Consider the following 72,089-nt stretch of genomic DNA (forward strand, 5'->3'; position numbering starts at 1 on the left):
AGACAAAAGGAATAATTCTTTATCTTACATTGTCTTGTAGATTGTTGTGAGGGTGTTTTAGGGTAAATTAGTATAAAGGGTACAGAATTGATATAATTGGAAATATTTTAACATGCACTGTTTATTAGAAGCAGGTAATGTAACAAAATTAAGATTCCTGAATTTGGTAATTATCTGGTATTTACATAAGAACATGTCTTTATTCTTAGGAGATACATGCTGAAGCATTTACAGTTGATGTTATTCTATTAATTTTGCATACATATGTTATGAAGGTTTAACAGGATTTAGGGATGATATTGGTATGGTGGTGGGACTGATTATAAAAGGGTAGCACAGAGGGGATCTTTGTAGTGAGGTATTTTAACTACGGTTTTGGTTAGAAAAATGTACATATCATAGTTGACACAGAAATATAATTACATAGTAGCAATGATATTTTCTGGATTTGGTATTTTATTGGTAAGTGTTCTGGTTTGCCAAAGCAGCCATTATTAGAAACACCAGGAATGAGCTGGCTTTTATAAGAGGGATTTATTAGGTTACAGATTTACAGTTCTAGGACCATAAAAGTGTCCAAACTAAGGCATCAACAAGAGATACTTTCACGAAAGAAAGGCTGATTGTGTCCAGAACACCTCTGTTGGCTGAGAAGGCATGTGGCTGGCCTCTGCTGGTCCTTTGCTCCCAGGTTCTGGTTTCAAAATGGCTTTCCCCAAAATGTCTCTGGGCTTCTGCCTCTCTTAGCTTCTGTCTTTCATCTCCTGTGCATGGTTGCTTATTCTCCCTGGGCATTTCTTTTAAGCATCTAGTGGTTCTCTCTTAGTTTCTTTGGGGCAAACTCTGGGCTTCATTTCTTAGCTTAGCATCTCTAAACATCTTTCCATCAGCATCTCCAAGCATCTCCAATGTCTGGGACTGTGTGGGTTCTCAGCTTTCATAAGGACTTTGGTGAACTAATGAAGACCCACCTTGAAATGGGTGGGGTCACACCTCCATGGAAAGAAAAAAAAACTAAATGATCCTACTCACAATAAGTCTACACCCACAAGATTGGGTTAAAAGAACATGGATTTCTATGGGTACATAACAGATTCAAACCAGCAGAGTAAGTAATATGGGGAACTGGGTGTTTAGGATAAGCATTCTCTTTGTAGTAACTTTGCAACTTTGTGTGAATCTGTAATTACTTCAAAATAAAAAACTTAAAAATCCATTTCAGGATAGAACATGAAACATTTTAATCACAAGAGAGTAAGTAATGTAGTTAGTTTAACAAAGTGCTGAGATTCTCAATAACTTATGTTCCTTCCTTTTTCTATTCATTGACTTTACTGATAACATATGGTAGCCTGCCATCTTCTGAGAGATATGGACACAGTATAGAAGCCCAGCTTTGACCAAGCCAGCCTTAGCCCTCAGCTTCCACTCATGCTCCCTGGTATCCATTCTCCATTAAGTAGTGAAAAATTTCTTTTGAATGTAGAGGTCATATTGTCTCATTTCCATGCTTAAAACCCTCAAGTACATGACTGCATTTATAGTAAAACTCTAACTCCCCATCATTGTCTCCAAAGTCTTTTAAAATTAGCCCAAGGTTGTCACTCTAACCTGATTCCTGTTATTCTTGATTCCTTGCTACAGATCAGCTACAATTAACTTGTTTGTGTTCAGCACCCCAAGGTCATTGCTGGGGAGTTGAGCACCCTATCACTAAATCTTCCCATGGCTCTGTCTTACTCCGCTTATATCCTCTCATATACTATCTCTTCAGTGACAGTGTCTCAGTTGACCCAATTTGACTCCCTCTCCTGTCATACTCTTTTTATCTCTTCTCTATTATTTTTCATAGAATTTCACTGCAATCTAAAATTGTCTTTTTCTTGTAACTGTTTTTGAATTTGTTTTCTTTTGTCCTTCACCAATAAATATGATAGACTAGAAATAATTACTTTGTTATTCATTTGCATGTAGCAGAAAATCAATAAGGTCTTTTTATATAAAAAATGAATATCAAATGAATGAAATCAAATTTCCAGGTATTAACTTGTATTAGATAATTATGCTGTATTAATATAAATTAATTGTAATAAAGATTTTATAGTTAAGAATAATAAAATTTTCTTATTAGAGATGAGCTAATCTTTTAGGAGGAACTTAAATGTTTTTTACAGCTTATTGATACACTGATCAAAAAATAAATATTTTTAAAATAGGCATATATATCCACACGCACATGTGGAGAGATAGAGAGAAAACAGATGTGCACACCTGTTGACAATTGTGGACTCTAGGCAAAGGGCATACATGAATTTACTATAGTATTCTTTCAACAACACTGTAGGCTTGAAAATTTGATAAAAAGTTGGAGAAACTACTGGCTTTTCAGTATCTCCTCTCGTGGCTACTTTCCTCCTCAAAACTGAGCCTACTCCACCTTCACTACAGGATTCTTTCCCCTTCTGTTTGCACTGTGAGACACATATATTTCTTTCAACTCATTGTGTTCATTTTCTTCCACATAAATGAGGCATGAAGGTCAGAGAATTGGCATGATCTTCACATGTGATACTAGCTGTCTCTCTGTGACCTATTGGAAGTTTTCTCACTGTGACTCTTTATCAATTATAAGCTACATTTTTTCAGATTTATAAAAAGTTGAAATATAAGCCATGTATATTAGACTTGATTAATATGGTTATATGCAGTTGTGGTGCATTTCAACCTCTCCCTCCTATCAAGGTCAGTCTAATACTCTTTAGCAGAATACACAACTGCATCTGGCTTAGGATGCTAAGGAACTTTGAAAAGAAAGCCTGCTGGGCTGAGTTTGGCCTAAATCCCTACATACACATGGAGGAAATTCTCATCTGTATCAATCCATTTTTCACTTAGCTAACATGTAACTTGAGTCAAAATTACTTGCCAGATCATCTGGGCACTGTCACCAATGGGAGTTTGTGCTTTGGAATAGTTGTGTGTTACTGTGAGCAGATGGTAGGAGTGGGCTGGTGGTAGGTGGAGTCTCTAACATAGACTGACACAGCTCGCATCTCCTTTCATCTAGCAGGACTCAGCATTTTCTACTGACCCTTCTATGTTAATCTCCCATCTTGCAAATACTTTACCTCTTCCTAGCCTCATGACAGTAGTTTGGCCAAGAAACTAGTGTAAATTTTAATTTTGAATGGGCAGAAAGGTATCATTATTATTATTATACATATATTTAAATTTTGCAAGAATGACAATCTATTTTACTCAGTGGCTAAGTATTTTATGCTGGTGTTACTTATAATAACTTTACAGTTTTATTCACACACATAGAATCCAACCAAAGTGAACAATCAGTGGCTCTCAGTATAATCAGAGTTGTGCATTCATCGATAACTTTAAAGTCAAATATTATTATATCATGGGTTTAACTTTTAGGAACAGAGGTTGGAGAACAGAATGTTAGTAGTACACCTCAGTTACTATTCACTGTATTTGATAAAATACTCTAGGGAATTGAGGAACTCGGGAAAAAGAGCAAGTTTGCAAGCAGGAATGAAAGGCAGTAAGGAGATACTAGAAATTTGGGATCTTGAAAGATTAGAGAACTTTCAAAGCTTCTCTAATTTTACCTTTTGCTGTTGAGGTTGGAAAACTTGACTCTTCCAATTCTTAGAGAAAAAAATACTATGAGAAATGCTTTGAGAGTCAAAGACTGACTAAAAGTGAACTTCATGGGAAACAACCAATTAAGGGTATGACCACCACAGCCACTGTTAAAACCTATGAATGGATTAAGTTGTTCCCCAGGAAATCCTTTCAGTTGCACAAAATTGCCCAGGGGAAAAAGACTAAGTTAGGAGGTGGTCCTAAGGAAACAATATAGACTAAAAACCCCAAAACAAAACACACACACCCCCCTAAAACTGATAAAGGTATAAACTGGACTATGCTTATGAGAGTTAAATTGTCAAAAAACAAAACAAAACAAAACAAAACAAAAAACCCACTACAAAACTGACCTAAAAAATGCTGGTAGTTTAAGCCTTAAATAGATCATTTGAAGTTATGGGCAAAAAGCAGAACTGCTGCCCAGCCCCTAAGGAGGCCTTCATCAAATGAGGCCAAAAAGCTAACAAAAGGAAAGACCTTCCAGAAGACAGAAGCAGGGGCTATGGAGAGCACCGGGCTGGGGTCCACCGGGGTGCAGAACCTGGGCCTCGCCAAGGGTTTCTCACCCCCGGGACAGGCCCCTCGCAATATCTACCTACAACTCCAGCAGGACTCCTCACCCTGTCCATGCTCTACCTTTGTTTATTGGGTATAGAGAAGGCTGGTTTCAGTTAACCGCTCTCTAGACCAAAAGGAGTCATCTGGATGTGAAATAGATCCCTGGCATCAACCATAGATGCTGGACTTTGAGCACAAAGTAAAGACAAGATGGGACCTTAGGGTTGTCTCTCTGGGGAGGGAGTAAGCTTGGGATACATGTGGGAGGGGAGGAAATCCTATCATGACCACTGCTCACCCATATTCAGTGTTCCTCCTTGTGAGAGGATTATATACCCGTCACCTCCACAGAACTCAGACTCGGTCAGGTGACAAGGTGACCTGGGCCAAGCAAACATCAGTGTGTGATCTGTGTCACTTCTGAGCTTTGGGAGCTGGTATTTGGTTCACTTCATTCTTCTGCCCCAATGCCCAGCAGTGTTCCAGTAATGGCTGTTCCATTAGCTGGTCCTGAAGGAGAGATGATGTGAAGCAGTGCTTCAGCTCTGCAAGTAGCTGCAGGGAGCAAGTAGTGCCAGCAAGAAATACACCTTTACCATGTAAGCCCTGCTGAGATTGTGGCCGCTGGTCACCATGGCATAACCTGGTCCACTGGGACTGATATCCTGGGAAACCCTGAGATTCATTCATTTAATGTTGATCTTGGAAGCACATAGGGAACTCTGACAACATAGCTGGGAGAGAAGGCAAATGGAATGGAGCAGCATGAGAGGACTGGCCTGGCTTACAGCTCCTAGATTCCCCTGTCTAAAACTCTCTACACATTAGCTGGAAAAGAAAAAAAAGTCTCCCTCTCTTCCCAAAGTTGGTCCAAACTTTCCAAAATCAGGCAGTCTTTTATAGCTTCTAAATGAGGTAGTATCACCTGAATCTTGTTCACCCTGGACAGCAGGATCAATAACTGCTTCTGCCCCTGCTCAGACACTCTAGTGAGCGGTTTCAGGTCAGGACTGTGTTCTTCCTGGTGGGATTCCTGTTAGTGGGGCCTTCTCGTTAACACCGCACAGCAGCCTCTTCCCTCCCACTGATCCGATGACTGCAGGATTCCACTTCCACAGCCACTGCACCCTCAAGGGGGCCCACGCCCACCCCCACAGCCCGTAGGCACAGCATTGGAACTGTGGCCTATTACATCTTTTTATAAATTGCAATATGTTATAATACTAAGGAATTATGTAAAATGAGTGACAATTTGTCTTCCAATACTTCCCACTTTCTTAATTATCTTTTCATAAATAGCACTATCATAACCTAGCCTCCTAATCCTTGTTTTAAATACCATATTTATGGATGTTTGGGAGGTGGATAAATATGAAAACATTTAAAAATTTTGCCCAAGGCTGTAGAGATAGTGCTTGGTAATATATGATGAGAATATTTCAAATTAGAAGGAACAATGATATCACTTTATTATCTCTATATTACTCTCCCCACCTTCCCACAAACTCCACTCTCCCCTAACCCACTGTTCTAGTTTGCTAATGCTGCTGGAATGCAAAACACCAGAAATGGATTGGCTTTTATGAAAGGGGGTCTATTTGGTTGCACAATTACAGTCTTAAGGCCATAAAGTGTCCAAGGTAACACACCAACAAAGTCTCCCTTCGCTGGAGGATGGCCAACGGCATCCGGAAAACCTCTGTTAGCTGGGAAGGCACGTGGCTGGCATCTGCTTGCTCCCAGGTTGTCTTTCAAATTGGCTTTCTCCAAGGTGTCTGCATCAGCTTCCAATGGCCATCTTCAAAATGTCTGTCTCAGCTCCAGCTAGCTATGAACTCCTTCTGTCTGAGCTTTTGTAGTGCTCCAGTAAACTAAACAAGGCCCATGCTGAATGGGTGGGGCCATGCCTCCTTGGAAATGATCTAATCAGAGTTATCACCTACAGTTGGGTGGGTCACATCTCCATGGACACTGAACCAACAGGTTCCAACCCAATCCACACTAATATCTCACAATATTTCAAATTTCTCATTATTATGATATCTGTTTTGGTTTTCTATGATCAGTGATCTTTGATGATACTATTGTAATTGTTTTGGGGCACCATGAGCCGCACCCATATGAGATGGCAAACTTAGTCAATGAGTATTGTATGTGTTCTGACTGCTCCACCAACTGGCCATTCCCCTTTTCTCTCTCTCTCCTCAGGCCTGGCTACCAATGGCTATGATGGACCTGTAGAAAATTAAAGTTGTTTCATGCCTGCTAATAACATTCATTCTATAGCCCATGGATCAAAGAGTAATTCTGACTTCCAAGTCCAATCATCTAAGAAATACATGTCAATAAGGCTATGACTGCAAAAGACAGTAATTCTTCTGACAGATGTGAGCAAATTCAGTTGAAAACCTTCTGGAAAGGATCGACCATTCTAGATCCATTAAGAACACTCATGATTCATGGGAGAAGATAAAAAATATTAACATCCAGAAGAAGTTGATTCCAACCCTCATGGATAACTTTGAGGGGTTCAAGACTTCAGTGGAGGAAGTAACTGCAGATGAAGTAGAAATTGTAAGAGAATTAGAAGTGGGGCCTGAAGATGTGACTGAATTACTGCAATCTCATGATAAAACTTGAACAGATGAGTTGCTTTTTACAGTAAGCAAAGTAAGTGGCTTCTTGAGATGGAATCTACTCCTGGTGAGATGCTTTGAATATTGCTGAAATGACAAAAAGATTTAGAATAAGATACCAACTTAGTTGATATAGCAGTGGCAAGGTTTGAGAGGACTGACTTCAATTTTAAAAGAAGTTCTTTTGTGGGTAAAATGCTATCAAACAGCATCACATGTTACAGAGAAATCTTTCATGAAAGGAAGGGTTAATCAATGCAGCAAACTTTACTGTTGTCTTATTTAAGAAACTGCCACAGCCACCTTAACATTCAGCAACCACCACCCTGATCAGTCACCAATAATCAGGCAAGATCCTCCATCAGCAAATGATTACAACTTGCTGAAGACTCAGATGACAGTTGGCAGTTTTTAGCAATACAATACTTCAAATTAAGGTATGTACATAGTTTTTTTTTGGCATAATGCTATTGCACACTTAATAGACTGCAGTATAATCTAAACAGCTAACCATCCCCATGAATTCCTGATTAGGGCAACTGACCAACTCTGTAAAGTACTGATTAAAACCCATACTTACAGCACATTGTCTATGCTAAGGCATTTTGAAATACATTCCAGACAGCATAACATTTCACAATTTTAAAACTGTAAAAAATATATGTAAGGGTAAATTTTTTCAAAATAAAATTCTGTAGAATTCTGGAATTCTGAAGGATTGTTTAATTATCTGGGTAGGCTAAAGTCATTTTCAGATACTCAAGGTCTATTTCCCATGCATTCTTTCTCAGAGAGCTACTGAAGGATGTGCTATATCAAAACAAAACACCAACCTCCATTTTCCATTTTCCAAATGGAAAAATAAGTGGAAACAGAAAAGCATACCAAGAGATGCCAAGAGAATCCCCACGATGATACCTGGACACGTGGCTTGTGAACAACCTGACTGCATTCAAACAGGTCAGAGGGCTCCTTAAGAGCTGTCTGAAAGATCAAATGGAGAGATTTAGAAAACTGCAGAGACAATTGGGGATGAACTAAGGATAAGTGCATGAAAAACAAATCAAATGAAAAAATAAGACAATTATTAATTATAGGAAAATAAAATTGTGGAAAAGCAAAAAAATCACTATCACTGCATAATACATAGTTCAGAAGTGAATGGCATAGAGACTCATGTAAGCATAAGACAATAAGGAAAAATCTAACTTACATTGGGAGGAAGACACAAGACCATGAATGCTTAAATGATCATCTTACAAAACAGGACATCAAATAATAACTTCAACTGGAAAATCAAAATATCACTGGGCATGTTAGTGACTCTAAGTAATTACTTAATAAAGAGTCAGAAGAGTTGCTTCTGAAAAGCTGGCAGAGATAGTTATACAACAATGGTTATTTCTAGTAAATCTTGTTAGCAATTAACATGAATAACTGAAATATTAAAACTAGATTAAAAAAATCCCAGCCTCTGAGTTAATTCCCCCATCATGAGAAAAAAAATCAAATGAACTGTCCTCAGGCACAAGAGGCTTAGCCGGGTTGAGTTTAATGGAAACGAGGGAAGGAAGGCTAGCCTTGAAGTCCTGGGATTGCTGCTGAGGGCGGGAGCTACGAGCTTTTAATCTTTAATCCACCTGATGAGGTCGGTTTTTTTTTCCATTGTAAAGAGGAAATTGGTTCCAAAACTATCAAATTCAAACAGCTCCAAAACCCTGTTTGCTATTTCTCCAGAGACCACTTCAGTAACTCTTCAGCTTACTTTCAGAAGACCCCTTCCAGTCCATGGAGCCCTACTACCTTCAAAGAAGTTAACAAGATTCTTGCCTCCTGAGACATGAAACTTTTCAGCCAGGTTGGTCACTCACTCGCAGTATGTGTCATCTACTCCCATCTGAATCATCTCACAGGGGGCCAGTAGAAGAGCTCCTGGACAACTCTGTGGATTATTACAAGGATTCCACGGAAAAGAAATACCTGAAGCTACCTGCTGGCAAATTGCTCCTGTCTGACATCATTCTGAGTAATCCCAATGCCAAGTGGGCGCTCTGGTAGTCTTGCGAGCCTGAATGCTTAGTTGCACTAAGGACCACTGATGGACATTGCATAAGGTATTAAAGGGGACTTCAACTGAGGGAAAGATTATACTATGCTCAAGGACTGAGCAAGTCTATAAGGGTGCCAATTTTCTTCAATATGATTTGTAACTCAACACAATTCCAAATAAAGTCCCTATGGTTATGATGTTTAAAGTAATTTTACAAAGTGATTCTAAAATTTATACAGAAGAATCAGAAGGCAAGAATTGCCAAGGTAATTCTGAAGAAGTAATCTGTTTCCCCAGATATGAAGAATAAGAGATCAATAATATTTAACAGTGTGGCATAAGCCAGGGATATAAAAACAGACCAATGAAACAGATTAGAGAGATCAGATGATCCAGGTGACACTGCATTATCAGTGGGGGAAATGATAGGTCTTTCAGTAAATTAAATTAATTTAGTTAAATATATAGACAGACTCCATCTTATTGCCAAACAAAAAATGAACTCCAAGTAGATTAAAACATTTAGGAGCCCATGTGGAAGACTGGAGTGGCTTTGGTGTAGGATAGGATTTCTTAATAAAAAAAAAAAAAAATCTAAATCATAAAAGGAAAGACTGCTCTAATCAACTATATATAGAGTTCAAGAACTTCAAGACACTACAATAAGAGTGAAAAGAAATTCAAAACTGGAGAAGACACCAACAATGAACACAATGGCCAAAGGATTAGAATGCAGAAAATACACAGAGCTCCTAGAAATCATTGAGGTGAAGAGACAGATAGAAAATCACGGGGGAAAATAAGAACAAGTATTTCACAGAGGAGAAAACAGGAACAATTGTTAAACATATGAAAATATACTCACCCTAGCAAATATCACAGAAATAACTAAAAACACACTGAAATAACTTTTAAGATCTCTCAAATTGGAAAACATTAAAAATACCAGGTATTCCTGAGAATGTAAAGCAATTAGAACATTTATACACTGTAGGTGGGAATGTAATTGGACACAAGCACTTTGGAGAACAATTTGGCATTAACCACTGAGGATGAAGGTCCAGCAATGCACTCTTCAAAGAAACCAGGAGATACATGATCCACAGGCATTATTCCTAAAAACCACACTTTTCAGGAGTTGCAGAAACTGAGATGAAAACTACTCTGGTATAATGAGAAAACAAACAAAAAAAATACTGACTTATTTATGTGCACTAAGTGAGAAAAAAAAAGAAGAAATCAAAAGTCTTAGAATAGTTCCATCATTCACAAACTGTTGCTGTACAGGTTTTAAGAGGTTTTGGGTCAGTACCAGTACAGAAATAAGTCTAAAAAAATACCAATCTTAGTTGGTATTACTTTTGACAGAAGATTAATTTTCTTAGGGTCCAATGTAATATAATTACTCTGACTATATCATTCAATTCCCCGTAATCCATCCCGTACTAAAATCTGTTGATTCTGGCTCTTTCTCCTTCTGGGAAGGGAATCTACAAACACCTGTGATCTATTCAACCTTGTCCTTCACTTCTACTCCCAGTACTGCCTGCCAGAATCATATCTTTTAGAACCCAGAATAGCTGGGCAGAAATAAAATCTCCTTAGGTTATGAGGACAGTTTTGCATTGTGTTTCCATATCACACAGTTTTGGGGGTTTTGTTGTTGGTTTGTTTTGTTTTAGTATCAAAAAAGATTTGTTAGAAAATTCCCACCCTGAACTGGTAGGTTAGCATGTGATTCATTAAAACTGACTGGAGGAAATAGGCTTGTTTCTAATGTGGTCCTTCTGTAAAATGTATAAAAAGCAGATTCTAGTGTGACTTGTGCTTGTGCTCTGACCTCTCGGCCTTGAAATCCCAAAGCATCCCAGCAATAGCTATGGGGACCCATTTTACAGATGGGAAAACTGAGACACCATAGTAGCTATTGCACCAATAATTACACAGTGCAGTGGTTTCAACATCTAGAATTACAGCTACTTGAAATACCTTGATAATTTTGTTCAGGCCAGAATATTGTGGAGGAAGACAATAACCATATTCCTTTAATCTGAATGGAAAAGGCTCAGGGCATTTTAAGTTTTTATACCTGTGGTAAAAACACATAACATCTGTCAGTAGTTCCAGGTCTGGCTGCACACATTTGTCTGCTATCTCCTTTAATAGACATTTTAATGTGGAAATATCATCAAAAAATATATTACATTTTCATTTAGTTTTGTTAAAATATTCATCTCTTCATCTTGTAACTGCCTAAGAACAGTCTCTTATTACTTTGGAGAAACAACATAAGCTGCTCAATTTCAGACTTGATTTCTTCTCTCCTATATTTTACCTTCTTCTTCAGTTCCAATGACTTTCTTGTTTCAGTTTGTTCCACTTTCTCCTTCCGGGACTCAATATAAAGTTTCAAACTTTCCCTGTGATAGGAAGCAGCTTCCTTTATGAGCCAAATGAAGTGATGCTGGTATTCAATGGAGAAACTGCAGTGGGCACATAAAACCTCTAGGTCCTTTTGACAGAAAAAGGTCAGAACCTGATTGTGCTTCTCACATACAAGTTTCTCTTCCTGTCTCTTCCTCTTGCTTCTTCTGATTTGCTTCTTCTAGTTTAGAAATTTCAGTCAAATTCCCCAGCTGAGGATTGCTCTGAAATTTCCTTTCTGGACAGCAAAAGTGGCAAAAAGGGCAGGGAAAGTTATCATCTAGATTCTTCCAGGACACAGTGATGCAGGCATGACAGAAGTTACGCCCACGGTCAATGGTCACTGGTCTTTTAAATAGTCTAAACAGATGGAATAGCTAGCCCCTGCTTAGAGATCTGACAGAGTTGTCACAAATTCCACTGAGCTGTGAACAAAGGTAGGAAGGTAAGGTACTGCCTGGCTTTCCAGAGATCAAGATCCAATAAGAAGTAGATATCCTCCCCAGACCTTACAGACTGATCAGCTTTTAGTTTCACTGGCTTGACATGCTGATGGCAGCTTCTAAAGACTTGTTTAGCTCCCTGGCCCTTAGCTCCAGAGCCTGCAGCCAGAACGCCGCAGCCTGCAGCTACTGTGTATTAGCACACATTGACTGCGCTGCTGTTCCTCCCTCACAATGATACGAAGTCAAGGTTCCTGGCTTTCCTCTCCAAGGAAACAGCCACTGGTCCAGGACGAGGAATCCTTCCTGTAGGTGAGAAAATACATTAACTCAAAAATCTGATTTCACAACCACTAATGTATTTAAAAACTCACACAAGAATCACTAATGAATGTGAAAATCACAGGATGTTAAATTTTTGGAGAAAAGGGAAACTCACAAAGATTCACACAATAGGTTACTTATTAAAATAATAATAACAACAAGAGCAACAACAATATAGGATAAACTAACCTTAACTGGCTCCTGACATGATATAACAGTAAGCACACAACATTGCCTGTATAATGCTCTTTTCAAAAAAGTTTAACCTAAGTCTAATCATGAGAAGATGATTAATCTAATTCAGGTTGTGGGGCATAAAATAAAATAAAAACTAAAAAATATTTCTGGGACAAATATCAGAATTTTATAATTCTCATGTAATATATATTATTATATAACATATATAACATTGTATCAGTGCTAAGTTGGGTACAATAAAGTTATCATAGGTAAGAAGTAAAATGTCCTTCCTTTGAGGAGATACTTACTAAAGCATAAGAAGTGAACCATTTTGATGTCTTCAGCTCACTTTCAGAAGGTCAAACAAAAAATTTATACATAAAAGTATATACAACTAGAAGATGGCAGACTGGTGAGCTGTATGTTTTAGTTACTCCTCCAGGAAAGTAGGTAAAAAGCCAGGAACTGCGTGGACTGGACACCACAGAGCAATCTGTCTTTGGGCATACTTCATACAACACTCATGAAAACGTGGAACTGCTGAGATCAGCGAAATCTGTAAGTTTTTGCGGCCAGGGGACCCGCGCCCCTCCCTGCCAGGCTCAGTCCCGGGGGAGGAGGGGCTGTCACCTCCAGGAAGGAGAAGGGAGAATTGCAGTGGCTGCTCTTACCGGAAACTCATTCTACTGATTCAAACTCCAACCATAGATAGACTGAGGCCAGACACCAGAGACTCTGAGAGCAGCCAGCCCAGCAGAGAGGAGACAGGCACAGAAAAAAAACAACAAGAAAAACTCCAAAATAAAAGCAGAGGATTTTTGGAGTTCTGGTGAACACAGAAAGGGGAAGGGCGGAGATCAGGCCTTGAGGCGCATATGCAAATCCCGAAGCAAGGCTGATCTCTCTGCCCTGGGCACCTTTCCTTAATGGCCCTGGTTGCTTTGTCTATTAGCATTTCAATAACCCATTAGATCTCTGAGGAGGGCGGTTTTTTTTTTTTTTTTTTTTTTTTTTTTAAATCCTTTTTGCTTTTTCTAAAACAATTACTCTAAGAAGCTCAATACAGAAAGCTTCAAAGAATTGAAATTTGAGCACGTCAAGTCAAGAGCAGAACTAAGAGAGCTCTGAGACAAAAGGCAATAATCCAGTGGCTGAGAAAATTCACTAAACAACACAACTTCCCAAGAAAAGGGGGGTGTCCGCTCACAGCCACCATCCTGGTGGACAGGAAACACTCCTGCCCATCGCCAGCCCCATAGCCCAGAGCTGCCCCAGACAACCCAGTGTGACGGAAGTGCTTCAAATAACACACACACACCACAAAACTGGGCGTGGACATTAGCCTTCCCTGCAACCTCAGCTGAATGTCCCAGAGCTGGGAAGGGGGAGCAGTGTGAATTAACAGAGCCCCATTCAGCCATCATTTGAGCAGACTGAGAGCCTCCCAACACAGCCCAGCAGCCCAGAACTGCCCTGGGGGGACGGCACTCACCTGTGACATAGCACAGTCATCCCTCAACAGAGGACCCGGGGTGCACAGCCTGGAAGAGGGGCCCACTTGCAAGTCTCAGGAGCCATACGCCAATACCAAAGACTTGTGGGTCAGTGGCAGAGACAAACTGTGGCAGGACTGAACTGAAGGATTAGACTATTGCAGTAGCTTTAAAACTCTAGGATCATCAGGGAGATTTGATTGTTAGGGCCACCCCCCCTCCCCGACTGCCCAGAAACACGCCCCACATACAGGGCAGGCAACACCAACTACACACGCAAGCTTGGGACACCAATTGGGCCCCACAAGACTCACTCCCCCACTCACCAAAAAGGCTAAGCAGGGGAGATCTGGCTTGTGGAGAACAGGTGGCTCGTGGACGCCACCTGCTGGTTAGTTAGAGAAAGTGTACTCCACGAAGCTGTAGATCTGATAAATTAGAGATAAGGACTTCAACTGGTCTACAAACCCTAAAAGAACCCTATCAAGGTCAGCAAATGCCACGAGGCCAAAAACAACAGAAAATTATAAAGCATATGAAAAAACCAGACGATATGGATAACCCAAGCCCAAGCACCCAAATCAAAAGACCAGAAGAGACACACCTAGAGCAGCTACTCAAAGAACTAAAGATGAACAATGAGACCCTAGTACGGGATATGAAGGAAATCAAGAAGACCCTAGAAGAGCATAAAGAAGACATTGCAAGACTAAATAAAAAAATGGATGATCTTATGGAAATTAAAGAAACTGTTGACCAAATTAAAAAGATTCTGGACACTCATAGTACAAGACTAGAGGAAGTTGAACAACGAATCAGTGACCTGGAAGATGACAGAATGGAAAATGAAAACATAAAAGAAAGAATGGGGAAAAAAATTGAAAAACTCGAAATGGACCTCAGGGATATGATAGATAATATGAAACGTCCGAATATAAGACTCATTGGTGTCCCGGAAGGGGAAGAAAAGGGTAAAGGTCTAGGAAGAGTATTCAAAGAAATTGTTGGGGAAAACTTCCCAAATCTTCTAAACAACATAAATACACAAATCATAAATGCTCAGCGAACTCCAAATAGAATAAATCCAAAAAAACCCACTCCGAGACATATACTGATCACACTGTCAAACATAGAAGAGAAGGAGCAAGTTCTGAAAGCAGCAAGAGAAAAGCAATTCACCACATACAAAGGAAACAGCATAAGGCTAAGTAGTGACTACTCAGCAGCCACCATGGAGGCGAGAAGGCAGTGGCACGATATATTTAAAATTCTGAGTGAGAGGAATTTCCAGCCAAGAATACTTTATCCAGCAAAGCTCTCCTTCAAATTTGAGGGAGAGCTTAAATTTTTCACAGACAAAGAAATGCTGAGAGAATTTGCTAACAAGAGACCTGCCCTACTGGAGATACTAAAGGGAGCCCTACAGACAGAGAAACAAAGACAGGACAGAGAGACTTGGAGAAAGGTTCAGTACTAAAGAGATTCGGTATGGGTACAATAAAGGATATTAATAGAGAGAGGGAAAAATATGGCAAACATAATCCAAAGGATAAGATGGCCGATTCAAGAAATGCCTTCACGGTTTTAACGTTGAATGTAAATGGATTAAACTCCCCAATTAAAAGATATAGATTCGCAGAATGGATCAAAAAAAATGAACCATCAATATGTTGCATACAAGAGACTCATCTTAGACACAGGGACACAAAGAAACTGAAAGTGAAAGGATGGAAAAAAATATTTCATGCAAGCTACAGCCAAAAGAAAGCAGGTGTAGCAATATTAATCTCAGATAAAATAGACTTCAAATGCAGGGATGTTTTGAGAGACAAAGAAGGCCACTACATACTAATAAAAGGGGCAATTCAGCAAGAAGAAATAACAATCGTAAATGTCTATGCACCCAATCAAGGTGCCACAAAATACATGAGAGAAACATTGGCAAAACTAAAGGAAGCAATTGATGTTTCCACAATAATTGTGGGAGACTTCAACACATCACTCTCTCCTATAGATAGATCAACCAGACAGAAGACCAATAAGGAAATTGAAAACCTAAACAATCTGATAAATGAATTAGATTTAACAGACATCTACAGGACATTACATCCCAAATCAACAGGATACACATACTTTTCTAGTGCTCACGGAACTTTCTCCAGAATAGATCATATGCTGGGACATAAAACAAGCCTCAATAAATTTAAAAAGATTGAAATTATTCAAAGCACATTCTCTGACCACAATGGAATACAATTAGAAGTCAATAACCATCAGAGACTTAGAAAATTCACAAATACCTGGAGGTTAAACAACACACTCCTAAACAATCAGTGGGTTAAAGAAGAAATAGCAAGAGAAATTGCTAAATATATAGAGACGAATGAAAATGAGAACACAACATACCAAAACCTATGGGATGCAGCAAAAGCAGTGCTAAGGGGGAAATTTATAGCACTAAACGCATATATTAAAAAGGAAGAAAGAGCCAAAATCAAAGAACTAATGGATCAACTGAAGAAGCTAGAAAATGAACAGCAAACCAATCCTAAACCAAGTACAAGAAAAGAAATAACAAGGATTAAAGCAGAAATAAATGACATAGAGAACAAAAAAACAATAGAAAGGATAAATATCACCAAAAGTTGGTTCTTTGAGAAGATCAACAAGATTGACAAGCCCCTAGCTAGACTGACAAAATCAAAAAGAGAGAAGACCCATATAAACAAAATAATGAATGAAAAAGGTGACATAACTGCAGATCCTGAAGAAATTAAAAAAATTATAAGAGGATATTATGAACAACTGTATGGCAACAAACTGGATAATGTAGAAGAAATGGACAATTTCCTGGAAACATATGAACAACCTAGACTGACCAGAGAAGAAATAGAAGACCTCAACCAACCCATCACAAGCAAAGAGATCCAATCAGTCATCAAAAATCTTCCCACAAATAAATGCCCAGGGCCAGATGGCTTCACAGGGGAATTCTACCAAACTTTCCAGAAAGAACTGACACCAATCTTACTCAAACTCTTTCAAAACATTGAAAAAAATGGAACACTACCTAACTCATTTTATGAAGCTAACATCAATCTAATACCAAAACCAGGCAAAGATGCTACAAAAAAGGAAAACTACCGGCCAATCTCCCTAATGAATATAGATGCAAAAATCCTCAACAAAACACTTGCAAATCGAATCCAAAGACACATTAAAAAAATCATACACCATGACCAAGTGGGGTTCATTCCAGGCATGCAAGGATGGTTCAACATAAGAAAAACAATCAATGTATTACAACACATTAAAAACTCGAAAGGGAAAAATCAATTGATCATCTCAATAGATGCTGAAAAAGCATTTGACAAAATCCAACATCCCTTTTTGATAAAAACACTTCAAAAGGTAGGAATTGAAGGAAACTTCCTCAACATGATAAAGAGCATATATGAAAAACCCACAGCCAGCATAGTACTCAATGGTGAGAGACTGAAAGCCTTCCGTCTAAGATCAGGAACAAGACAAGGATGCCCGCTGTCACCACTGTTATTCAACATTGTGCTGGAAGTGCTAGCCAGGGCAATCCGGCAAGACAAAGAAATAAAAGGCATCCAAATTGGAAAAGAAGAAGTAAAACTGTCATTGTTTGCAGATGATATGATCTTATATCTAGAAAACCCTGAGAAATCAACGATACACCTACTAGAGCTAATAAACAAATTTAGCAAAGTAGCGGGATACAAGATTAATGCACATAAGTCAGTAATGTTTCTATATGCTAGAAATGAACAAACTGAAGAGACACTCAAGAAAAAGGTACCATTTTCAATAGCAACTAAAAAAATCAAGTACCTAGGAATAAACTTAACCAAAGATGTAAAAGACCTATACAAAGAAAACTACATAACTCTACTAAAAGAAATAGAAGGGGACCTTAAAAGATGGAAAAATATTCCATGTTCATGGATAGGAAGGCTAAATGTCATTAAGATGTCAATTCTACCCAAACTCATCTACAGATTCAATGCAATCCCAATCAAAATTCCAACAACCTACTTTGCAGACTTGGAAAAGCTAGTTATCAAATTTATTTGGAAAGGGAAGATGCCTCGAATTGCTAAAGACACTCTAAAAAAGAAAAACGAAGTGGGAGGACTTACACTCCCTGACTTTGAAGCTTATTATAAAGCCACAGTTGCCAAAACAGCATGGTACTGGCACAAAGATAGACATATAGATCAATGGAATCGAATTGAGAATTCAGAGATAGACCCTCAGATCTATGGCCGACTGATCTTTGATAAGGCCCCCAAAGTCACCGAACTGAGCCATAATGGTCTTTTCAACAAATTGGGCTGGGAGAGTTGGATATCCATATCCAAAAGAATGAAAGAGGACCCCTACCTCACCCCCTACACAAAAATTAACTCAAAATGGACCAAAGATCTCAATATAAAAGAAAGTACCATTAAACTCCTAGAAGATAATGTAGGAAAACATCTTCAAGACCTTGTATTAGGAGGCCACTTCCTAGACTTTACACCCAAAGCACAAGCAACAAAAGAGAAAATAGATAAATGGGAACTCCTCAAGCTTAGAAGTTTCTGCACCTCAAAGGAATTTCTCAAAAAGGTAAAGAGGCAGCCAACTCAATGGGAAAAAATTTTTGGAAACCATGTATCTGACAAAAGACTGATATCTTGCATATACAAAGAAATCCTACAACTCAATGACAATAGTACAGACAGCCCAATTATAAAATGGGCAAAAGATATGAAAAGACAGTTCTCTGAAGAGGAAATACAAATGGCCAAGAAACACATGAAAAAATGTTCAGCTTCACTAGCTATTAGAGAGATGCAAATTAAGACCACAATGAGATACCATCTAACACCGGTTAGAATGGCTGCCATTAAACAAACAGGAAACTACAAATGCTGGAGGGGATGTGGAGAAATTGGAACTCTTATTCATTGTTGGTGGGACTGTATAATGGTTCAGCCACTCTGGAATTCAGTCTGGCAGTTCCTTAGAAAACTAGAGATAGAGCTACCATTCGATCCAGCGATTGCACTTCTCGGGATATACCCGGAAGATCGGAAAGCAGTGACACGAACAGATATCTGCACGCCAATGTTCATAGCAGCATTATTCACAATTGCCAAGAGATGGAAACAACCCAAATGTCCATTAACAGATGAGTGGATAAATAAAATGTGGTATATACACACGATGGAATACTACGCGGCAGTAAGAAGGAACGATCTGGTGAAACATATGACAACATGGATGAACCTTGAAGACATAATGCTGAGCGAAATAAGCCAGGCACAAAAAGAGAAATATTATATGCTACCACTAATGTGAACTTTGAAAAATGTAAAACAAATGGTTTATAATGTAGAATGTAGGGGAACTAGCAGTAGAGAGCAATTAAGGAAGGGGGAACAATAATCCAAGAAGAACAGATAAGCTATTTAACGTTCTGGGGATGCCCAGAAATGACTATGGTCTGTTAATTTCTGATGGATGTAGTAGGAACAAGTTCACTGAAATGTTGCTATAGTATGTAACTTTCTTGGGGTAAAGTAGGAACATGTTGGAAGTTAAGCAGTTATCTTAGGTTAGTTGTCTTTTTCTTACTCCCTTGCTATGGTCTCTTTGAAATGTTCTTTTATTGTATGTTTGTTTTCTTTTTAACTTTTTTTTTCATACAGTTGATTTGATAAAAGAAGGGAAAGTTAAAAAAAAAAAAAAAAAGAAAAGGAAAAAGACAAACAAGGAAAAAAAAACAAAAAACAAAAAACGATGTAGTGCCCCCTTGAGGAGCCTGTGGAGAATGCAGGGGTATTCGCCTACCCCACCTCCATGGTTGCTAACATGACCACAGACCTAGGGGACTGGTGGTTTGATGGGTTGAGCCCTCTACCATAAGTTTTACCCTTGGGAAGACGGTTGCTGCAAAGGAGAGGCTAGGCCTCCCTGTATTTGTGCCTAAGAGTCTCCTCCTGAATGCCTCTTTGTTGCTCAGATGTGGCCCTCTCTCTCTGGCTAAGCCAACTTGAAAGGTGAAATCACTGCCCTCCCCCCTACGTGGGATCAGACACCCAGGGAAGTGAATCTCCCTGGCAACGTGGAATATGACTCCCGGGGAGGAATGTAGACCCGGCATCGTGGGATGGAGAACATCTTCTTGACCAAAAGGGGGATGTGAAAGGAAATGAAATAAGCTTCAGTGGCAGAGAGATTCCAAAACGAGCCGAGAGATCACTCTGGTGGGCACTCTTACGCACACTTTAGACAACCTTTTTTAGGTTCTAAAGAATTGGGGTAGCTGGTGGTGGATACCTGAAACTATTAAACTACAACCCAGAACCCATGAATCTCGAAGACAGTTGTATAAAAATGTAGCTTATGAGGGGTGACAGTGGGATTGGGAATGCCATAAGGACCAAACTCCACTTTGTGTAGTTTATGGATCGATGTGTAGAAAAGTAGGGGAAGCAAACAAACAGACAAAGGTACCTAGTGTTCTTTTTTACTTCAATTGCTCTTTTTTCACTCTAATTATTATTCTTGTTATTTTTGTGTGTGTGCTAATGAAGGTGTCAGGGATTGATTTAGGTGATGAATGTACAACTATGTAATGGTACTGTAAACAATCGAAAGTACAATTTGTTTTGTATGACTGCGTGGTATGTGAATATATCTCAATAAAATGATGATTAAAAAAAAAAAAAAAAAAGTATATACAACTAGATAAAAGCAAATGTGGTAAAACATTAACAATGGGGGAATCCAGGCAAAACATATACGATGTTCAATGTACATACTCTCAATTTTTCTGTAAGTTTGAAATCTTCAACCTAGTGACAGGCAATTTTCCTGGTTGGTTTGCAAGATATCCACTCCATTTGCATCAAATCAAAAGTTCCTCCATCAAGCTTACAAACTTCCTAACCATGAATACTTTCTTGTTCTCCACACTGCCTGACACTTTCTTCTCCACTCTTCCTCCTCATATCTGGACAAAGACATTGAAAGTAATAGTAAGAGCATGTATTTGACATTTGAAATTAGCTTTATGTTTGTGACCTAACAAGTTATCTTATTATACAGACTTTTTTTTTTATAATCAGTGGCTTTTATTATAATCACAGAGCTGTGCATTCATCACCACAATGAATTTTAGAACATTTGTGTTAGTTCGAAATGAAAAACCTCATAGACCTTAGTAGTCACCTCTTAATCCCTCTATCCGTCCCCAGCCCTATGAGAATGTCTAATCTAATTCTGTCTCTATAAATTTATTCATATTTACATTTATATGAATGGAATCATACAACATACGGTACTTCATGTCTGGTTTCTTTCACTTGGCATTTTTTTTTTTGTTTATTTATTTCTGATGGATATAGTAGGAACAAATTCACAGAAATGTTGCTATATTAGGTAACTTTCTTGGGGTAAAGTAGGAACAGGTTGGAAGTAAAGCAGTTATCTTAGGTTAGTTGTCTTTTTCTTACTCCCTTGTTATGGTCTATTTGAAATGTTCTTTTATAGTATGTTTTGGTTTTTTTTTTGTATTTTTTTTCATACAGTTGATTTAAAAAAGAAAGGAAAGTTAAAAAAAAAAAAAAGAAAAACAAGGAAAAAAATAAGTAGTGCCCCCTTGAGGAGCCTGTGGAAAATGCAGGGGTATTGGCCTACCCCACCCCGATGGTTGCTAACATGACAACAGACATAGGGGACTGGCGGTTTGATGGGTTGAGCCCTCTACCATAGGTTTTACCCTTGGGAAGACGGTTGCTGCAAAGGAGAGGCTAGGCCTCCCTATGGTTGTGCCTAAGAGCCTCCTCCCGAATGCCTCTTTGTTGCTCAGATGTGGCCCTCTCTCTCTAGCTAAGCCAACTTAAAAGGTGAAATCACTGCCCTCCCCCCTACGTGGGATCAGACACCCAGGGGACTGAATCTCCCTGGCAACGTGGAATATGACTCCCGGGGAGGAATGTAGACCTGGCATCGTGGGACGGAGAACATCTTCTTGACCAAAAGGGGGATGTGAAAGGAAATGAAATAAGCTTCAGTGGCAGAGATTCCAAAAGGAGCCGAGAGGTCACTCTGGTGGGCACTCTTACGCACACTTTAGACAACCCTTTTTAGGTTCTAAAGAATTGGGGTAGCTGGTGGTGGATACCTGAAACTATCAAACTACAACCCAGAACCCAAGAATCTCGAAGACAATTGTATAAAAATGTAGCATATGAGGGGTGACAATGGGATTGGGAAAGCCATAAGGTCCACACTCCACTTTGTCTAGTTTATGGATGGATGAGTAGAAAAATAGGGGAAGGAAACAAACAAACAAACAGACAAAGGTACCCAGTGTTCTTTTTTACTTCAATTGCTCTTTTTCACTTTAATTATTATTATTCTTATTTTTGTGTGTGTGCTAATGAAGGTGTCAGGGATTGATTTAGGTGATGAATGTACAACTATGTAATGGTGCTGTGAACAATCGAATGTACGATTTGTTTTGTATGACTGCGTGGTATGTGAATATATCTCAATAAAATGAAGATTAAAAAGAAAAAAAAATGAAGATAAATATTAAAAAAAAAAAAATACAACATTCCCATGTACCCCTAGTGTTAATACTTTGCATTAGTGTGATACCTTTGTTACAACTGATGAAAGAATGTTAAAATATTACCATTAACTATAGTCCATAGTTTACATTAGGTGTATTTTTCCCCGTATACCACCTGTGGTAGTTTGAAGGTGTTATGTACCGTAGAAAAGACCATGTTCTTTTAATTTACTCCTGTGGGTGCAGACCTATTATAGGTGGAATCATTTAATTAGGTTATTTTAATTTAGATGTGACCACCTCTTTCAAGTTGAGTCTTAATCCTCTGACTGGAGTCCTTTATAAGAGGACAAGACATATACGGGAGCTAAGAGATGAAATTCAGAGAAGCAGAGAGGAAGCCACTGAAAGCAGAAGCTGGAAGCAATGAAACTTGGGAGAGAAGGACCCACAGATGTATACAGACTTTCTTTTACTACTAGCAGAGTAGGAAAAATACAGTAGTTCCAGAAATTCTACATTTATAAATTCTCATGGATTTGGTCTGGAAAATGTGGTAATCCCCAGATTCAAGGCTTGACTTGCTTGGTGTCTTACCCTTGCAGAATACAGCAAAAGTTATCACAGCAACATGCTGCAGGAGGCAGTGATTCACAATGCAAGGACCAAAGTTATTTAGTGTACTCTGGGCTGGAATGATGGCTCAGCTACCTACTGTGTATCTTTAGGGAAACTGATGGATCTTTTTTCAATCTCATTTCCTTGAGCGGTAAAACTGGGATTATAGTAACTGCTTTGTTGTTATAAAGATAACACATAAGTCGTAGCTAATATATACCCACTGTCGTTGAGCAAAAAGGAGCTATTAACCTTAGATTTCTTTGAATCTAGCTCCAAAGAAGGTCCACACATCGTATTTGCTTCTGGGTTCTCTTAAAGCTCTTTCAATCTTGAATACTGTCCTCTGCCCACTTTCTTGTCCTATACAACATCCCAGATTCTATAATTGCTTATTATTTCTTGATATTAATTAAACTTGTCCCTCAAAGCCTTGATTTTTAAACTGATTAAATCTTCCTCCTCATTTAAATCTGTCAATAACTTCCCATAAGTCAGGATGATGTTTATCATCCTTATTCTACCATTCAGGGCCTTTTACACTTAATTGTCTCCATCTTCTGGCTATGATCCCCTAAAGCAGTCAACATTTTCAAATTTTTAAGAGATGTCATACTCTCCTTCCTCTCCACAATCACTCTCTACCTAGATAATCTAGATTTCCTCACTGCTTCCTGAGGCTGGGTTCTGCTGCTTTTGGACACTGAGCCCAAGAGAAATCTCTCACTCTTACAGGGTTAATTCCATATCAGGTACTATGCTAACAGCCTTCCATACAGTCCTTGCTTCAATTAGTCCCAGAGGGGAAAAAAAAACAAACTTATAAGTTAGGAATCATTACCCTCAATTATAGCTGTTGAAGTGGAGTGAAGAATTTTAACAGGCTTATCCAACATTACATTAACTGGCATAACCATGGTACTGCCTCTTCTTTGTATTCCCACAGCATCTTGTGTATTCCTTTGTACCTACAAAGTGAGTTAGTGCAGTATCTTGCTCATATTTGATAACATATCCCATAAACTAAAAAAGGGAAAAAAACAGGAGTTTGATTCCAGCACTAAAAGTGTGAAAACAGATATAACACAAATTGAAGGTAGCACTACCTGACAGAACTGGGTTTTCGTCCAACTCTGACACTTAACTAGCTCTATGACCTTTGCTGAATGACAAAATTTCTCAGAGTTTCAGTTTTTCTTTTCAGAAAGTGAAAAAAAAAACCATAATAATTAAGAAAATAATGTAAGACACATGTCAGAATGACTGGCATTTAACACATGTCCAATAAATTGTATTATAAGAATACTTGATAAAAACTCACAAGTATGAAGACCTCTTAGAAATCTAGCCCAATTCCACTACTTGTAACTGTGAACTTCATTACATTATATGTTACATATATACATTACACATACACTTACAAATAAAACACACTAATATTTAACCTAAAAGTTGCCATGTCTCATATAGGTGCTAATTTCTCAACCTCTAAGAAAGGTATTAATATTTCCAACAGGCTCACTGCAACAGTCTGGTGAAGGAAAATTTCCTACAGTAATTTTGGAGGTGCAGGAGAGCAATTTAAGAATTTTTAAATAAATCTTTAATTTTTATATTTTATATTCAAAGTGTAAAATGTTCCGACACAGAGCTACGTAATATAAAGCATTCTGCCTCTACCAAACCACTCTCCTTCCTGCCCAAAGGCTTATGTCATCAAATGACACTGCCACCTTACTCTTCCAATTCTTTAGTATGATACTTTCAAATGGGTATTTCTGAGGAGGCTGAGAAAGAAGGGGCAGATGAGGGCAAGAGTGCATGGGGTTGTCAGAGACTAGAAAAGTAGAACACAACTGGGGAAGTGTAAAATCAGAAGGAAAAAACTACTTTGAGGAGATGTACAAAGAAAGGACTCAAGCACAGTACCAGGAACACGATAGGTACTCACTGTAGGTAGCTATTATCACTGCGTCCCCTTCCCCTGACACACACAAATCAGTCTTCCCTACTTGTCAAAATCAGGCCATGAAGTGAACAGGTTTGGAGGCACTGCCACCACCCAAATCCAGGCAACCCACCTCTCTCTCCTGGATCACAGTTTGAGCCTCCTATTTTTTCTACCCCCAAGCAGAATGCTCCCACCAAATCAATTCCCAACTGTTGCTAAGTATTTCTTTTAAACTCAAATATCATCCTTTTATATCCCAACTTTAAACACTGGTCTTTTATTACTTTAAGGAAGCAGTTCTCAAACTTCCTAACATCATATAGGACAGTTATGATTTTACAATTATTATTTTTGTGATTATAAGCCAATGTGCACAACTCTCTCAGGAAACAGTAGGTTTCTTGGTGGGAGCCTGTCTCTAGCTTTGTTCATCATCCTATCTCTAACCCTTATTCTTGAGCTGGGCATATAGGAGGTGCTCAAAAACTATTTGATGAATAAATACAACCTATGGTAGATTCCCAGTTCTCAGTTTCAACCATCGTCATCTTGAATGATTCTTAACATGCTTCAGCCTAAAACCGCTCATCTGTGAAGTTAAAATAATTCCTACCTGTTAAGATTCTTGTTCGGTAAAAAGGTGTATAAATCGGCCAGAAAAAGTGCAGACAATGTAAGATGACAGGTTCTCAAGGAGGGGTGGCAACCATTACACTTAAACGTCCCCTCTCCCCCACTTTGGCCACTGCCCAAACTATCTTTCAGATAACAATGTTTGTTTAATGCTGGCCCACCAACTCCATTCCGATTCCACTGGTCTGAGCTGAGGTCCGAAATCCTGAATTTTTCGCTAGACTTTCCCTAGAGTATGAGAGGACCCGGCGTGGACAAGCCGCGAGCCCGGGTTGGAGCGCACAGCAGCGCTCAGGAGCCTCTGCTGAACCAAGCCTCGTGCCAGGCCCTCTCTGGCCCCTTCTCCCAGCTCCCACCTTACCTGGAGCAGGTGGCTCAGGCTTTCAGACTCGAGTTTGTGCAGAAGCCTCAGAGGCACCTTGGACGCAGGAACCAGGCCCCCAACACCCCGAAAAAGTGGGAGCGAACAGCAAGGCACCCACCTGACCTGGGGGGAGGTAACTGACCAGTCCGCGGTGGTGGGCGGGCAAGGGGTCGGCGCATGCTCCGTGAACCTGTTGGAGGGGGAGGGTGTGGAGAGGTCCTGAGGAGGGCGGGTGGCTGCTCCCTGCCTGGTCAGTGCCTTGTGCGCCTCAACTGATCAAACTTTTCACATTCTTACTGTTATTATTCCTGTGAGGAAATTGAAGCCGAAAGTAAGGCCAAGCACTATTCATTGCAGGTTGATTTTAAAAGCTTCACTACCACACCATCCTCCTCCCAGAAGGTAAGGGAGTGGAGAGCTCTGCAGTGGAGCTGCTTTCCCTGGTCTAGGGTGGCGGGGTGGGGTGGGTGAGGTTGTTAGCAGCAGAAGAATAAGTAAATGTCAGCATCTTTTATTTCCATTTAAGAATTTTGAACATCTAAAAGTAAATTCACTTCTAGGAAAAATAGCAGTGTAGACGTAGGCTTTTGAAACTGCCTCCCCAAACCAAACAAACTAACACAAAGTAAAAATGGTAAGGAATAGATCACTTCTGGCACTAATAGAAGAACTCAACTTTATATTACCCACTTCAGGAAATGGTTAAAATACAAAACCGCTTGAAGCAAATAGAAAGAATCAGCACATCACTCCTGCCCTTAGAGGAGTCTTTTCTGCAGGGTCAAAGGTGGATGCACTAAATACTACCAATATTCATTGATTCACCATCCTAACCTGACGGGTGAGACAAGGTTGGAAAGTGTATGTAGCATAGAGGAAGAATTAATATAAAACCACCCAAACTCTCCCATAGATTGGGATGAGGGAGTGCTAGGTAAATTACTATAAAGGGGATGGTATTGGGATAATTGGAAATATTTGAATATGCAGTATTTAGTAGAAAACAGTAATGTATCAACATTAAGATTATTGAATTGAATCAGTGCCCTGTATTTACATAAGAAAATTTCCTTATTCTTAGGAGATACATGCTGAAGTACTCACAGGTAATGTTATTCTGGGAATTTTACATATATAAGTTATAAGTGTTTCCAAGGGAACAGGAATGATAGTGGGAAAGAGGTGAGTCTGATTATAAAGGGGTAGCTCAAAGGAGATATTTGTGATGCTGTATTTTGACCATGGTTGTGGTTCAGACAAAGGTACACATTACTATTGGCACAGAATCATATGCACATATTTTACCAATGACAGTTTTCTAGGTTTGATATTGTATTGGCAGGTAATACAGGAAACTAGGTGTGTAGGACAAGTATCCTCTCTGTAGTGCTTTGCAGATGTGAGAATCTGTCATTATTTCAAATAAAAAAGTTTAAACAAAGTCACTTTCAGGAGAGAACATCAAAGTCTATACTAAAAGGGAAGTAATGTAGTTCATTTAATAAAATGCTGCGATGCTCAATAACTTCTGTTCCTTGCTTTTTCTCTTCATTGATTTTACTGTACACCATATGGTAGCCTGCCATCTTCTGAGAGATATGGACCCAGTATAGAAGCCCAGCCTTGACCAAGCCAGCATTGTCCCTCAGCTTCCACAGATGCTCCCTTGCATCCATTCTCCTTTCAGGAGTGAAAATTTTCTTTTGAATGTACAAGTCATATTATCACAGCAGCCTGTCTTCAAGGAAGGTATCATCCTTTTCATGCCTTAATAGGGACATTTTCATGGCCTTAGAATTGTGTATTCATAAGCTAACAAATCTCCATTGCAAAAGCTCACCCATATCTGGAAATTGCAGATTTCCCAAACAGAAACAACAGGGTTCCCACTGTAACTCAGGATGTGGTGCTCAACACTAAATACTAAATGCCTGCAACATTCACAGGAACTGTGGCTAACACCAATCAGGCCACAGGAAATGCTTCTCAAAGTCTCATCTTCATCCCTGCAAGCAAGAAAACAGTATATGAATAACATGTGGATATGTGACTTGTACTGACAACAAACTAAGAGGACTCTGCTATAAACATTTAAGATGATTAAACAAAAAATCTAATTGAAGCACAAAAAATTAAAATTTCAACTTTAAATAAATAATCCTGATCTAAATTGTAGTTACTTAATTATATACAACTTCTATTTTCCCCTTAAGCATGTATAAATGATTTTGAGTATTTTAGAGAAGAAAAATATTTTTTGAAAGTAAATCTTAACAAATATGTGCAGAGTATGGTAAGTAATTGGCTGGTGTTCCTGGGAGAGAACCTCTACATCCCTGGAATTTCCCAGGGTGGGAATGTCTTTTGCTATTGATAGTGAGCCCCAGACCACGCCTGTCTGCCTGACACACCCAAAATTATAACCCTTGACAAGGAGTCTTGGGTGAGCTTCCCTGATTGAAAATATTCTTTGCATGTTGTTACACATTATTACTGGAAGGTTGTGTACTGTCACTAGATTCCACTGTATCCTGTGCTTGCTCTCTGTGCTGTTTTGGATGTATTATGTCCCCTAAAATGCCATGTTCTCTGATGCAACCTTATGGGGGCTAACACAATAAAGTTGATTAGGTTGGAATCCTTTGATTGATTGTTTCATGGAGATGTGACACAATCAGCTGTAGGTGAGAACTTTGGGTAATTTCCATGGAGGAGTAACCACACCCAGTCAAGGTGGGTCTTAATTGAATCACTGGAGTCCAATAAAAAGTTCACAGACAGAAAGGGGCTGCAGCTAAGACAGACACTTTGAAGAATGGCCAGGAGCTGACGGTGGAGCTGGAACACAACCTGGGATCAGCAGGCACCAGCCACTTGCCTTCCCAACTATCAGAGGTTTTCTGGAGGGCCTTCCTCCCGTGATGGTATACTTGTGGTGATGCCTTCATTTGGACATTTTCATGGCCTTCAGAGTGTCACATCATTAGTAAATAAACCCCCTTTATAAAAGGCAATTCATTACTGCTGTTTTGTAAAGCAGCAGCATTAGCAAACCAGATCAGCCTCTCTGGAACTCTGTCCTGTGAGCTTTTTCTGTTGCTCTTTTTACTCTGTATCCTTCCAAAGTAATGAGGCATGACTGCGGTGTAAGAGCATTGCTGAGATCCATGTGTCCTTCTAGCAAATCACTGGACCTCTGGGAAACTGTGGGGATCCCCTCACACAGTTTTCTTTTGACTCCCCTTTGTCCAACCACAGGAGGAAAAGAACTTGAAAATTACAGCTCTTCCAATTGTTCCAAGCATTAGCTTCTCGAGAATATCAAGAAAGTGGTAAAGATAGAGGAAAGATATAGGAAATTGCTAATTATGATTCAGTGAATTTATTGGCTTTGAGAAAGCTAGAATGTTATGAAAAATCACCGTGATTCTGAATTCCTCCCTTTTGGAAATGCACACATATTTTGTCATTGATTTTCATATCGTTTCTGTGACATAGGCAATACAAACAAAATACGGAAGGTATAAAATTTGTCAGATTATAATTGTTTATTGACATGAAGTACATGAATTACGTGTCTTTATTGACAATTGACAAACTATCCAACTCTTGAAAGCAGAATAACCCCCAAAATTAAACTAGTCGACTACCAGTACCCTAAAAATCTCACATCAACATAGTAAGAAAATAGATCAAGATATGAGCCATCTTCCAGGTTGTTTACTGTTCATCTGTGATTATGCTGATGGTCAGAGAGTTTGCAGTTGGTCCAGTAGAAAAATAAGGTCTAAGTTTTTCTGTAAAAGTATCAGTGAAGGTGTAAATATGGGATCGCTTATGCATATTATAAAATGAAACTTCTCCCAACTCATAATCCAGAAAAATGCCAATCCGTATGAGTTTTGTTGTATCCAGGGAAGGAGAAGTATTTGTCCACTGTTGGATTTGCCAACATCCATCCTTTGGCATTCCTGATGGAATAGCATTTCTAGGGAGAGAGTCTTTACACACCCCTAAGGACCATTCACCTGTGCCTCTTACTTCTACCTGCCAGAAGTGCCTGGCACTGTCAAATCCTTCAGAACTTAGTACAGCTGGGTGGAGAGTGAATCTCTTTGGATTGTATGGAAAGTTTGGTTCCTCCTTTCCATAGGTCACACTTTTTCTGTTGTCTGACATGATAAGACTAGGATGTGCAGTTTCAGGATCAAATGTCAAATCTACCTTAAACCTGTTGATCATTTTCTGCAGGCCAAAATATTGTGGAGGAAGAGAGCAACTCTCTTTCTTTAATTCATAGGAAAACACAGCTGGGGTTTTTAAGTTTTCATAGCTTCTGTAGATACTGTCAATATCTGTCAGTAACTGCACTTTAGACTGCACACACTTTTCTGTTATTTCATCGAGCATATTTTTTAGTGTGGAAATATGCTCTGAAATTTGCATATTATTTTCAGTGAGTTTCTCTTGGAGATCCTCCTCTTCCATCATTAATCCCAGAAGAATGGCATCCTGCTCCTTTCCCAGTAACTTCATTAGTTGTTCAAATTCAGAGTAAAATTCGAGCCTCTGCTTTTCGACCTTCATCTTCAATTTAAATGATTCTGAGATTTGTGTTTCCAAACCTTTTTCAGCATCCTCAACTTCCTTCTTCAGGGGCTCCATGGAGCTTTTGAGCTTCTTCCTGTGGGTAGCTGCAGCCTGCTCTATGGACATCAGGCGGTGATCCCAATGGTCAGAGGAGACCCGGCACTGTGCACACAGCAGCTCCAGGTCCTTCTCACAGAACAGGGTCACAACCCGATTGTGCTTCTCACACAGGGGTTTCTTTTCCTGCCGTTTCCTCTTGCCACTCCTGGTGGGTAGTTGCCTCACAAGTTCAGTCATGTGAGATAATTGGGTGTTCCTCTTGAGGTCCCTGTCAAGGCAGTGGTGGAGGCAGACGGGACAGGGGAGGAGGTCCTGGAGATCTTCCCAGCACTGGGTGATGCAGGAGCAACAGAAGTTGTGGCCACAGTCAATGGTCACTGGGTCTCTCAGGAAATCCAGGCAGAGGGGGCAGCTGGCCTCTGCTTGGAGGTCAGTGAGGGAGGCTGCAAAGGCCATTGTGCAGCAAGTATTGGCACGTGTGGGACTTCCCTTCAGGAAGGATTGTTTCCAGAAAAGGGGAACAGTGAGAAGCTATTGACCTGGATCCTCAGTCTCCTTTCTGGAAGTCAGTTTCGAGAAAGATACTGCTCCAAGAGTTCTTCTGCCTCCTGCCCTCCAATTCCAGAGAAGCTTTGAAGGGGAGCCAAGGGTCCTAGCCAATTACTGATCTTCCTGTCACTTTCTCTTCTGGTATTCACTGGGCCAACCAAATTGAAGGCCAGCTATGGAATGCCAGTAGCCAGGAGAAAAACACATTCCCAATCGATGAATCATTGCTGTGGACCAGAAAACATCACATCTTGAAAGGAAGTTGAATCAAGCATTTGCCCTATGTAATCATAAATGGAGACTACCTCAGGATAACCAACTATTTTATCAGAGGAATATTTTACAAGAACATATTTTAAATTGAACATAAATCTAATCAATCTTTGATGTCCCACTACCTAGAGAAATGAAATATAGGAGACAGAGTAACTTTTTAGGTGCAACGTGGACATGCAATTAGTAAAAATCAGAGTGCAGTGAACTTTACCAGAAAATCAAGCAGGTTTAGTCAGCCAATACAACGAAAAGGAAAAACATGTTGGAAGAGGAATTTAAGGGTTCAAGTAGACTTTGAAGACATACCAAGTGACTACAGCCTACGTATTTAATTTAGTTGCAGTTTCAAACACACAATCTCCAACGAAATTGTAATTTAGTTTAGGAAATTAGATATCCTGTGATAAATAATAGTGCTAACTCTTTCAAGGTGTGATCATGGCATTAGAGCTAGTTGAGGTAAAAAATGATCATTTAGGAGATACATACCCAAATACTTCAGATAAAGTCAAATGATGCCTAGGGCTTCCTTCAAATTCATAGGGTCCTATGGTGGGGCTATATATAAAAAAGAATGGCAGTAAGTTTGTAATTACACTTGATTGATCAATACATAGAATTTCCACAAAATCTGTGATTAAATTTGCTTCAAAGATTGTATATATAATTAAAAGTCTCTGTTTCTAAAGGCCAGACTTTGAAATCAGCTTCAGTGTGTCACTGCCCCCTTCCTCCAAGCCTTCTGCTGGCTCATTCCCTTATTTCCTCTCATCTCTCTTTCTCTCTCCAGCTCAAGTTGCTCAGATCCCTTCTCTCTCCTTTCCATATAGATGACTGCATGGTTAAAAATAAAATAAAGCCAACCATGCAGGTAAATATTTTTACATAGGAAATTATCAAAAATATTTTTAACATGCAAGTAGTCACACATATGTAAACCAAAGACAAGAGTTTAGTGTTTTAAAAGGAATACAGAACAGAACTGAGCATGGTGCCTGGCACATAGCAGGCTCCCCCAGGAGCACCCAGACCTTTCCAAAGCCTCCCTCACCGCCTCATCCTGTGGGCAGCAGGTACCTGAGATGGGGTCATGTCCACCACGCCTGCTGGAGGAACCTCCCCAGGCCCCCTCTACTTCCCACTCTGAACCAGACTAAATTATCTACTCTGCTGCCAGGATAATCATTTCCAAATGAAACTAATCAACACTTCACTTCCTCCTTGAATCCTTCCAAACCACCACCATTAGCTCAGCTCCCCCTCAGGCTCCACCTCGGACTCCTGTGAGGCAACATTGTTCTCTGATCACCCCACTCCTAAACCCACCTGAGCTCAGAAGCCTTCCAGGAGTCTCTGCTCATCAATTCGCTGCTGTCATCTTGGCTCTGTGCTGAGCTGAGAGGAACTTTTGTACCCATGGCCTTCAGGGTGGAGGCAGGAGCCCCTGCGAGGGACTGAGGGCTCCTCATTTCCATGCAGAGCAGACTTGATTCCTTCATCAGGTCCGGATCCAAAGACACAACTCGGCACATCCTCTGGGTTTGCAGTTATGGTCAGAGTGGGGCCAGGCTCAGCTTTATAACCCTGTGGGAAGTTTCCCTTTCTTTGTCTCATTGGACAGAATCAAGATGCAATCAGCTGCAGGGACCTGATTGGCTCCTGATGACATGTCCTGCCCTTCTCTCTGACAGCATCTTCTCTTGCAGGGGTGGGTGGGTGAGGGGAGATGGGGATATGACTCATAGACCTCTGCTGCCACCTCCTTCCCGCGCTCCACTGCAAATCTTCCCGATTTGAATCACTCATCTGTTTTCTGGGTTTTTGAACACCTTTACATGTATTCACCTTGTGTTTTTCAAGAGTGTGGATGTGTGAATTTGCAGACCAGTGACCAACTACTTCTCAGGTGGGTTCAATTCTGCAGCTCCTTCAGGGAGATGTATCAGAGTTGGTCATGGGCTTTTTTCCTCAGATTCAGCAAATCATTCTTATATTGTCAACTTCCATAGGCTCATAACAAGGCAAGTAGCTCCCCTTAGCACTAGGTCCCTTCCTTCGGGCTCATTCTGGAAGGGGGCCTCTGCAGGAGTGTTGAGAAGTGGGGGAGGGAAGTCCTTGGTGGGGGTGTGATGACTGGGCATTGTGAGGCAAGGATAGGGGAGGCCTCTTTTTTTTTGGAGAACAGGCATGTACTTTGCATAAGTTCTTCTGGTGGTTCAAGCATTTTGTGAGTCCTTTGGTGATCTACACCTCAACAAAAGTTTTTAGCTACTACCCAAATAGTGACATCCCCTGATTCTGCACCTTCAGACCTGATCTTTCTCAGGATCTTTCTATTAATCAGTACAATGTCTACTTGACATCCCATTCATCGACAGCTCACTTATTCACATATACGGTCAACACAGTTGCTGAACGCTGACTGTGTGTGCAATTGATGTGAAGCCTGGAATACAAGGACCACAGCATCTGCCATGAGGGAGCTGCAGTGCAGAGGGGAGAGAAGAGAACACATTGGATGTTTTGGGCTGTTGCTTCTGAGACTGGTGACCCATTCAGGTAAGAATTTAAAGATTGTGCTCTAAAGAGGAAACAAATCCCTTCTCTTCAGATCCCTTTGCTGCATATCTTCTTCAAATCTTAAGTGATAATCTGAATATGGTCCAAATTACACATGTGCTGCAATGTTAAATGGAGACTTCTTCCCCTCTTTTTGTCTTTCTAGAGTCTAGAAGCTTCTGAACACCTTGCTGTGTCTAGTTGTCCAATCTCTATGCCTATGTGAGCACTTTTATCTAGATATGTAAATTTACTGGAGAACTGTGTTGTGAAAACTTTTCACAATGCAGATCTGATTATGTCAACTGTTATTGATTTAATCATGCCTCCCCCCCTCCCCCAATACACAGAGATATGTTCAACCCTAACCCTTGGTCCTGTGGATGTGACATTATTTGTGAATATTTCTTCAAAGATCCTGTTAGGATGAGGCAAAACTGAATCAGAGTGGGTCTTAATCCAATAAGACTGGAAAACTTACCTAAGTTGGATTTCCAATTTGGATGCAGGTGGAGAGAAGGTGTGACACAATGGGAAAATATGCTTTTTTACTCACAGAACATAGAGATAGAGGGGTGCCATGGAGGGTCAAAAAGAGGTGCGATCGGGTGGTTCAATCAGCAGTGGGAGCACATAGGCAGAGCAATAGGAATGTAGAGAATTTATATGTAGGTTGATGGCAAAGTTTTGTTAAGGGTGGTGGTGATGATAGCACAAAATTGTGAACATATTAACAGTTCTGAATTATATATTTGAATGTGGTAAAATAGGAAATTTTAGGTTGTATATGTATTTCTAAATGAAATTTTTAAAGAATACATATCACTGTAAAACACAAACAACTACCCATATTGTAACTGATGGACTATAGTTATTTGTAAAATTCTTAAAATATTTTTTCATGAATTATTACATATGCACCACATCAATGTAAGGTCTTAACAATAGGGTGGTATTTGGGATTTCTGTATTTTATCCATAATTTTTCTGCAAAGCTACAACTTCTAATAAAAAAAAATCACACTTTAGTGTGGGGGTTATAGTGATTAGCAAAATGCTCTCTCTCTCCAGACAGCAGTCCTTCTGGATTGTCTCTAGCATTATCACACTTAATAATTCTGTGACTCCTTAACCTATGATTGTATTGTAGATTGAATCATGTGTCCCAGAAAAGACATATTCCAGTCCCAACCTGTTGTCTTGTTAGTGGGAACCCATTTGTAAACAGGACTTTTGAAGGTGTTATTAATTAAGGTGTGCCGAAACTGAATGAGGGTGGGCCTTAAATCAATATGGATTAAGTCCTTGTAAGCAAAGGAAATCTACTTTTGCTTTAAGTAGAATCCATCCCAGGTTTATTTTATTCACCAAATATTTATTTGCCAAATATTTACTGAGTGCACCTGATGCACCGGGCACAAGGTAAGAGAAAGTAATACAATTTTGAGGGAAAATAGGGAAGAATTCAGACCATAAACTTTACACCCAGTGAGAGAGTTGGATAATTTTAACCAAAAAAGATTTTTTAAAAAATGTAAAACCTCATTTATGATATATGATTTGAATGAAAGTTACACAGATACAGGAAAAGAGAGAAATTTTCAGGTATTTATGCATCATCTAAGTCTCAACTTTAGAGCAATGGAAAGCAATTGCAGTGTTTGAAATTGGAGGGTAGTAGGATTAACTTTTTGTTGGAAAAGTTACTGGGTTATGGAACTGACTGGGGGGTGGTGATGTTATGCAAGAAATCAGTTAAAATATTAGGCTATGGTTTCTGACTTGGACTCTGAATATGGCTTTCATAGCTGTTCTTTTTCACTTCATGACCTTAATCTTGAAGGTGGGTGTGCCAGTTTGTATATATTATGTCCCCCAGAAAAAGCCATATTCTTTAATGCATTCTTGTGGGGGCAGACACCAAAATGTGAGACAGAGACACAAAGTGAGCACGTGCTGTTAGAAAAATGGTGCCGATGGACTTGCTTGACTCAGGGTTACCACAAACCTTCAATTTTAAAAAATAAATTATCTATGAAGTGCAATAAAGTGAAGCACAGTAAGATGAGGTATGCCTGTACAGTGCGTGCCTACTAAGTAAATGACTTCAAAATGTGGATATATTCAGCAGAATTTTGAGTGAGACTTGTTTTTATTGTTACCTGCTAATGAGTGACTAACTTTCACTCACCTAAAACTATTAACAGCTATTTTTACCTATTTAAGAAGAGTAATTATTGTGCAGAAACAATCTGTTTAGGTCCTTTCATAATGCAAATAGTAAATTATTAAACAGTATAAATAATGTATATATATAGTTTAAAGGAAAGTATCAAGACCATACCCGAGTATCCATCATCCAATTTGAGAACTAATCATGACTTGTTATTTAAAAATCCCTCTGTGCACCTCTTCAGTTGCATCCCATTCCCTTCACTGACCTAAAGGTAATCACTATTTTGAAATTCATGTGTCATCACTTGTTTACTTTTATTTATAGTTTTGATCATCTTATGCTTATATTTTGGTTAATTTTACCTGGTTTTGGCCTTAAAAAAGTGGAATCAAAGAATAGGTATTTCTCTGACTTACTAGTTCTCTGAATATTGTTTCTGAGATTCTTTCACATTGCTACCTGTAGCTTTGTTCAGTTTTTTTTCATTGCTGCATAGTTTTTTAAAATGTAATTTTATTGAAATATATTCACATACCATACAGTCATCCAAAGTGTACAACAGTTGTTCACAGTTTCATTATATAATTGGGCATTCATCACCACAGTGCATTTTTGAACTTTTTCATCACTCCAAAAAATAAAACTGAAAATAAGAAAATAAAAGGAAAAGAATATTCAAAGCATCCCATACCCCTCCTCTCCCCCTCATTTACTTTTTTTAAATTAAAATGTATTCACAACTGTAAATGTAAAATGTAAAACAGTTGTTCACAGTACCATCATATGGTTGTGCATTCATCACTACAGTCAATTTTCGAACATTTTCTTTACTCCAAAAAGTAAAAATAAGAATAAAAATAGAAGTAAAGAGAACACTCAAAACATCCCATATCCCCCTCCTCCCTATTACTCATTTGCTTTTTGTCCCCATTTTTTCTACTCATTTGTCCATACACTGAGTAAGGCGAGTGTGAGCCATAAGGTTAATCACAATCACACGGTAACACCATATAAGCTATATAGTTATACAATTGCCTTCAAGAATCAAGGATACTGGATTGCAATTCAACAATTTCAAATATTTCTTTCTAACTATTCTAAGAACTAAAAAGTAAAAAGGGATATGTGTATAACACATAAGAGTTACCTCCAGAATGACCTCTCAACTCCATTTGAAATCTGTCAGCCATCGAAACTTTATTTTGGTTCAATTGTCCTCCCCTTTTTGGTGCACAAGTCTTTCTTAATCACATGATGCAGGGTCCAGGCTCATTCTGGGGAGTCACCCTCCATATTGTCAGGGAGATTTATACCCCTGGGAGTCATGTCCCAAGTAGGGGGGAGTGCGGTGAATTTACCTGCTGGGTTGGCTTAGAGAGGCCACATCTGAGTAACAAAAGAGGCCCTCTGGGGGTGAATCTTAGGCACAATTATGAGTAGGATTAGCCTCTCCTTTGTGTGATCAAGGTTTGTAAGTGCAGGCCCCAAGATCGAGGGCTTGGCCTACTAAGCTGGTTGTCCCCAATGCTTCCGCAGATACCAAGAATACCCCAGCTGGGGAAGTTTGATTTTTCCACATTTTCCACCATCCCTCAAGGGGGCTTTGCAAATACTTTTTATTCTTTGCCCAAATTACTCTGAGTTTTATCGGAGCTTCATGTTAACCTGTACAAACATCAAGGTCTCACCCTCTAGTCAGTGTTCTGTGTAATTATGGCATTTGAGTAAACTGATCATACAATTTAAACTATATAGTGTGCTAGAGAAAATGTAGATTTTGAACCCTATACACATCTCTTCCTTTGGTCACACACAGAAGTCAAAGTTTTAAACCGCATTTAGTATCATCCTCTACCCTTTAGTCTTATCCCCCCTAATCTCAATCAAGTCCATTTTGTTTATATCTCCAATTGCACTGTAATCTCCTTTTCAGCCTCTTTAACAGTTGATTCATGGGGCAGTACTGACACTCACAGCTGCCTAACTCTGGCTCTGAGTCCCAGGCACCACACAGATACCTGAAGCTCCAGGGAACAACTGCATTACACAAACCACTCAGAATCTCAAAATTTAGAAATAACTATTACAACTCATGAACAAATGTGCCTGCTGTATGAGCCTACAATCTAGGAACCTTTACTTAAGCCTTCCTCTTATAGCCCATGCTCCCAGATTCAATTCTCAGAGTTTACACATTGTTGTTAGTCTGTATTAGTGAGGCATTATAATGTTTGCCCTTTCATTTCTGGTTTATTTCCCTCAACCTACTGTCCTCACTATCCATTCTTTGTTGCATCCCTCATAACTTCATTCTTTCTTGCTGCTCCCTCATGCAAAAACATTCATGTGTTTGTACATTTAATCTCACACATTGACCAACTCTAAGTTTCACTAAGTTATACAGTCCCAGTCTTTACCTTCTATCTTTCCTTCTGGTGTCATACAGACCCTTAACCTTCCTCTTTCAACCATATTCACAGTCATCTTTTTTCAGTGTACTTACAATATTGTGCTATCCATTTCTATATCTACCCAATCAATCCTCTAGAACATTCTATCTCCTTCAACATCCAATGTTCAGTCTCTAACCTCTTTCTGTCACCTGGTATCTTCATTTCTACCCTCTTCTCCAAACTTCTCTTCTCTGTCTTTTACTATCTGTCTGTAGCACTCCCTTTAGTGTTTCCAGAACAGGAGGTCTCCTGTTGACAAACGCTTTCAATGTCTGTTTATCTGTAAGTGTTTTAAACTCTCCCTCATTTTTGAAGGACATTTTTGCCGGATATAGGATTTTTGGTTGGCAGCTTTTCTCTTTCAGTATCTTGAATATGTCAAACCACTGCCTTCTCGCCTCCTTGGTTTCTGCTGAGAGATCCGCACTTAGTCTTATCCAACTTCCCTTCTATGTGATGGATTGCTTTTCTATTGCTACTTTCAGAATTCTCTCTTTGTCTTTGACACTTGAAAACCTGACTAGGAAGTGTCTTGGAGTAGGTCTCTTTGGATCAATTCTGTTTGGGGTACACTGGGCTTCTTGGACCTGTATTTTTATACCTTTCATAAGAGATGGGAAATTTCCATTGATTATTTCCTCTGTTATTCCTTCTGCCACTTTTTCCTTCTCTTCTCCTGGGACCCCTATAATATGTATATCCATATGCTTCATGTTGTCCTTCATTTCCTGGATCATGCTCATATTTTTCCTTATTTGTTCCTTTGTGTGCAGGATTTTAGATGTCCTGTCCTCCATCTCACTGACTCTTCTGCCTCTCTGAGTCTGCTGTTGCATGTCACCAGTGTGTTTTTTTATCTCTTCTATTGTGCTTTCTTCCCGTAAGTTCTGCTGTGTGATTCCTGAAGCTTATGAATTCTTCTTTATGGTAACCCTTGTCTTCTTTTATCCTTTATTTCTTTTGTCATGTTCTCTCTCACCTAGATTCAGTTTAAAAGATTTGTTTGAACATCTATTATGAGTTGTTTCTGCTCCTGAATCTCAGTTAAAATGTTGGTTTCTTCCTTTGACTGGGCCATTTATTCCGGTTGCCTGATGTGGGTCGTGATTTTCTGCAGTCGTCACATGTGAATCTCCTGATTAGTTTATTCTGGAGGTTATTTTCTCTTTTGCATAAGGTTTTCTTGTTGGTTGACTTTGATCTCTGTCTTTTCTTTGTTTCTCTCCCTGGCCAGTTATTAGATTGACTCTGACCCCATCTTCTCCCCAAAGTCAGGTGCCCACCGTGGCCTGCCACAGGGAGGGGAGGTAGGCAGTGGGCACCCCAGCAAGTAAACTGTGTGTGGTAATACAATTCTGCTGAGTTCCAGTGGTGCTCTGCTTTCCACCAGGGCATGACCTGGGTTTGTCTGGGTCTTTAACAGTTGGGTCTTCCCTATTTTTCAGCCAAGACAGGGCTGGGTTTCCCTACAGGGGGTATAGACTGTCCAGCAGATGGTGTGGTTGGTAACTTAATTGTCCTCAGAGGCTGTTCTGCCTTGGAGCACAAAGCAGAGCCAGGCCAAATCTGTGGCACCCCTATACCCTTGCTCAAAGTGAAGCTCTGTCCACAGCAGAGCTCTCCCCCAAGCTGAACCAGCACTCCAGCTATCCCCAAGGCAAGGAGATGGCTGCCAGCTGCCGCCTCTCTGTGGCAAAGTATGCCTTCAGCAGATCCAGCACTCCAGCTGTTTCCAAGGCAAGGAAATGGTAGCTGCCAGCTGCTGCCTCTCTCTCGAGGTTGGAGGAAGGGATTTTGGATCCAGGTCTCGGAATGCATATCTCTCTGCATTTTCTCGGTCTCTTTGTCCCTTACTGATCTGGGACTTGAAATGTCCTCCCCTGTCCGCCGGGTCTTCAAAGAGTGAGGGTATTTTTCACTGGTGTGAGGCTGTAAAATCTGTGTCCCCGGTGGGAGGGATCACATTTTCTGTTTCTGTGCCTTTCCTGCATGCAGACTTAGTGACAGAAAAGGGAGATGACTAGCTGGTCTGGGACAGAAAACTCCTACCTGTTATTTCTTCTCTTTCTTCAGTTCAGCATTTGTAGTGTCTTACTCCAGTCTATATCTTCCTTCAGAGTTTTAAATAATTCAGAATTGTCCTTTATTCTGTTGAATCCCTGGAGAGAATTTTTCAGTAGCTGTTTATGTCACCATGTTGATGACATCACCGCCCCATTGCTGCATAGTTCTCATTGTATAACCATAATAATTTATATATTCATTCTTGAGTTTCTACAGTTAATGCAAGTATGTCTAATATCTTCCTTTTCTGGAGAGAAACATCTTTCTCTAATTGTCCACTTAACCAGCTATATTGGAAGGAAGCAATCGTTAGTTTCCTATTGAAAGGACCATAGAGAGTAGTTTGCTAATTTGAAAGAAATAAGTGCTAATTGCTTTGAAGGAAAAACAAAGCAGAGAAGTGGGATAGGGGCTCCCAATTTTAAATTCACTGGTTAGGGAAGGCCTCATTTAGAGGCGGCACATGAGGCAAGTGCTGAAGAAGCTATGCAGATATCAAATAGAAGACTATTCTAGGCAGAGGGAATAGAAAGTGAAAGACATGTAGAGGATTTGTATCTTGGCTCCAAGAAGAGCAAGAAATTGAGAGTAGCTGGAGCAGAGTAATCAAGCTTGAAAAGTGATAGGAAATTAGATCAAGAAGCAGCAGGGGCCCAGATTGTGTAGTGTCTGGGATACGATTGCAATGACCACTAAGTTGGATGGGAAACCACTGGTGGGATTTGAGCAGAGGAATGGCAAGATATTTATGTTTTAGAAGGATCACTGTGGTTGCTGCATTGAGAATAGACCATAAAGGGCAAGGTTAGAACCAAGGAGACAAATTAGGAATGATTCAGGAAAGAAAAAATGATGGCTTGGACCAGGGTGGAAGTGGTAAGAAATAGTCATATTGTGGGTTTCTTGTATGTGGTCTTGCTTATGAAAAAAAACATATTGAGAATTTTGTCCAAGAACAAACCAAAATGGTCCTGTCTTTGTACATTCACAAGTGGCAGCCTTTGAAATCCTGCTTAGCCTTCTGCCTGTCAATGAGAAATTGAGGAAAGCCCACAGCCTGCAGCCGGTCACAGCTCAGCCATTTCTCCTTCTTACCCAAGACCAACCTCAGTGGCTCCCTTAGTCAGGAAAACAGCACCAGTTGAAAGGCTGTTGAAAAATCTACAAAGCACCCCTGCCTTGGCCTGCCCTTGCCAATTTCTGGCTAACCAACATACCCCACCAGTCTCATATCCCAAGAAATCATCACTATAATATTCTTTTCCCCATTTTCCCCACATCACCAGGCTTATTCCAAATTGCTCCCTTCTACCCTTTTCTCATCACCCAAACTAAGGAAATGGGGCAGTGGAAGGAGCATGCATTTGAAATCCTACACCGATTTGGTTTTCTGTGCCAGTTTTCAGTTTGTTGCTTCTCAATTTTATCTTTTCATTGAATCTGCTTTGTTTTCATTACTTTTCTACTTCCTATTTTTAATTTTATTGATTATACCATAATTTTAAAAATATATATGTATAATTTTATTGAGATTGTTCACATACCATACAATTATCCAGAGATCCAAAGGGTACAATCAGTTGCCCACGGTACCATCATACAGCTATGCATCCATCAACACAATTAATTTTTTTTCAATTTTTAGAACATTTTCATTGCTCCAGAAAAGAAATAAAGACAGAAAAAGGAAACGCAAATCCTCCCATACCCCTAACCCCGCCCCCCCATTATTGATTCATAGTTTTGGTATAATACATTTGTTACTGATGATGAAAGAATGTTAAAATACTACTAACTGTAGTATGTAGTTTGCAATGGGTATATATATATTTTCCTATATGCCTCTCTGTTGACTTCTAGTTGTAGTGTGATGTATTTTTTTCTAGTTCCTGAGAGAGATTTCTAATATTTATATAGTTAATCATGCAATGTTAGTTATTCTCAAAACATGCTACCATCATCCCCTGTCCATTTCCAAATGTTTAAGTTCATCCTTGTTGAACATTTTGCTTGTAATAAGCAACCGCTCCCCATTCTTTAGCCCCGTTCTATATCCTGGTAACTTATATTTCATGTCTATGAGTTTACATATTATAATGAGTTCATATCAGTGAGACCTTGCAATATTTGCCTTCATGTGTCTGTCTTATTTCACTCAGTATAATGCCCTCAAGGTTTCTTCATCAACCCATTTCTTTGAAGACTGTTTTGTTCATACATCATACATTCTGTCCTACGTAAACATTTGTTGGTTCCCTGTATAGTATTTATGTATTCAGCAGTATCGCCACTATCTATGTAAGGACATATCCATTTCTTCCACAAAGAAGGATGAAGAGTCAAAGATGGCAGAGAGACAAAAGAAACGGAGAGAGAGACAGAGAGAGAGAGAGAGAGAGAGAGAGAGAGAGAAACATGACAGCTAGAAAGCAACAAAAGGAAAGATAGCATTAACCTAAAGAAGAATAAAGAGTCAGACAACATCACCAATGCCAGGAGTACCATACCCTTCCTTTCCCCTACCTCCCGCCCCATGCATTTAGCTTTGGTATATTGCCCTTATTATATTAAAGGAAGCATAATACAATGTTTCCATTAATTATAGTCTCTAGTTTGCATTGATTGTATTTCCTCCAATCCCACCCTATTTTTAACACCTTGCAATATTGACATTCATTTGTTCTGCCTCATGTGAAAGCATATTTGTACCTTTTATTACAATTGTTGAGCATCCTAGGTTTCCCTGAGTTACACAGTCCCAGTCTTTGTCCTTTGTCTTTTGTTCTGGTGTCCCACAAGGTCCCAACTTTCTCTTTCGACAGTGCTCACAGTCATCTTTGTTCAGTGCATTGCTGTGCTACTGTCTCCCAAACCTCTCACTCCTGTCTTTTCCTTTCTGTCTGCAGTGCTTCCTTTAGTGTTTTCTGTAGAAGAGATATCTTTTTTGCAAACTCTGTCATTGTCTGTTTGAGAATATTTTAAGCTCTCCCTCATATTTGAAGGACAGTTATACTGGATATAGGATTCTTGGTTTGTAGTTTTTCTCTTTCAGTATCTTAAATATATCACGCCACTTTCTTCTTGCCTCCGTGGTTTCTATTGAGAAATCCGCACATAGTCTTATCAAGCTTCCTTTGTATGTGATGGGTCACTATTCTCTTCTGCTTTCAGGATTCTCTCTTTATCTTTGATGTTTGATAATCTGATTTTTAAGTGTCTTGGTGTAGGCCTATTCCATTCTATTCTGTTTGACGTATGCTCCGTGTCTTGGATCTGTAATTTTATGTCTTTCATAAGAGATGGGAAATTTTCATTGATTATTTCCTCTATTATTGCTTCTGCCCCTTATCCCTTCTCTTTTCCTTCTGGGCCACCAATGACATGTACATTCCTGCTGTTTGTTTTGTCCTGAAGTTCCCAGAGACATTGCTCATATTTTTCCATTCTTTTCTGTATCTGCTCTTTTGTTTGTAGGCTTTCAGGTGCCTTGTAATCCAGTTCCTGAGTGTTTTCTTCTGCCTCTTGAGATCTGCTGTTGTATGTTTCCATTGGGTCTTTAATCTCTTGTGTTGTGCCTTTCATTTCCATAGATTCTGCCAGTTGGTTTTTCTATCTCAATTTCTACCTTATGTACACCAGTGTTTTCATTTTATGGCTCCTCTCTTTTGCCATATCTTCCCTAAACTTTTTCAATTGACTTAGTATTTGTTGTTTAAATTCCTGTATCTCAGTTTAAGTTTAGTTTGTTCCTTTGGGCCATAACTTCATTTTTCTTAGTGTGGGTTGTAGGTTTCTGTTGTCTTGGTATGGTTTCCTTGGTTACCCCAATCAGGTTTTCCCAGACCAAAATGGGCTCCAGTCCCAGAAGGAAGAACTATTCAGTATCTGGTTTCCCTAAAGCTGTGCCTTAGAAATTTGGTACACCCTGAAAGGCCTCAGGTCACTGTGCTTTTCTGCCCAACAGGTGGCACCTGTCAGCCTGTAACTCCAGACTGGTGTAAAGAGGTGTGGCCAGTGGCTGTTTTCCCACAGGCTCTGGGGTCTGGTTCTGAATGGAAGATGGATAGTAGAGCTGGGCCCCACCTCTTTCCTCTTAGGGAAGATAGACCCCCTAGGGAAAGGTCATCAGCATTTCAGTGATCTCTCTCTGCCTGTGCTATCTCCAACCTTGTCTGGGTCAGAGTTCTGGGAACTGAAAATGGCTGAGGCTTTGTCCCCTGAGGTGAGAAGGACAGAAAGCCCCCTTCAGGGCCAGTCCACAGTCACCCTCTGGCTCTCCAAGGTCAGTCATCACCCAAAGTTTCTGTCTGTTTGTTGAGGATTCATAGCTTGTATCAATAAGTCCACATTGTTAATTAAAGCCCCAGTTGGAGCTCAGCTGAGGTGTGTTCTCTTGCTCAGAGAGATCTGCTCTCTAGCACCAGGAGGCTTTGCAGCTTGGGCTGTGGGGGAATGGGGCTCTTGGCTTGGATCTGCAGTATTTACTTACAGAATTTATGTTGTGATCTCTGGCATTCCTCCCAATTCAGGTTGGTGTATGATGAGTGGATGGTCACGTTTGACCTATCACAGTTATTCTGGATTGTTTACTAGTTTTTCCTGGTTGTTTATTAGTTGTTTCAGGGGGAGAAACTACCTTCCACTCCTCTCTATGCCACCATCTTAGATCTCTCCTCTACCATATTTTTTATTTTCTTCTTTCTGCTTGCTTTAGGCTTAATTTGCTCTTCTTTTTGTAGTTCCTTAAGCTAAAAGCTTTACTTATTTTAAATCTTTCTTCTTTTCCATTACAGGCACTTAATGCTATAAATTACCCTGTAAGCAATGCTTACCTGCATCCAACACCTTTTGCTATATAGTATTTCTATCTTTACATGGTTCAAAATATTTTAAAATTTTCACTTGTGACTTACTCATTGGCCTGTGAGTTATTGAGAAATATGTTATTTATTTTTTAAATATTTGGGGATTTTCAGTTACTTATCTGTTATTGATTTCTAGTTTCACTCTGTAGGGTCTGAAAATATAGTTTGCATGATTTCTATACACATTTTTAGAGTTGTTTTATGGCCTATGATATGATTAATCTTGATAAATGTTCAAGGGAACTTGAGAAGAATATGTATTCTGCCTTCCCTGGTTGAGTTTTTTTTAATTCAATTTTAATGTGATTTTATTGAGATATATTCACACCCTAGAAACTATCCAAAGTTTACAATCCGTGGCTCAAAGGTATCCTCACATAATTGTGCATACATCCCCATGAATAATTTTACAACATTTTCATTACTCCAGAAAAGACATAAAAATAAAAAAGAAAACAAAATCCTCCCATACCCCTTTTATCCCCCTATTACTGCCATAGTCTTGGTGCAGTACAATTGTTATTGTTGATGAAAGAATATTAAAATATTACTAACTATAGTCCATAGTTTTTAATAAGTACATTGTTCCCATATATACCTCTATTATTAACTCCTTGTAATAGTGGTCATGCATCTGCTCTAGTTCATGAAAGAACCTTTTAATATTTGTAGTTAATCACAGTCCCTAATTTTTACAGTTAATCACATAGTGAATCACAGGATTCACTATACCATACATTCCCATGTTTTCATTCCAACTTCTGGTTACATACATGATTCTAAACTTCCCCTTTCCACCTCATCGCCTACAATTCAGCACTGTTAGTTATACTCACAATAATGTGCTGTCACGTCTATCCATTTCCGAACATTTAAGTTCACCCTATTTAAACATTCTGCACATATTAAGCAACCATTCCCCATTTTTTAGCCTCATTCTATATCCTGGTATCCTATATTTTATGTATACGAGTTTGCATAACATAATTAGTTTGTATCAATGATATCAAAAACATGTGAGCTTTTGTGTCTGACTTATTTCACTTAACATAATGTCCTCAAAGTTCATGTTGTTGAGATGATACCTTATTGTGGTTTTGATTTGCATTTCCCTAATTGCTAGTGAAAATGAGCATCTTTTCATGTGCTTTTTAGCAATCTGTATTTCCTTCTTGGAAAACTGTCTATTCATGTCTTTTCCCATTTTTAAATTGGGTTGTTTGTCTTTTTGTTGTTGGGCTGTAGGATTTCTTTATATATTCTGGATATTAAACCCTTACTAGATACTTGGTTTCCAAATATTTTCTCCCATTGAGTTCGTTGCCTTTTCACCCTTTTGGCAAATTCCTTTGAAGTACTGAAATATTCAGTTTTGAGGAGTTCCCATTTATCTATTATTCCTTTTATTGCTTGTTGTTTGGGTGTAAAGTCTAAAAACTACCACCTCCCATGAGATCTTGAAGATGTTTCCTTACATGTTTCCTAGGAGTTTTATGACACTGGTTCTTACATTTAGGTCTTTGGTCCATTTTGAGTTAATTTTTGTATAGGGTGTGAGATTTGGGTCTTCTTTCATTCTTTTGGTTATGGATACATGATTCCATTTTATTTTTCTCCTCTATTAACTTATAATTTATTCTGCTTCTTAAAACTTTTCCAGTGGCCACCCTACAGTGTACAATTTATAATGGTAGGCCTATTAAAATAATCTTCAAATAATAATATACCAATTCCCTTTTAGTGCATGGACCTTTGTTCTAGTTTGCTAATGCTGCCACAATGCAAAACACCATAAATGGATTGGCTTTTATAAAAGGGAGTTTATTTGGTTACACAGTTACAGTCTTAAGGCCATAAGGTGTCCAAGGTAACACATCAGCAATCGGGTACCTTCACTGGAGGATGGCCAATGTTGTTCGGAAAACCTCTGTTAGCTGGGAAGGTACGTGGCTTGTGTCTGCTCCAAAGTTATGATTTCAGAATGGCTTTCTCCCAGGACGTTCCTCTCTAGGCTGCAGTTCCTCAAAAAAATGTCACTTTTAGTTGCACTTGGGTTATTTGTCTTCTCTTAGCTTCTCTGGAGCAAGAGTCTGCTTTCAACGGCTATCTTCAAACTGTCTTTCATCTGCAGCTCCTGTGCTTTCTTCAAAGTGTCCCTCTTGGCTGTAGCTCCTCTTAAAAATGTTACTCACAGCTGCACTGAGTTCCTTCTGTTTGTCAGCCCATTTATATGGCTCCACTGATCAAGGCTCACCCTGAATGGGTGGGGCCACACCTCCATGGAAATTATCTCATCAGAGTTATCACCCACAGTTGGATGGGGCACATTCCATGGAAACATTCAAAGAATTACAATCTAATCAACACTGATAGGTCCGCCCACATAAGATTACATCAAAGATAATGGCGTTTGAAGGGCATAATACATTCAAAGTGGCACAACCTTATAATGGTATATTCCAATTGCTCTCTCCCATCGTTTGTACTATTGTGGTCCTACTTTTTTTTTTTTTTAATGTATGTAACATATTCTTTTTTTATCCATTTCACTTCTATATATGCTAAGACATACAATATATTGTTACTATTACTGCTTTAGAGAGCCAGTGGTTCTGGTTTGAATCTATTCTGTACCCCAGAAAAGAGTGTTATTTTAATCCAGTCTTGTGGGACCAGACCTACTGTGTGTGGGATTTTTTGATTAGGTGGTTTCCATGGAGCTGTGACCCTACCCATTCAAGGTGGGTCTTAATTAGTTTACTGGAGTCCTTAAGAAAGGCGACACAGAATCGGATGTTGGGAGATGGTAAGCTAAGGGATAAAGCCCAGAGTTTGCCCCAGAGAAGCTAAGTGAGAACCCCCAGACACCTAAGGAGAAGGTCATTGAATCAGAAACTGAAAACGATGCAACCTGGGAGCCAAGAATCAGCAGACTCCAGCCACCTGCTTCCCAGCTGACAGAGGTGTTCCGGATGCCATCAGCCTTTTCCTCAGATGAGGTATCTACCTCTGGATGCCTTAGAAACTTTAAATTTTTGAACTAATACTTCGCCACTGTAAAAGCCAATTGATTTCTAATATATTGCATTCCCATCAGCTTTATGAAACCAGACAGGATTTTGGTAACAGAAAAGTGGGGTGCTGCAATTTTCAAATACCAAAAATGCTAGAATGGCTTTATAAATGAATAAGGGGAAGATTCTGGAATAATTGCAATATGCTTGATAGAAAAGGCTTGGTGTTCTTTAAAAGTCTGTTGGTAGAAATATGGACAGTGGATTAGCTTAACAGGTGTTTATTGCTTTCAAAGGCTAGGAGGCTTTCTTCCTTCCGGGGTTGTTATCTTTTGGCTGGCTGGCAATATTTAGGGTTCTTTGGCTTTTCATCACATGGCAGTGCACATGGTGTTGTCTTTGTACTTCTCTTCTGTGTTCTGTTCATTTTCAGCTTCTTGCACCTCCCCAAGGCTTCTCTCTCTGCTTGAGTTTCACTCTTATAAAGTGCTCCAGTAATCCCAATTAAAGCCGAACCTGATTCAGCTAGGGCCCTCCTAAACTGTAATAAGATCTTGAAGAGATGTTATTATGATGGGTCCACACCTACCAGAATGTGGATCAAAACCAAGATCCGTCCAAACTGGCATACACATTTCAGTCTACCACTTGAGACAAAACTAGATGAACTCCTGTATAAAGCTGCTACCACACTTAAACCTAAAAGAAAAAGGAAGAAATTGGGGTTTGCAGAGCCCAGTGGAAGTTAGCATCTTGCTGAGAGATGCTCAACAGTGGTGGAATCATGGAGATATGCCTACTTATCAGAGACATTATGGGAAAAAAACTCATGCTTTTCTTTTCCTCAGGTCCTTCAATATCCCATCAGTGCCTCCCATTGACAGAATATAGCAAGCAGTCTGCATGAGAGCTAGAGAATTGTAGTGTGCAATGGATTAGCTCACTGCAGAGCAAAGGAATGATGGAGAATAATGGATAGCAAAAGGAAATGACTAGCAAATCTTCCCTGTATCCTCTCTCAGGGAGCTACCTGATAATATGGTGCACCAAGGGAAGGAGAAAAGTCTCTGAGGAAAAAGATGGACTCACACAACAAAGGACATAAAACAAGGAAATAAAATAGGAAATAAAAGGTGATTATTAGAATGATGGTAGAGCAAAGGCCCATGATGACAGCTATGCATCATACCGTGGAACAACCACCAATCTTCCCTCCACATTGGGTAAAGAGGATAGAGGTTTTCAGGAGAGACTGCTACAAAAAAAAAAAAAAAAAAAAAAAAAAAATGAATGGATATGTTGAATTTAGCCTTATGAAGAGGAATTTTAGAGATTAGCAGCTTGCTGGATGAAAAAGATACATGGAAAAGCCAGAAAGCAAGAAAAGAGGCAATAATTACAGTAACAAAATTTATATAGCAAAGGAAATAAAATCATAGTGTTTCATTGCCTCCGCCGTGAACATTTATAGTCATGTGATTGTAAAGATAGAATTTTGATTAGCCATTGATTATATAATCATATTTGGTGTTTGTGGGGAGAGAAGGAGTATGTGTCTGGTTGGTATAAGACACTGTATTAGTTAGGGCAGGCAGCAAACTGGCAACCCCAATGAAAGTGTTCAATGAAATCCTCAGGCCGCAAACTGACAACTCCGATGAAGGTGTTCGATGAACTCCTCAGGAAATGCTTCACTGGCCAGTGGAAAAGAAGTGAAGGTCCTCTAACTTTCTCACTGAAAAGTCATCAATTGATTGGACTAAATCAGGTGATTGAAGTCTCTCACTGAGGAAGACATGCCCTTGGTTGATGTAATGAGTGACAACTGCAGCCAATTAACTGATGATTTAATAAACCAGCCTTGTGGTTTATTAACTAGCCACAAATGTCCTTGCAGTAACCATTAAGCCACTGCTTGCTTGACCAGACACTTGGACACAACCAGTTGGCCAAGTTCACACATGAACCTAACCCTCACAGTCCACCCCTTGTCAAATTGGTAGTTATACACATCACCATAAACCATACTTTATCTCTAAGTAGAGAAAAATAAAATACATATACTTCACCTAACAATGCCCAGCTGTCCTGTGTACAAGCAGAAACACACTAAAACTCTCAAGAATAGGGTGCAAGTTCTTGGGTGACATAAACTCTTAAAGTTCTTTTCCTTTGACTTAAATACTGTAAAATGAACAATACAGTGTATGTTATGGGATAAGGGGATAAAATAGAGAAGAAAGCAAAGATATTTGCCTTCAGACAAATACAAGCATACTCATAGCAAAACAAGTAGGAAATATTCATGCCATATTGCATATGGCAAAAATGACCACTGATTGGTAAATTTCATCTGGACCTGGAGGAATTAAAAGCTGCTGTAGATACAAGATGGAGTCACTATAGCTTGACCTATGTTGAGTATTGAGACTCTTGTAATTTGGACACAACTTTTGAATGGACGACATAAGCTGTGTGCCTGCAGGTGTGGCAAGAGGGAAGGGTACCTGTGACGTATTAGCTTTACCAGGGCAATTCCCACATTTGCCCAGTGTGGATCGCATGTGCTCGTGGATCTTGTCTTATTTGGTTTCCATAATTACTTTGCAACATAGGGACTGCCTCCAAGTTTTCTGTGAGACTTTGACTAAGGACAAACAACTTGTAATAAGCAAAACCCAAATCCCATATAATGAGCTGTAAACCTGCTGACCTTTGCTTTGGAGGGAGACAATAGCTTTTATTTTCCCAGAAAGTAACCAGATTTCCCTTTTGCTCCAGATGGACACATTCTCTACCTTCTAAGTCTGCCCCTAATACAGTCATCATTCAAACAATAGTACAAAAACATGAGATATCTGCAGGGAATTATCTGTCCACAATTCTGAATTCTTTTCCAATCTGGAATTTTTTAAGTATTTTTAAAACAGATAAATGTGTAAGTATAGAACAAATACACACACATGCACACTATTACACTAAATGTATTTATTGGAGGTGCAAAGTTTTGTTCACTCTAAACTTACAATTTCAGGAGCACAGTTAATTCTCACAAGATCTGTTAGTTCAGACAACACTGATTGAAACAATGAGTTGAAAACACATTCAGTGTGTAATTCATAGAAACATTTTACAAAAATTCTTAATGGTAGGTTCTTGGACAGCTGTGCAATATTCTACATACTCTCCACAAATTACAGCAAGGCAATGAAGCAATGAGCCAATCATACATGGAGTTTATCGTTCATCATCTGATATTGCACAGATGGTAAGAGGTTTAGAATCTTTTGCAATACAGAAGTAAGGCTTGAGTATTTCAGAAAATTTATCAGTGAAAGTGTGGAGATGAGACCTCTCATTCAAACTGTAAAAGGAAATCTCACCCAACTCATAGTCCAGATAAATGCCAATTCCTCTGCGCTTTTCTGTGAACTGAAGAGTGACTGGAGCACTGCCTTCTGCAACATAGTCTCCATCCCGGAGCCGGCTTGTCCAGCATCTGTCCCGTCCTGTCAGGCATTGCTTTCCCCCACAGTCCACTCAGGCTTGTCATCCACTTGGACCTCCCAATAGTGTCTGCCGGAAGCGAATCCTCCAGAACCCAGGACAATCAGATCACACGTAAATCTCTTTGGATTAGGATGAAGCCTTTGCTTTTTCTTCACAAATGTCACAGACTTTTTATCCTCAGAGACAAGCAGATTCGGGTGTGCTGTTTCAGGATCGAGAGTGACATCTTCTGTAAATTTCTGTTTAATTTTCTGCAGAGCAGAATACTGTGGAGGAAGACTGCATCCTTCTCTCCTTAACTGGAAAGAATAGAGGGCTGGAGTTTTAACAGCTTCATGCCTCTTGTAGATACTCGATACCTGCCAGCAACTTCACTTCTGACATCACGCTCTTCTCTGCGACCTCTCTTTGTAAACTTTTGAGTGTGCAGATGTAGTCTAAAAATGCTGTTGTGTTTGTATTGAGTTTCTGCTGAATTTCCTTTTCGTCATCAGCTAACCTTGACAGAACTGCCTCGTGCTCACGTTCTAAAATCCGATTCAGGTGCTCAAATTCCAAGAATATTTTCTGTCTCTGTGTTTCCACCTCCTGTCTCAGTTCTAATGGTTTTCTGTCTTGGGTGGCTTTTACTTTTTCCATTTCCGCCACTTTTTTCTTCAGGGATGCAATGTCACTGCTGAGCCTTTTCCTGTGATGAGAGGCAGCCTCCTCAGTGGGCCTCACGTGGTGGCCCTGGTGTGCCGGGTGCTGAGCACACAGGGGACACAGCACCTCTAGGTCCTCCTCACAGAACAGGGTCAGGACCTGACTGTGCCTCTCACACAATCGTGACTCTTCCTGCCTCTTCCTCTTGCTCCTGGTGATGTGGAGGAGCTTGGCAATTTCACTCATCTTTCCCAGCTGTGTGTTGCTCCTGAAGGGCAACTCTCGACAGTGGTGGCGGCAGACAGGGCAAGGGAGCCTGTCCTGTGTTTCCTCCCAAGACCGCTGGATGCAGGAGCGGCAGAAGTTGTGCCCACATTCAATGGTGACAGGGTCTCTCAGGTAATCCAGGCAGATGGGGCAGTTGGCTCCTGCCTGCAGAGCTTCCAGTGCTGCTGCTACCGCCATTGGGACTTGAATGAAGATTGAACCGAGGAGGGTTTCCTTGCGAGGTTTTGGCTCTGCTGGTTCTATCCTTTCAGAAGCAGGTCCACCCTCAAGTCTCATACACCTGCAGCTGATCACAGAGGAGGCTGTCAGCTGCCTTTCTAGTCCTTGGCCATTCAGTGGATAGGAATCCAAGCTAAGCAATTCTCTTGGTCAGAAAATAACAGGTCTCCAAGTTATCACTTTGTTCCTGGGGAGGAGAAAATGGATCTTCATTTTAAAAACCCATTTAATTTTGTGGCCCTGCTTACTGCGACATTTGAGGCAACCACTGATTCTTGTCTCCACCCCACCAATCCACCTACATCCAAGTCCACCACTCTGGGGCTGCATAGGACTTAAGAAAGGGTATGGGCTCTGGACTAGACCACCTGTGTCTGAGTTTGATCCCAGCCTTCATCACCTACCATCTGGGGAGCCTGGGAAAGTTACCTAGCATCCTGAACTCTAAGAGACTTGGGTTAACAAGCATAAAAATCCCAACGTCAAACATTTCAATCTGGTGAAAATTTAAGAAAATGATTTGGCACATACTGGCTCAAACATGATAGATAATATATGTGATATCAGTGAATTCATAGTATACTAAATTGTACTTGTATTTTATCTAACTTTCTCAACTCCTGGATACTTCAAACTCTGTATATATGAAACTATGGCCTAGATTAGATTTACCTTGAGAAGTCGTTAAACTGTAAACTGTGATTTTCACATGGGGCACAAATGAAATTTAAGCTCAGGATTTCAGTGGTAAAAATCTTACATTTCCACTTATGGCAGTGGCAAATGTGGTCGTTTCAGATGAGCCCTTACACTGAGATTCACTAGCAAAGCTGGGAGACATGTACTTAGAAACCACTCTTTGAAATCACTGGTGAGTTAACATCCCAGTGTCAACTTATGGGGACAAGATCCAGGAAAGAGGAGGGAGACCTCGGGGTCTGAGCTTCTTTAGTAGCAATGACTGACCCCAAAACGGAGGCTGAGGGTCCGAGTGGAGCTTTCAGTTGACTCTCAGGTCTGAGTGAACAAAACCTGGAACTCACACTCCTATCAGAGGTTTGACCTGGTAAAAACCACAAGCTCTAAATTGGGATCACTAGGCATAGGACTGAGCCAAAAGATGTCAGGCCTCAAAGTGTCTGATTTAATCATCTCAGTTCCTGATAGGATTAAGGCAATCCAGGTTTGCCCACTAGAGGTGTTAACTCTGAAACAAAAAGTATTAAAATACTAAAACTTTTGGTGATTATGTGGTATTGATGAACATGTGAAATGTTCATTCAAGCTGACAAGGATGTAAATGTGTACAAGCACTTTCAAATGCTAGTTCACATCATCAACTGACCTTGAACATGAACATAGCCGATAAGTCAGATATTCTACTCCACTTTATAAATCCATCAGTAAATATAAGCCTATGTCCTACAAAAAGCAAAGAAAAATGTTCCTAGCAAGGAAAACATCCTCTTAGTTTTCCTTAGAGTCCCAAAGAGGAAACACCTCTATGCCCCATGCAGTAGGATGGATGTTTGTGGTACACTCAACAACAGATCATATCAACCAATAAATGACACTAACCAATTTACACCCAAAATGCATGAATCTCACAAATATAATTTTGCTGGAAAAAAAGCCAGATTGAATGATTCCAAATCCATACTTCAAAAACAGATTAAATTACTTCATAGTGTTAGATCAGAGTATAATTGGGGAAGAGAGAGGAGCTGGTGATGGGAAGGGGGCATTAGGGCTTCTGGCATGCTGGTAAAACCTCCTTCCTGACCTGGAGAGTGGATGTAGGAATACAAGTTTGTCTAATATTAAAACCGTAATTACACTCTTTGTCATACACAAAATAAGAGACTATGAGAAGCAATAATGGAACAATATTTTAACATGTTTGATTGAAAACCAGAACACTGATATTATTATGTCAAACACTTAAATTTCTCCTATGACTCAATATAGTCAAACAAAGCATAATGAACAACCAATGTCCAAGTGTTTACTGTGGGGAAATCAGAGAAACTAGTGTCCACTTTTGAACACAGTACAGTTCTTTTTAATAATTCAGAAACTTCAGGGTGAATAAAAGGAGAGATTATATTTGTGCCTTGTCCCAGTGGCAAAGTTTGCTACCACGGGGCAGTAGAGACAGGCATCCCATATCCCCAGAAGGTGAGGAACCTGGGTGGGGCAGCGGCAGCTAGAAATGTGTCAGCCTGTCAGGGCAGAGATCCCAGCCCCTATTCATGAGGGGTTAAACTTTGACAAGTCAGACAGGTTTTATTGAAGAAGGCAAACTGTCCTTAGCATCAGCCTGGTATATTAAGATACTCCTTCCTGGTAGCTAATAAATCCCCGGAGTTTCCACACTGAGGATCCTACAGTCAAAGGACACACATTGTGGAGTCACCTCCACCCCTTCCCCAGAGCCACCTGGATGCTCTGCAACTGCTGAGCTCTTCAGCACCCACTCATTCCTCCCACAATCTGCTGTCGCCCCAGGCAGATCTAACCACCATGGTCTCTTATGTAAAACACTTCCGGGATTGTGGTTTTCATCATGAGGACCAGTCCTGCCTTGCAGTCCAGGCTTCTCCATGATGGTAGGACTGCGCTCTCCCTGACCCCCACCATACTGGTCTCTCCAAGCAGCTCCTCATTCCCTGGACCAACAGATGCTCAATATTTGAAAATGGGACCAGTTTCCTGAGTTGCCCTTCTCAGCTGAATGACTTGGACACCCACTTTCCTTCTCAGAGTGTCTGAAAAGGGCTGACTGCTTAGATTAAGGAACATCACATCCTTATAGAGCCTGAATGTAAGGGATAACAGGGCCCTCAGCCCTTATCCCACCAATCCTCCCTCCTCTAGACAGAGCCATCCTCACTGAGAGTTCCTGGAAGTTGGTCTCACAATCTGTTACGGATGAGCCACAGCTGGCTGATTTGGCAGACAGATATTAGGCATCCCCCATCTGATTTCTTAGGAAGGGACGAGATCTGGGGATCTACATATTTAGCAAGCAATTTAGGTGATTCTCAACAAGGCTCTTTGAAGGGCCGGGAATAAGTTTAGAGAGCATAAGCTTTGAAATATTTGAAATAAGTCAAACTTGATTTTGGGTTTGCAAGCTAAGTGGGATCTCTTCCCCTGCACTGAGCAGGCACAGAGGAATCCAGGTCCCCTATCACTCCTGCCTTCTAAACCCACGTTGTCCCATCTCCCGGCTTACCTGGGGCGGGAGGGCTCTGAGGGTCTGAGGCAGGTCTCCCAGGCTGCTCTCCACAGGCACTCTTCATCTGAAAATGTGATTGTCCTGTGTGACACTGGCATATATATACCAGCAGGAGGGTGGAGCACATGAGACTCCACCTAGCCAAGACTGGGGGCCACACCCTCAAGGAGGGTCCAAGGAGGGCTGGGCAGTGGGTGGGAAAGGCTCAGAGGCCCTGGTTGTTGGGGAAGGGAATATCCTTGATTCAATCATGTCAGGAGGTCCAGGCACTGTGTTAATACCCATGATCTCATTTAAAACTTTCTAATCCTCTTTTGATCCCTCAGCAACCTTTATTCCCATTTATGCTGATGAGAAACTCAAGATTTGGATCATCATTGTGAAACATTCACTTTCTCCTATAAGTTACATGTAACTCCAAAGAGCATCAGTTTAACCCTCTGGTTAGGGTACACAGTTTTCAGCCTGGTTGAGTGTGAGGGACCGACAACATTCCTTTCAGTCACAGTCGTCTTGTTCCCTGCATAGGCAGAAGCTCTAACCAGCTCCAGTGACTGAAAATTTACCCTCTGTTTATTTATTTATTTATTTTTACCTCCATGGAGTGGTCCCGTATGTGGAGACCTAGAAGGCAGGCCAACTCTGGTCCTCCCTGAACCAAGGAAGAAAACTTGTGACAAGACCCAAGCCAAGGAGACAGTTTCCTGGTGCATTGTCTCCAAGAAATGGAGTTGGGTAGAAGGATCTCTTGGGGGAAGAGGCACCCAGGAGACTCTAGAACCAAGTAAGAAACCCCAGGGCAAGGAGGCAGCAGTGTGTGGAATGTAGAGGCCTCTGAGCTTCTGTGGATCCTTTTTCATGGTTGTCCCCAATGGGCCAGTTAAGCAGCTTTGATAATCATGCTTCTCTTTCCGGTCTTTCCCCAGCCTCGCCATAAGGATGATCCCAGCCCTGTGAGGTTCCAAGTTACCACCAGGATCATCTCCATCCCACACACTGCAGAACCTCAGTTACAAACTCCCTTTCACTCTCCATCACCCCTTTCCATTCCCTGCACATTATTTGTTTTCAAATGGAAGTTTTAATTATGTTTTTTTTTGCCAGTTTGGATACATTGAGTCCCTCAGAAAAGCCATGTTATTTAATGCAGACTTGTGGAGTCAGGACTATTAGTCTCAATTAGGGTGTGCCCTTTGATTGAATGTTTCCATGCAGATGTGACTCATACACACCTGTGGGTGAGAACTCTGATTAAATTATTCCCATGGAGGTGTGGACCTCGCCCAGTCGGGGTGGGTCTTCTTTAGTTAACTGGAGTATTTAAGAGAGCTAAGAGCCCACACAGACCCAGATGCTTGCTGATGCTCAGAGATGCTGGGAGATGTAAACAGAAGGATATTTGGAGATGCAAAGGTAAGAGATGAAGCCCAGAGTTTGCCCTGCAGTATAGAAGAGAGGATAGGAGATACTTAGAGGCACCTTTAGAGAAGAAGCAAGGACATAGAGGAGCTGAGAGAGAGGAGTAGAAATACCACCTGGGACCAGCAAACGCCAGCCATGTGCCTTCCCAGCTGACACAGGTGTTTGGGACGACATCAGCTGTTCTTCAGTGAAGGTAGAACCTTGTTGATAGCTTAGTCTTGACACTTGTATGGCCTTGGAACAGTTACTTTGTAACCGAAAAAATCCCCTTTATAAAAGCCAGTCCATTTCTGGTATTTTTTGTAATGGCAGCATTATCAAACTGGAACACCAGGCAATATTGTATATGGCAAAAATGATCTCTGGTAAATTTCATCTGGACCTGGAGGAATTAAAAGCTGCTGTAGATACATGATGGAGTCACTATAGCTTGACCTATGTTGAGTTGAGACTCTTGTACTTTGGACACATCTTTTGAATGGATGATGGAAGCTAGGTGCCTGCAGGTGTGGCAAGAGGTCTGGGTTCCTGTGGTGCAACTTTACCAGGGAAATTCCCACATTTCCCAATGTGGATCTCACATGCTCATGGGTCTTGTCTTATGTGGTTTTCATAATTACTTTTCAAGAGAGGCATTGTCTCCATGTTTTCTGTGTGACTTTGACTAAGGACATACCACTTGTAATAAGCAAAACCCAAATCCTGTATAATGAGCTATAAACCTGCTGACCTTTGTTTTGGAGGGAGACAATAATTTTTTTTTCCCAGAAATTAATCAAACTTCCCCTTTTCTCCAGATGGAGATGTGTTCTCTACCTTCTAAGGCTGCCCCTAATAGAGTCATTCTCTCATATAAGTCACATTTAACTTGGGAGAACATCAGTTTATCCCTTTGTTAGGGTACATAGTTTTCAGCCAGGTGGAGCGTAAGGGACCAACAACCTTCCTTTTAGTCACAGTCGTCTTGTTCCCTGCATATGCAAAAGCTCTCACCAGCTCCAGTGACTAAAAAATTACCTTCTGGTTTTCTATTTATTTATTTTTTAATAGGAGTGTGAAGCTGATGAGGAAACTCAAGATTTGTATAATGTGAAAGATTCATTTTCTCCCATGAGTTACATTTACCTCTGGAAGGCACCAATTTATCCCTATCATTAGGTTATATAGTTTTCAGTCTTGTGCTTTGAAGTCACTGAGGTCGGGATGGCTCCACCCTTTGTTTCCTGCAAACTCACATTCTACAACACCTTCCAGTGACTGAAAAATTACCATTTTTTTTTTATCCTCCATAGACATTTGCTTTTCAAAGATCTAGAAGGCAGGCCAACTCTTGTCTTCCCTTGTGCCGGTTTGAATGTATTATGTCCCCCAGAAAAAGCCATATTCTTTGATGCAGTCTTGTGGGGCAGACGTTTTGGTGCTGATTAGATTTGCCTGGAAATGTGCCCCACCCAACTGTAGGTGATAACTCTGATGAGATATTTCCATGGCAGCTTGGCCCCACCCATTCAGGGTGGGCCTTGATCAGTGGAGCCATATCAGTGAGCTGATGGGCAGAGGGAACTCAGTGCAGCTGTGAGTGACATTTTGAAGAGGGGCGACAGCCAAGAGGGACACTTTGAAGAAAGTACGGGAGTTGCAGATGAGAGACAGTTTGAAGATGGCATTGAAAGCAGTCTTTTGCTCCAGAGAAGCTAAGAGAGGAAAAACGCTGCCAAAGCAACTAATAGTGATATTTTGGAGAGAAGCTGAAGCCTAGAGAGGAACGTCCTGGAAGAAAGCCATTTTGAACCCAGAACTTTGGAGCAGATGCCAGCCACGTGCCTTCCCAACTAACAGGTTTTCCAGACACCATTGGCCATCCTCTAGTGAAGGTACCCGAGTGCTGACATGTTACCTTGGACACTTTATGGCCTTAAAACTGTAAATGTGTAACCAAATAAGCCCCCTTTTATAAAAGCCAATCCATTTCTGGTGTTTTGCATTCCGGCAGCATTAGCGAACTAGAACATCCCTGAACCAAGGAAGACAAATTGTGACAATACCCAAGCCAAGCAGTTTCCTGTCACATTGTCTTAGGGGGAAACAAGCACCCAGGAGACCCCAGAATGAAGCAAGACACACCAGGTCCAGGGGGCAGCACTGTGTTGTATAGTAGCCTTTAAGGTTTGTGTACTCTTTCATGTTTGTGCCCCATGGGACAATTCAGCAGCTTTTATACTCACCCCACTCTTTCCCATCTTGCATCAGCTTTATCCTGTTGAAGATCCCTGCCCTGTTTTCTTCCAAGTTACCACCATGGCTTTATCCATCCCATATACCTTAGAACCTCAGTCACTTACTTCCATTCACTCTAAATCACCCCTTTCTGTTCCCTACAAATTATTTGTTTTGAAATACTAGTTGTACTCATGATACCTTGCCAGCATGAACATATTGTGTGTCCCAGAAATGCCATGTTATTTAATGCATTCTTGTGGGACCAGACCTATTAGTCTTGATTAGGGTGTGACCTTTTGATTGAATGTTTCCATGGAGATGTGACCTACTTAACTGTGGGTGAGAACTCTGATTAAATTATGGAGTTCTCATGGATTTGTGGACACCCCCCACCCCCCATTCAGGGTGATTCTTGATTAGTTCACTGAAGTATTTCAGAGAGTTAAGAGCAAAAACTGACCCAGTTGCTTGCTGAGGCTTAGAGATGCTTATTGATGCTTGGAGATGTGGAAAGAAAGGCATTTGGATATGCCAAGGTAGGAGATGAAGCCCAGAGTTTGTCCCAGAGAAGCTAAGAGAGGACCCCCAGATGCTTAGAGAAAAATTCCCTGGGGGAAAGAAGAAAGGACACACAGGAGGTGAGAGGGAGATGCAGACACAACCTGGGATGAGGAGATGCCAACCGCTGACACTGCTGTTAGGGACACCATCAGCCGTTCATCAGTGAAGTAATCCTCTTGTTTGTGCCTCAGTTTTGACACTTTTATGGCCCTAGAACTGTAAATTAGTAACCTAATAAATCCCCTTTATAAAAGCAAATCCGTTGCTGGTTTTTTGCAAAATGGCAGCTATAGCAAACCTGAACACTACTCAAAAACAATGAAGCGGCTTTCATAGATTGGAAAGACAAAATCTATACTATTGTCCTAAATGGTCTTGCACTCTCTGTTCCCCACTTATGTTCAGGCTCATCTTCCAACATCCTCCCCTCTCCTTCCCCCAGCACATGGCGTCCTCCTGCAACAGAGCCTTTTTACATGACTTTCACCCCAGGCCTCTCTCACCTCCATATACTTGTTTACTTCTATGTTTACTCCCACTCTTTCTTAGATCCCAATGTAGTTGTTACTTTCTCTGGGAAGCATTGTGTGAGATCTCTGAAACCCTCTGAAACATTCCAAATTATTTTTGGCAAAATGTTTATTAGGTGAATTGGAATTCATAATTGATTGCTAAATTTTAGGACAAATTTTTTTTATTTTATCAATCTATACATAGATTACCCTTATTAAATATAAACTTGTGAATATTTAGTTGGGTTGGTAATAAAGACTGAGAAAAGGAGGCTGTGAACTTCCTGAAATGTGGCCCCACCTAGGGCTAGGCATGTTGTGGCTTTCATCTCATTCAATGCTCTCAGCAATTATGGTTCTAAATCATAGATGAGAAAATTGGGAGCCATGTGATTAAGAGAGGGAGAGTAAGATTACAACCCAGACAATCCTTCTCCAGAGCCCCACAGTGCAGCCTCCACATACCCTGCCTCCCACATGGGGCCATGAAGAGCTCTGCAGTGGGGCCTGATTTCTTCTTTCTGGGTGGAGGAGAAGCCGGAGCTCACAGCCTGCACCCTGCCCTGCGTCCTGCCTCCAGAAACCTGAGGCATCTCTGAAGGCCCAAAGGATTTGCCTGCATCACTACCTCACATATATTTCACCTTATAAACTTTAAAAGGTGACAGCACATAATTCAAGAAGATGTTTTCCAGAAAAAACAAGGGTGAATTTTAATATTCTCACTTGAATCCTCCATCTACATGGAGCTGGAAACAGACCTTTTTTATGAGCCAGTTTCCCCTATGAGACTGTAGCTCCATGAAGGCAGGACTGTGACTCTCACATCAATATTCTATGTATCTCGTCAGAGGCCTGGAACCTTAAATTAATAGAAAGTGGTTGTGAATGTATATTTTGTTGGAAGTATATAGTTTTCTTCATGTTTGTGCAGTATTTTGAATGTAGCAGGAAATCTAAGTTGTAATGTAGCAAGTTCAAGTTTGAGGATTTTGGAGCTGAGCAAGAAAAATATTAGCTCACTAGATGGCTGTAAGTGACAAGCTATTTATTGGGACAACAGTGGCAGTGGAGGGGAAGTCCCCCACCAGGAGACAGTCCAGAGGCTGTGGTGGGAAGGAGCCTCCAGAGGTGGGAGCAGTGAATGGGAAAACTGGAGAGAAGGGAAAGTGGGGGGGGGGGAGGGGGGCAAGGCTTATAGGTTTAGGTGAAGCCACAGAATAAGCTCAATGGGAGACTCTCGGCCAGAGAGCTCCAGGGGATGAAGCATCTTACGACGTTATTACTGAAGGGTCGTCAGATGCTGGCACAGGTTTGTAGGGTTGGCAGAGCAGGTCAGCTCCAAATGACTAAACATTTCATATTTGGGCCATTAAAAAGAGAAAACTTTTTATTTTTAAATACTTTCAAATGCTTAGGATCATCACTAATGTAATATAATACAAACCCCAAAAACTGAACACCAACATAGTCAGCACCCAGATACCCAGATCCACCAATTTTAATATTTTGTCATATTTTCTGTGTCATTCTATCCATCTATCATTTATCTATCAATCCGTCTATCAATTTACCCATCTTTCTCTCTCTTTCTTACTATTTTCTGAACTCTTGAGTTTAGGTTGTTTACATACTGCTCCTTAACACTTAATACTGCCGTGTACATTTCCTAAGAACAAAGATATTCACTTTTTGAAGTGCATTCATCAAGTTCTGGAAATATAACATTGATATAAACTTATAGCCTAAAATCCAGTTTTTCATATATCGCATTACTGTCCCTTTGAGGCTTTTCTCATCCCATAATGAATCATATTTTGCATTTATCATTGTCTCTTTAGTTGCTCCTTCTTTGATTTTCAATTGTGGGTACATATATGGAACATAAACTTTCCCATCTGAACCACTCTGGAGCATGTCATTCAATGGGATTAACCACAGTCACAAAACTGTGGCACAGTCACCAACTTTCATCAATAAAACTTTCCCATCCCCCAAAACAGGAACCCTGCATTCTTTCTGCATTAAATCCACATTCCACCACTCCCCACCTCTGGCAATCTGTACTCTAATTTCTGTCTTTATGAGCTTACATATTCTCCAATACATTCATTTTAGTTACCATGGGTCTCAGATTTAACATCCGAAAACTATAACTGCATATTAAAAACTATAATAACCTCATTTAATATATAATATGTATTAAACATATATAGAATATAAATTAGAATATATTAGAATACATAATATAATTAAATATATAACATATTATCATTTAATATATAATAACTATATATTAAAAACTATAATAACCTCATTTGCTTTAATCCCAACTTTACTTTAGTACTATCCACTAGCTATGTTCCTGTACCTCTCCATCCCCCATACCTTTATGTAGTTCTTGACACAAATTACATTTGTATAACTTATGTGACCAATCCCCTTGATTTATCCTAACATTTTTTTTTTTTTGCATTAGCTTTTTAGGTCCTGTAGTTTATAAATATTGATTTTGCAATGAAAAATTATAGGGAAATAATATAACAAAACCAAATCATGGAACATTCCAAAAGAAAATCCTCATGAACTCTGAAAAAAATGACAATGGCACAGTGCTATAAGAAATGTTTTAGATTACAGAGACCAAAGAGACAATTAGGAATATTTCTTTACTTCACATTGTCTTGTAGATTATGGTTAGGATGTTTTAGGGTAAATTAGTGTAAAGGGTATAGAATTGGTATAATTGGAAATATTTTAACATGCACTATTTATTAGAAGCCAGTAGTGTAACAAAATTAAGATTCCTGAATTTGATAAATGTCTGGTGTTTATGTAAGAACATATGCTTATTCTTAGGCGATACATGCTGAGTTATTTACAGGTGATGTTATTCTATTAATTTTACATATATATGTTATGAAAGTTTACCAGGATTTAGTGCTCATATTGGGAGGGTGGTGGGACTAATTATAAAGGGGTAGCACAGAGGGAATCTTTGTAGTAATATATTTTCACTATGGTTGTGGTTAGAAACATGTACATATCATAACTGACACAGAAATATAATAAGAGAGTACCAATTATATTTTGTGGATTTGGTATTTGTGCTGGTTTGGATGTATTATGTCCCCCAAAATGCCATTATCTTTGATGCAGTCTTGTGTGGGCAGGAAACATATTGGTGTTTATTGGATTCAGACTTCAGATTGGATGTTTCTGTGGAGATGTGATCACTGAACTGTGGGTGAGATCCTTCACTGGATAATTTCCATGGAGGTGTGGCCACCACCCATTCAACATGGGCCTTCATTAGTTCACTGGAGCCCTATATCAGCTCAGACAGAAGGAGCGAGCTTGTTACAGTCAAGAGGGACACTTTGAAAAATGCACAGGAGCTGAGAGAGGAACAGCAGTTTACAGACATTTTGGAGATGGCCTCTGAAAGCAGACTTTTGCTCTGGAGAAGCTAAGAGAGGACAAATACCCCAAGAGCAACTGAGAGTGTCATTTTGGAGAGAAGCTGAAGCCTAGACAGGAGCATCCTGGGAGAAAGCCATTTTGAACTAGAACTCTGGAGTAGACTCCAGCCACGTGCCTTCCCAGCTAACAGAGGTTTTCTGGACACCATTGGCCATCCTCCAGTGAAGGTACCTGATTGTTGATACATTACCTTGGACACTTTATGGCCTTAAGACTGTAACTGTGTAACCAAATAAACCACCTTTTTATGAAAGCCAATCCATTTCTGGTGTTTTGCAGTCTGGCAGCATTAGCACACTAGAAGGGATTTTGGTACCGTAGAAGTGGGGAGCTGGTGCTGCTGAGTTTGCAAATACCAAACATGTTGGAACGGCTTTTTCAATGGATAAGGGGAAGAGTCTGGAAGAATTGTGAGTAGCTTGATAGAAAAGGCCTAGACTGCTTTAAAGAGACTGTTTGTGGAAATATGGACTCTAAAGATACTTCTGATGAGGCCTTAAGCAGAAATGATGAATGTGATGTTGCAAACTGGAAGAAAGGCAATCCTTGTTTTAAAGTGGCAGAGAATTTGGCAAAATTGAATCCTGGTGTTGGATGGAAGACAGAATTTGATAGTGATGAGCTGGGATACTTGACTGATGAGATTCTGAAATTAAAAATTATGCATATAGCATGGCTTTTCCTTGCAACTTATAGTAAAAAGTGAGCGGAGAGAGATAAATGTAGAACTGAACTCTTGGGTTCAAAGAAACCAGAAACTGATGCTTTGGAAAACTCTGGGCTTCCAGGGAGTAGAACACTAGAAGGTACAGCCACACACGAGGGTTTACCCAAACATGGAACCCAGCCACCATTTCAGTACAAGCCAAGACTGGAGAAGGAGTTAAGCAGAAAAGATTTGTGGCAAGTCCTATTGTCTGATGGCTTCCACGCCTGTGTGCTCCGTGCAAAGCCAACAGAAGTTTTGTGAGATCTTTACAGATGGAGATGCTGCTGGGCTGGACTGGAGGAGACAGACAAGAAACAAAGAGCAGGAAAAATTTCTTCAGAGACAGAGCTATGGAGGTTGAGGTCTGGAGTCAAGAGTTCTCAGGCTGGAAGAGCAGAGTGGCCCGCAAACATGGAAAGGGTAAGTTTGCCCTGGAGATTGAGAATGGGCCTTCAAACCTCGATTCTCAGGATGAGTTTTGCCACCTGAGGCCCCAAAGAGGGTGGAGCACATTCCCAGGGAATCGGGGAGAGCCTGGGCGCCACTCCATGATTCAGAGAGGATAGAGCCTTTGCCCTGGGGATGGAAGAGAATCTGGGTGCTGGGCCAATGTTTGAGGAGGGTGGGACTGAGAAGGTGGTCTTCCCAATGTGTGCATACATTAGAGCACTCACCCCAGCATTTGGAGAGCAAAGGGCTGCCGCAAAGGCCCTTAGGAAGGGTTAGACTCCCAGGCTCTCAAGCCCCAATGATACAACATTGTTGTGTTAATGACTCTCAGACTTTGAAATCTAATGGAGTTTGTCCTGCTGGTTTTAGGAACTGTTTTTGTCCCCTTATCCTGTTTTCTTTTCAGTTTCTCCTTATGTCACTGGGAATGTTTACCCTATGACTGTCCCTCCTTTATATGCTGAAGCAGATAAAGTGTTCTGAGTTTCAGAGGTATAGAGCCTGAGGAGAATATTGCTTTTGGACAGACCATGCCTGTAACTGATACTAATGGTTTTTGTACTTACATATTGTTACTGAAATGGTGTAAGTTTCTGTGATATTGAAATGGGTGAATGTATTTGTATATGGATAGAGCGTGTCATTTTGGAGCCCAGGGTGTGGAATGTGCCAGTTTGAATTTATTATGTCCCCCAAAATGTCATTATCTTTGATATAATCTTGTGTGGGCAGATGTTATGAGTGTTGATTGGATTGTAAGTCTTTGACTGAGTGTTTCCCTGGAGATGTGACCCACCCTACTGTAGGTGATAACACTGATTAGATAATTTCCATGGAGTCATGGCCCCACTCATTCAGCATGGGCCTTGATTAGTTCATTGGAGCCCTATATAAGCTCAGACAGAAGGAACAGGCTTGCTACAGCCAAGAGGAACACTTTGAAGAATGCACAGGAGCTGAGAGAGGTCCTGCGTTTACAGAGGCATTTTGGAGATGGCCTTTGAAAGCAGACTTTTGCTCTGGAGAAGTTAGGAGAGGACAAACACCCCAAGAGCAACTAAGAGTGACATTTTTGAAGAACTGCAGCCTAGAGAGGAATGTCCTGGGAGAAAGCCATTTTGAAACCAGAACTCTGGAGCAGACTCCAGCCATGTGCCTTCCCAGCTAACAGAGAATTTTCAGACACTGTTGGCCATCCTTCAGTGAAGGTACCCAAATGTTGATGCATAACCTTGGACCCTTTATGGCCCTAAGACTATAACTGTGTAACCAAATAAACCCCCTTTTATAAAAGCCAATCCATTTCTGGTGTTTTGCATTCTGGCAGCATTAGCAAACTAGAACAACTTGGGAAGTAGAAATTGGAAGAAGGAATTACACTCTGAATTCCAACAATTTACTTCTTTTTTTTGGAAACAGAGGAAACAATTCATGTTAGATTGTTAATTGTAGAGAAGGGTATTCATGAAAAATTAATTGACAAAAAATGCAAATTTCAGACCACTGATCCCGTGTGAAAAAGTCTGCTAAGTGAAATACTTGAGGAGTATGTGCAGGCTGACAAGGATTTACTGACAGGTATGAAAAGTATCCACAACATGTATGAGAACCTAGAAACATCTTCAGTAATTTCATATAATCTAAAGAAGGAGATTTGAGATATCCCTCCACAGTACTTTGGCCTACAAAAAATGATCAGCATGTTTAAAGCAGATTTGACTCTAGATCCTCAAAATATCCATATGAACTCATGTTCTCAGAAGATAGAAAAACTGCCATGTTTGGGATAATGAAATCAAAATATCTTCATAACCCCAGTGAATTCACTTTTTACCCAGCTGTCCAGGGTAAATCTGAGGGATTTGATGCTGGAAGACTCTTTTGGCAGATTAAAAGTTAGAGAAACAAGTGAATGGTCTTTGTGTGTGTGCAAGGAATCTTTCTCCAGAAATTCTCTTATGTCACTGTCACCAAACAATGGATGTTGGCAAATTCAGCTCTGGACTGGAGCATTTGATGCATTGTGTTCTGTAAGCCCCAGAAGAATTGGAATTTTTTCTGGACTGTGAGTAAGGAGAGGTTTCATTTTAAATTTGATTCACAAGCAACATTTGTATATTCACTATAATATTACAGAAAAACATGTGCCCTGTTTCCAATGGACCTCCTTCAAAATTTCTTACAATCAGTATGGGCATAGATGAATAGTAAACTACCTGAAAGTTCATTTTGGATGTTCTCGTAATTTCTTCCTTTGTTTTTGGAGTATGCTTGTAATAAAAAGTTTGACTCCATTTTCTATGTTTGAGTAGTGATATATTCTAAGGCTCACTCTTTCGTCTTCCCCTTCTGCCTCCATCTGTGTAAGCTGAGAAGACAGTCTGGGTACTGCTTCTTTTGGGCAAAGCGGAAGCCAGAACCAAGCCAGCCCCTGGTTGTACAGGAACACTTACATCATTAAAATGCCAAGCGAATATGATCTCCCTACTCTTTAACTCATTTTTGGACCTGCTTCGAAACATTCCTGCTCACCTCTGAAATCCTTCTTGCATAAGTAGTAAACCTTTTCTTACACTCTCGCTTGTGCAGCATCCTCATTCTTGACATCTGCATCAAATTTTGTATGTGTGTGGGTGTACATACTGGTCTGGTAGTGGGGTCTTCATAACAGTACTTAGGACACTGTACAATCCAAGTTTAATTCTAAGGATGTTCAGATCTCAAGAAGTATGATGTGTTTGTTTTGTGTTATAACTACTGTGACATAGTCAGTTATTGATCTCCTTTTCTCTAATTACCTGTGGCATTATACTTTTCATTACCCATTTCTCATGGAGAAGTTTTGAGAATCTATTACAAATTCTTTGCTATTCTAAAATAAAAGCCTTTACACAAAATAAAAATTCTTACTGTTTCTTTAAAAACATATACTGTGTATTTATATATCTATACACACACACACACACACACACACACACACACCTACACACATATATATTTATAAATACATACATATAAATATACACACACACATATGTTTATCATTTGGCTTTACATGAAGGGACAGTAAATGCTTGAAAACAACTGATGAATTAGATCTACATAGGATATTAAAAAAAAACCTAGATATATTGAAGGGAAAAACTATATATGACAGTAAACATAGGAAGATTGTATTGTAAAAATTAACAGAGAAACAAAGGAGCATTTCTCTGTTGTGTATCTGTGTACGCATAGGATGTTTTTGGAAGGATGCAGGAGAAACTTGACTGCATGTGCTGACAAGCTCACATGCAGAGAACAGGTTGTGACATGGCACCACTTTCATCCACTAATTTTCCTCCATGGCCAGGAGCAGTCTGGGGTGGCAGGAGTTCACAGACTTTATCTTTCCATTTCCTCACGTGCACTGTACAAGCAATATCAGTTTCTCTTTGAGTCATGAGCAGAACAAAGTCAGACAGCATAGTTTTATAGATCCTGGCTGGACTCCCACTCCCCAGCCCACAGATGGTCCAAATCATTGTATATTCATAAAATGGGACAAATACAGCAACAAAAGGAACTGCTAAACACAAAAAAGTGGTGAATTTCACAGAAATAATATTGAGTTAGGGAAGCCAGATCATAATGTATAGCTGCCTTTGTGTAAAGTGCAGAACCAGGCAGTGGTTAGATGTGGGGACAGGAGTGGTGGCAACAAGGCCATGACCAGGAGGTGGCTTCTGGGTGTTGTTATTTATTAAATCAAGATTTGTTTTAGAAATACGCAGTAGCACAAGGATCCTCTCGACACTCTATGATCCCTCTTCCATCAGGTTTGCATGTCATATTTCTATGGATTTTTTTTTGAAGAGCCAGTGGTATAATTCTTTGTTTTTTGTAAAGTTTTAAATATTAAAATTGCAATAGGATTTTTAGCTGATTTTCATGGTTATCCATGAAACAGACACAAAATTTATTGTTAATTATAGACAAAAAGGGACATAAAATAAATGTTTCCTGGCATTTGGAAAATAATACAAATAAAGAATAATTCCTGGGATCAAATTATACCACAAATTAAATTGGGATTCTACAATATTTCAAAATTGTTATATTGAGGCTATATCAACACCCAACCAAAATTCGGTTAGGATGTTAAGACTGATGATGTCACACACACACCAAGAGGGTATGAAATGATTTATTATTCTCCTAATGCTGTCTTTCTGGGGATAGCTGGGTAACTCCCAAGCAGATCCAATTATGACATTATATCAGAGAGAGGAGATGAGGTTGGAGATTTATGGTGATTGGCTGGTGAGAGTGGGGTGAAGATTCCTGTGCAGGCAGGCCTTGGGTGGTTTGAATTCCCACCTGCACCAAAGGGAGAAGTACCCAGATTTTATCAGCTTCCCTAGATACGGACAAAAGGAAGAGAGAAAGAGAGAAATCCTAGAAGGTTTTACTAATTCTGATGATTTGAAGTTGTATGAGCCCCAGAAAATCATTTTCTTAAAACTAACCCACTCATGAGGCTTTAGACCTGTTATGGATGGGACATTTTGATTAGGTTATTTCAGTTGAGACCTGGCCCAGGTGGGTTCTTTTAAGAGTGTGAAAGACAGACAGACAGACAGATGCAGAAAGTGAGAGAGAAAGCCACAGAAACAAAGAGGAGGCCCCTGAACCCAGAGGGTAGAAGCAATGGAAACCAGAAGAGAAGGACCAGCAGATGCTGCCTTGTGACTTGCCATGTGAAAGGGGAGCCCAGGAGCACCAGATCACCTATTGATGCCTTGATTTGGAGACTTTCAGGGCCTCAGAAGTGTAAGCTTGAAAACTAATAAATCCCTATTTTTAAAAGCCTGCCCATTTCTGCATTTAGGCAGCTTTAGTGAACTAAAACACTAATCAAATATCAAAATTAGATCAGTCTTTATTAAAAATACTCTTCTAGAGCATAGAGGGAAAGTATAATGTACAAAGTTCTCCCATGTAGTTCAACAGTCATCACTGACAACACTGATGGTAAGACATTTTGTAGTAGGTCCCAGAGAGAAATAAGGTACAATTTTTTCTGTAAACATACCGGTATGTGTACACATATGTGATCTATTATTCAAATTGTAAAATGAAACCTCCCCCAACTCATAGTCCAGAAGAATTCCAATCTGTCTGTGGTTCACTGAATCTGACGTACCATTCTTTCTAGACCAGAGGTGAAATTTCCAGCATCCATTGTTTAGAGATGGGGATATCTGGGCCTTTGTGGGGAAGGATGCTTTACAGACACCTAAGGCCAATTCACCTGTGTCTCGCACTTCTACTTGCCAAAAATGCCTTCCAGCCTCAAAGCTCTCACAACTCCGGACAGCTTGGTAAGATGTAAGTGCCTTGAACTGATGCAGACCTTTTAGTTTCATCCCTCCAAACATGGCAGTTTTTCTATCTTCTGAGATGACAAGGTCTGGGTGGGCAGATTCAAGATCTAGTGTCAAATCTGCTTTAAATATGCTGATCAGTTTTTGCAGGCCAGTATATTGCAGAGTGAGGCTAAAACCCTGTTTCTGTAATTCATATGAGAAGACTTCTGGGGTTTTTAGGTTTTCATGCTTGTTGTTGATACTTTGAATACCTGTCAGTAAATCCAGGTCTCCCTGTACATACGTCTCTGTTACTTCATGTAACAGATTTTTCAGTGTGGATATATGATATGAAATTTGGCTTTTGTTTTCAGTTAGTTTGTCTTTGACAATCTTTTCTTCCATTACTAGCCTGCTATGAATTGCTTCCTGATCCTTTTCTAAGAAGCACTGAAGTTGTTCAAATTCAGAGTTTGATTCTTTCCTCCACTCTTCCACCTTCCACTTCCATTCACATGATTTTAAGAATTGGATTTCATGATCCTTCTCAGCACTTTCGATGTTCTCCTTCAGGGATCCAGTGGAGCTTTTGAGCTTCTTCTTGTGATGAGCTGCAGCTTGCTCAATGGACATCAGGCAGTGATCACGATGGTCAGAGGAGACCCTGCACTGGGCACACAGCAGCTCCAGGTCCTGCTCACAGAACAGGGTCAGAACCTGATTGTGCTTCTCACACAGGGGTTTCTCTTCCTGAAGTTTCCTCTTGCTCCTCCTGGTGGGAAGTTGCTTCATAATTTCAGTCATGTGGCACAGTTGGGTGTTTCTCTTGAAGTTCCCACTCGGGCAGTGGTGGAGGCAGACAGGACAGGGGAAGATGTCCTGTAGATCTTCCCAGCACTGGTGGATGCAGGAGCCACAGAAGTTGTGCCCACAGTCAATGGT

At 40.1% G+C, this 72,089-nt stretch overlaps 1 protein-coding gene and 2 pseudogenes across 1 annotated transcript; all 3 read right to left on the bottom strand.

The window, feature by feature from the left end:
- Positions 1–10,216: 10,216 nt before the first annotated feature.
- LOC119530556 lies at positions 10,217–12,608 on the bottom strand (annotated as a pseudogene).
- Positions 12,609–29,653: 17,045 nt separating this feature from the next.
- LOC119530557 (putative tripartite motif-containing protein 75) lies at positions 29,654–31,039 on the bottom strand. Its single transcript, XM_037831499.1, has one exon. It carries the CDS (start codon positions 31,037–31,039, stop codon positions 29,654–29,656), a length of 1,386 nt encoding a protein of 461 aa, XP_037687427.1.
- Positions 31,040–51,776: 20,737 nt separating this feature from the next.
- Positions 51,777–53,159, bottom strand: LOC119530558 (annotated as a pseudogene).
- Positions 53,160–72,089: the final 18,930 nt, after the last annotated feature.

Source organism: Choloepus didactylus, chromosome 3, assembly GCF_015220235.1.
Source record: "Choloepus didactylus isolate mChoDid1 chromosome 3, mChoDid1.pri, whole genome shotgun sequence".
In the NCBI taxonomy this organism is placed as follows: Eukaryota; Metazoa; Chordata; class Mammalia; order Pilosa; family Megalonychidae; genus Choloepus; species Choloepus didactylus.

Excerpts from the sequence above, each read along its gene's own strand:
- LOC119530557 (XM_037831499.1), bottom strand. The coding sequence starts at position 31,039 with ATGGCCTTTGCAGCCTCCCTCACTGACCTCCAAGCAGAGGCCAGCTGC.